Source organism: Mytilus trossulus, chromosome 1 (assembly GCF_036588685.1).
Source record: "Mytilus trossulus isolate FHL-02 chromosome 1, PNRI_Mtr1.1.1.hap1, whole genome shotgun sequence".
In the NCBI taxonomy this organism is placed as follows: domain Eukaryota; kingdom Metazoa; phylum Mollusca; class Bivalvia; order Mytilida; family Mytilidae; genus Mytilus; species Mytilus trossulus.
This window is the reverse complement of record NC_086373.1, coordinates 75410334-75482422: the sequence shown is the minus strand read 5'-3', so window position 1 is coordinate 75482422 and position 72089 is coordinate 75410334. Positions and strand designations below refer to the sequence as shown.

The window sequence follows — 72089 nt, the reverse complement described above, 5'->3', positions numbered from 1 at the left end:
ATTTAAAAATTATAGAAAACTGATGTTCTAATTCCCTCGACCAAAGTTATTGTAGATGAATTTGGCCTCGTGTAAAGCCCATTTTAGTCGTGTAGCTCTTTCTTGTACAAGTTGAAGATTTAAACGTGTTTTTCTGGAAAAAATCAGGAGAAAGAAAAGTGTGATTACGCACGAATATGTAGCAGGATTTGCTTACCTCCCGGAGTACCTGTGATCCCCTCCAGTTTTCTGTGGGGTTCCTGATGCTTATTCTTTTTTTTTTCTATGTTGTGTTTTATGTACTATTATTTGTCTTTTTCATTTAAAGCCACGGCGTTGACAGTTTATTTTAGATTTATCTGTTTTGATGTTCCTTTAGTATCTGTCGTCCCTCTTATACGTGTTCACATTTACAAAGATAAAGAAATTTACAATTTCCTGATTGCGTGCTTCCTCTATAGAATGTATACACACACTTTATTTTACACTGCCACTGAATCAGACGCTTGTGTACATGCTGTATTATCATGATTTAAACTAATCTTTCAATTATACAAAGACTATATTTGTAAAATGTGAAAGATAATTAACAGCCTATAACATAACAAGAATGTGTCCCAAGTACACGGATGGCCCACTCGCACTATCATTTTCTATGTTCAGTGAACCGTTAAATTGGGGTAAAAACTCCATCTGGCATGACATTTAGAAAGACCATATCATAGGGAAAATGTGAACTAGGTTTCAAGTTGATTGGACTTAACCTTCACCAAAAACTACCTTACCAAAAACTTTAACCTGAAGCGGGACGAACGGTCTTACGACCAGACAAACGAACGAAATGACAAACAAACGAACGAACGGACGCACATAACAGAAAACATAATGCCCCTCTACTATCGTAGATGGGGAATACAAATGGACAAAAATATAGCAGCTTCAAACAGTACTTTACACAGACAACAACTGACAAACACGAAAACCCTCACAGTTGGGAGGAACTCTTGTTTTAAACAAAGGAAAGCAGTTAAAGAATATGGGATTTTAATCATCATACATGTAGATTGAACATATTAACACTTCGTTGCAGACATACCATGGTCAACATAATCATAATGGCGATCATACAATTGTTGTAAGGATAATTATAAAATATTATAGTTGAAGCCCTTGAATCACAACAGTCGTAGGGAGAATTTATCCTCTTATCAAGCAAATCTTGAAAGGTAAGATAAGTACTGACATGTAATATCCTCTAAGATATATATATATATATTGCTCATAAAAATGTTCTGCTTGAATTGCGCTACACAGAGAGGAGACGTTTACGAAGGGAAATTAGTAATCATCTATTTTATTGGTTTATTGAGGTCTCAATCGACCATACCCGAATAGGATAACGTCTATTATACGTTAGCAAAATAACTGATATATCACATATATACTTTCTTTTATTATACACAAATGATTGCAAGTCTCTCACATGTTAACATTCCAAAAAAAAAATTTAAAAAACCTCCAAGAAATACTTATCAAATCAAAAATAGGAATAAATAATCCTTTTGGTGAAAAGGAGGTTCTATTGGGCAAAAATACGGGAGAACCAAAAGATGATAATTTTTTAAACATAATTATCATATATTTTAAATGGACACTATGGAAAATTAGGAATTCAATAAAATTTAACATAACGCCTAAAACACCACAAGATATTTATAAAATTTGGAAACACAACTTGAAATATAATCTAAAATTTGTTCTTCTTTTGAAAGGCGTTGATACCATTGATAAGACAAAATTGGAGGCTGTCATGATGAAAATTTAGACATTTTATATAGTAAAATATAGCTTGAGTCAAAGTACATAAAAAAATTTTGTTATGGTTTATAGCATTAGAATAGTAATTGTATATAAGAAAATATGACAAAAAAGTAATAGCCTATCATGGTTATTTTAGTAAATGCACATATTCTATGTGGGTTATTTACTTACTATTTTGAAATTAAAGTATAGATATGTTAGATGCTTCTAACATTATATGGATATAATTTTTTTTACACCAAATGTAAATCCAAGGTTAAAAGTGGACTACTTTTTTATTGCCTTCTATTTCCCCTGGATAGATGGTTTCACTTTGTAAACAGGGACCCTTAGTCTGATCCTGGACGACTAAGGTAATTGTTCACAGGAAATATTTAGGAATAAAACGTTTATATGTCTTAAAAAAAAAAAAAAAAACATTCCAAAAAAGAAGAGAAATTATTAACAAATGATCAATAAATTATTCAATAAAATATAGAAGGATAATAATTTTATTCAAGGAACAACTCGGATGGCATAATTTCTACACCTTATATTTTATATTTGACTGTCCCTTTGGTATCTTTCGTCCCTCTTTTACATTGTTTTTTCCTTATCAGCCACCTTTTTGTACACTGGTTTTTAATTTATTAAATAATACGCCTGGTACCGTTGATAATTATTTTCAACACTGGATCGATGCCACAACAAAGTAGTCAGCACCTGACATTAATATCAATTATATTGTAATTTTTCGAAATTAACTGTTTGCAAAACTAGGAATTACACGAAATAGTTAGGGTGGTCTTATCACAGGCATAAATTACCTAAGCCGTATTTGGCAAAATCGTTTTGGAATTTTGGGCCCTCTTTCCCCAAAAGCTTTATACTTGTTTGGCTTTCTAACCATTTTGATCTGATCGTCACTTATGAGTCTCATGAAGACACAACACACGTCTGGCGTATCAAATTATAAGCCTGATATCTTTGATAACTTCTTTAAATTGGAAAAAAGAGTATTGCGTGTTTGTTGCAGACACGTTGTCACTCAACATGTGTTCACGAATTACTGACATCAATCCTGTTATTTGTGAATGCTGGTGTTTAAAGTTCATTATATATTTTTTTCAAAACATATAATTCTCAAAGTGTGAAGTCACAAAAATAAAACTCACACGATTGTCAAAACGATTGATAAAACCAGCTTGGCATATTTCAGATAATAGGATTGAGCAACATATATTTATTTCAAATCTGATATTTAATAACAAACTTTCAATGACGTATTCTCTTTTCGCAGTGGCTGCTGAATTGTTTACAAACACTCAGCTACGCGTAGATTTTCTTCAAGTCGATACTCAAATAACTTAGACGAAATTGAAATTCGTTTACACCTTCAACTTAAGCAACTTCTTTAAAGATGCAAATGTATCGAAACCACACAACTATCACAACTGATAGTTTATTTCAATACAATTATAATTTTGCAGAGAGTACATTACAAATTTGTAATAGTAATACATGTCCTGCTTGTGAACAATTAGTTTCTGAGATATCAAAATCTCGATAGCAGTCCTTCGGTACTGACAACATTTATGGTTATATTTATAAATTAACTGTTTACAAAATTTAGAATTTTTGAAATACTAAGGCTTTTCTACCTCAGATTAACTTAGCTGGATTTGGCAAAACTTTCAGGAATTTTGGCTCTCAATGCTCTCCATCTTCGTACTTTATTTGGCCTTTTTAAATTTTTTTGGATTCGAGCGTCACTGATGAGTCTTTGGTAGACGAAACGCGCGTCTGGCGTATATACCAAATTTAGTCCTGGTATCTGTGATGAGTTAATTTATGAGAAACTTTATTTAAATTATCCGTTGAAAAATTTTAAATATTTATTAAGAAACTTGGCTTTGACTCCGTCATGTAAAGTTATCGTTAGTGACTTTGACTATTTGTTGGCTCTATCTTGGTCATATGGCTCGTTGAAATGTTCGGTTGTACAGAATAATTTATTTAATCGATAGAGAAAAAAAAACGCTCTGGACGCAAAAAATTCATGAGATGTTATATTTATTTAGCTTAATAACGAAATTCTAATTGATTTTCATTTCGTCCAAAAACGTTCTTTCGAACTCTATCTAAGAGTTTGAAAATGTTGTGATTTCATGTAACCTCTATGAAACGTTTAAACAAGTTAAAGATTTGCACACTACCACTTGTCATGAGTTTTTTTTTCTACAACTGACGACTATCAAAAAAAAAAAACGTTTGTTTAAAATTGAATAATATTTGAAACAGGCATTCTTAAGCAATTAGAAGAATAAAAAAGACTCATGGTATCAGGTGGAGGGTAACATCATCAAACAATAAACTATACAGACAAATATCTATTGAGTCAGTTGCTCGTCAGTGGCGTTCGGATAAAATCATTTTGTAGGCAAAATCCATGATGAAGCTGAAGCTGAACGATAATTCTGAAAGGTTTAGGTTAAGGCAATCTGCAACTTTCCACCAGGTTGGATACCAACTATAGGTAACTTGATTTTTTCCTCAATATTGACGTAGATTGACGACTTCACACGAAAATCTATGATAAACGGGACGATTTCAACTTCCCAATTATCACTTTTCCATTTCTCAGCAGTTACATACCCTCTGCCCCTTCGTATGGTGTTTACATATCACAATTGATACGTTATTCACCTGCTTGTTCACACTATACGGACTTCATATACAGGAGTGTGCTCCTTACGCAGAAACTGCTCAAACAAAGTTATGAGGAGGACAATTAAAATTGACACTCCGTAAATTTTATGGACACCATCACGAATTGGTGGATCCAAACGATGTGTCTTTAACCAAACTAGCTAAGGACATTTTTACCACATGGTAGATTGTGGTTTGTCATTATGTCGTCTAATCTTTTAATTACCGAACGTGACTTATTCCCGATTGTGACTGTTTTGCTGAATGTGAATTCGCATTACTATAAGACGTGTTACGGTACTTGTCTGTCCCAAATTTATGTATACGTATTTAGTTTAAATGTTTAATGTTATATTTGAAATTCTCATCGGATTTTGTCAATAGTTATCAAAAGTACCAGGATTATAATTTTATACGCCAGACGCGCATTTCGTCTACATAAGACTCATCAGTGACGCTCAGATCAAAATAGTTAAAAAAGCCAAATAAATACAAGGTTGAAGAGCATCAAATGTGTTGACGTCTTTTTTATTAAATTTATGTGTTATGGAAAGAAAAAATAATCACCGCCTTCGTTTATTAAATTTAATTTTGTACGATAATTTACGTTTGAAGATTGATTCATAACAAACTGGACATATATATATTATAGTTAATTGCTATTAATAAGTATTGCAATATGAATGTTGTTTAAATGTAATATCAGTATTTAGTTCTAATGTAGTCTTGGATCAATCCTAATTCTATCTTACTTTTGAATTATAGTTTTTCATATGTGACGTCATGCTGTTTCTAAATGTCATAAATTAAAATGTGACGTAATGTTTGTGCCTTTTCGCCATTGTATGTGATGTCATTTTTATGATTTATTGCGTTGAGGCCTGGATTGAATCGGGTGTGTTTATTCTGTGTTGGTCTTACATTATGTATTCAGGTTTAGTTTTCTGTAATTAGTTAGTACTTCAGTTTCATTATGAATATCTCTTTCATATTCAGTTGATAAAATTTACTGTTTGCAATAGCATTAATTGTTCTAAATAATAAGGATGTTCTTATCCCAAGCATAAAAACAACGCCGTATTTGGCAAAACCTTTTTCAACTTTTGATCTTCAGTGATGTACAACTATGTACTTTTTTTCACTTTCGATCGTTTATATCTGGGCGTCCCTTCGTATGGTGTTTACATATCACAATTGATACGTTATTCACGTGCTTGTTCACACTATACGGACTCCATATACAGGAGTGTGCTCCTTACGCAGAAACTGCTCCAACAAAGTTATGAGGAGGACAATTAAAATTGACACTCCGTAAATTTTATGGACACCATCACGAATTGGTGGATCCATACGATGTGTCTTTAACCAAACTAGCTAAGGACATTCTTACCACATGGTAGATTGTGGTTTGTCATTATGTCGTCTAATCTTTTAATTACCAAACGTGACTTATTCCCGATTGTGACTGTTTTGCTGAATGTGAATTCGCATTACTATAAGACGTGTTACGGTACTTGTCTGTCCCAAATTCATGTCTTACGTATTTAGTTTAAATGTTTAATGTTATATTTGAAATTCTCATCGGATTTTGTCAAATATGTTGACGTCTTTTTTTATTAGATTTATGTGTTATGGAAAGAAAAAATAATCACCGCCTTCGTTTATTAAATTTAATTTTGTACGATAATTTACGTTTGAAGTTGGATTCATAACAAACTGGACATATATATATATTATAGTTAATTGCTATTAATAAGTATTGCAATATGAATGTTGTTTAAATGTAATATCAGTATTTAGTTCTAATGTAGTCTTGGATCAATCCTAACAGACCACTTTCGAGTTCATCCGTCACCGGCAAAAACTCGTCAATTATGCACGCCTTTATGACGTCATTTACTAGATAGAGGGGGTCGCCTGTATCCCTGCACTATTTACGTTCATCAAGCGTCTTAGTGATCGTCTTTGTGTAGGATAAACTAGAAATAATGGTTGCTCTGTAGGTACTTACTGACAATTCCCTAATGACAGCAGTGTTGATTGTCAATTTTGAGAATTCAATTTGCCGAATAATTCGTACAATATAGAATTATAGTTTTCCAACCACTCGCTCAACATTGGAAGGGAAGTGACGACGCCCCTAAACGCACAAATGACGGTGATAAAGGCGCGTATAATTGACGAGTTTTTTCCGGTGACGGATGAACTCGAAAGTGGTCTATTCTATCTTACTTTTGAATTATAGTTTTTCATATGTGACGTCATGCTGTTTCTAAATGTCATAAATTAAAATGTGACGTAATGTTTGTGCCTTTTCGCCATTGTATGTGATGTCATTTTTATGATTTATTGCGTTGAGGCCTGGACTGAATCGGGTGTGTTTATTCTGTGTTGGTCTTACATTATGTATTCGGGTTTAGTTTTCTGTAATTAGTTAGTACTTCAGTTTCATTATGTATATCTCTTTCATATTCAGTTGATAAAATTTACTGTTTGCAATAGCATTAATTGTTCTAAATAATAAGGATGTTCTTATCCCAAGCATAAAAACAACGCCGTATTTGGCAAAACCTTTTTTCAACTTTTGATCGTCAGTGCTGTACAACTATGTACTTGTTTTCACTTTCGATCGTTTATATCTGGGCGTCACTGTTGAGTCTTGTGTGGACGAGGTGCGTTTTTGGCGTACTGAATTGTAAACCTCATGCTTTTTGTTATCTATTAATCATGTGTTTCTTTGTCTTATATGTTCTCCCATTTATTTGTATTGTAGTCCTGTAATATTATGTTGTCATTTCGATGTTATATTTAACATTGCCATTAAAGTGCGAGGTTTGGCATGCCACAAAACCAGGTTCAACCCACCATTTTTTTCCCTTTAGAAATGTCCTGTTCCAAGTCAGGAAGATGGCCATTATTATATTATTGTTCGTTTCTGTGTGTGTTACATTTTAACGTTGCATCGTTTGTTTTCTCTTATTTTTTAGATATCAAGATAAGACGTGGTATGGTACATGTCTATCCCAAATGCATGTATTTGGTTTTAATGTTTTATTTGTTTTTCTCGTGGGATTTTGTCTGATGCTTTGTCTGTTTCTGTGTGTGTTACATTTCAGTGTTGTGTCGTTGTTCTCCTCTTATATTTAATGCGTTTCCCTCGGTTTTAGTTTGTTAACCCGATTTTGTTTTTTGTCCATGTATTTATGAGTTTTGAACAGCGGTATACTACTGTTGCCTTTATTTAAGGATTTCAACAATGAGAAATATTCATCGATACCATACTTTTGACAACATAACAAAATGTAAAACAACTAAAACAAGAAAACCCAACGGCCTGATGTATGACAAAACACTAAACACAAATAGACAGACAGCAATCAGCGATAATATTTGTGTCGACCTTCACTGATGAGTTTTGTGTAGATGAATCGTTCATCTGGCATACAAAAAGTTAATTATTGTTTTTTTTTGTGAGTTTATTGACTCATCAGACTGGTATAGAGTTAAAAGCCATAACACCAGGATAAATTGACGAATACATTAGATCGGAGAGTGCTCTTGGTACTTAAAATTCATAAATAAATCAGGGTCTATGAGGCAAAAATATGAATCATTACACATCCAACACTATAATGTAAAGACGTCATATATAGTCTAACAAAATCCACGAACTTGTGCAATGCCAATATAGGGAGGAACTTAGTATCAACCACAAAGGTCCCTAAAATTGAATATGGCACCAGCATTCCCCATTTAGGTAAGTTTTTGTTATCAAAAACAATATAAATACAGACAAACAAATGCTAGTACCGAATCAAATAATGATAGTAACGACAAAAACAGTATTCATAGATATTTCTACGTTGTAAGATTTATTACTGTTAAGAGTATGATTGCTCAACGTTCACAGAGTTAACATAGACTGACCTAATTTGACGGGTTCTTTCAACAACATAGTAAACATAAGAATGTGATATCCCGGTTGTGATAAGAATTACAGATGAGTATCCAAATTTCTAAACCAAATATTTGTACTTCTCGTGAAATTTTACTTAATTTGTGATAACGAAATTCTACAATTATTATTTAACTACTGTAAATTCAGAAATTATTGCGAGGTTTTTATTATTGCGAATAATGCGACTGAGTTGTAAACGCAATAGTTAAAACTCGCATTTTGTAATATGTAACTGAATTAAGCATGACTTTTCTCAAAATCGTAAAAATAAAAATTGCATTCAAGTGTAAAATGACAAAATCGCAATAATTTCTGAATTTACAGTATTTTTCATGTAGATTGTGTTCATTTATGAAAAGAATGCTGCTTTGTGTTAACTTATTTGGGTGTAAGACTGTTGACCGTTGTACACTTTGTATGATGCGTGGAAGAGCTGCATTTGCAATATGTACACATGTTCAACGCTTTAACAACCCTATGAAACTACTAAAAGAAGCATTCAATTCAATCCTATGAAATAATTAAAAAAATATTTATTAAAATATTTAAATATAGAAAACGGCATTAGTTGCTGCATCATATTTGATTTATTAAGATAAGTACCATTGTGAACAATTCAGCTGAATAGAAAATTGTTGAATTTTCAGGAAAAAAACACTCATCAAAGTAGTGGGAATTGTTTATAAAATAATGAACTGAAAAGAATTGAGATGGATCGTTCTTGCTGAGACTCGAATAGCTTAAGCTAGGTGAACACTTACAACATAGATCACACATCCAGTTAAAAAAGTTATAGCTTTTGCTTGCTCACTTGAAAGGAGGTTTCATACAAGTTTCGGCAAAAAAATCTTTTAATTTCATTTGATTTAAACAACGTAATAAAACGTAGTTGGATATAACCTCGTTTATTTAAACTTGTTACGGCAAAAATAGTAAGAATGATTCAAGTAACACCACTGTTCGTAGTAAGGAAGGTGTTGAATGTTAGCATTCATGATCAAATCTACACATTCTGTATGAGTTGGTTGAAGTCAGAAAACTGTTTTGCCCTGGTTGTCATTGGTTGTCTTCACTACAAAAGTCTGAAAGTCTGAAAAGACCAATTTTTTGTCTTAATTTGCATGAACTTTTACTCGACATTCTCCAAAATAAGACTTGTGACTTTTCCCTTGACAAATTCTCATTTATATTAAATTTGTATAAAATTTACTCGACATATTCTCAATATTCTGAATATGGTCTTAAAATTTCTTGACATATTCTTGACATTTGAATACGGTCTTTAAATTTCTCGACATTCTTATTTTTTCTAAGTATGGCTTGACATATTTTGGACATTTTGAATTGTGTCATAAATTTAATTGACATTTCTGAGTTTTACAAATCATATGATTTAATTTTTATTTCTCTTTATATAATATACTGTTGTTTCAAGTTATACTTCTTAACAAAAATCAAAGTTGGGCATGTAAAATAATTTAAAATTTGGGTTTATGAATATTTTTACAAATGCAAATATGGCTATGAAATCTAAAATATTAATAATTCAAATGTGGGTATGTTGATATAAATCAATTTAAGGTAGCACAATACAAAGATTGTTTTACTTCCAATCACTAACCTTTAAAATGCTGTAACTTTCTTTTGAATGCATAAATAATAATAAAAGAGGTATGTATAGATAGATAAAAGATTAATCTTTTAAATGAATGCAATATTTTTATTATGCAATCATTATGTAATTAGTGGCAAAATCTTGGACAGTTCACTTGAATGAATTTGAGCTCTATCATCTCTTTCTTTTCAGGAGGGAGTGAAGACAAATATTAATAAATATTGATAAAAAAAAATATGAAATTCAACATTCAAATTTGAATAAAAAAAAGTTTTGGGTTGTTCTAAAATTGAATCAGATTTTTGAATTAAGATGGGAACAAATTATTTGACTTACACGAAAGCACTCCCCCCTTTTTAGGCACACAAACGCAAAAGATGATTTGTGTGGTGCAATAGAGACACATTGTCACATTGTTAAATTGCCTACAAGAAACCTATTTTAATAGCTTATTTGAATGGCAGTTTTGCGAACGTCAAAAAAAAAACCTGTTTCTCAGTAACTTTGACATTTAATCTTAGTGAAAACAATTATTTAAATGTTTAACAAAAATAAGTCAAAAATAAACTACATGGGGGATTTTTCAGGGTATTCCAACTAAGTATCTTTAATACTATACAAAATTAATCCTTCATTCTTCAAAGTTTAGTTAAGCCATACTTAAAAGGAGCATATAACAGCAATAGAAAGTCATAAACAGTGCAGAATAAGTCTGTTCACATTCAGGCGAAATTTATACTGTTGAGATAGTGTCAAGGCATATTTGAGACTGTCAAGAATGTGTCACGATATATTCAGAAAGATTTAGAACTGTCAGGAATGTGTCAAGACATATTTATACCTTATTTAGAATGTCAAGAATATGACAAGACTGATCGAGAGAAATTTAAGACAGTCAAAAATTGGTCGAGACTAATTCGGACTTTTATTAGTAGATACAGGAAGTGTCGAGAAATTGTGAGACAATGTTTATACAGTCAAGACATTTGTCAAGAAAAATCAAAAACCTTATAAAACAAATTCATACTATGTCAAGAATTTAAAAAAAATATTCAGACAAGGTAAGAATGCCGAGTTAAAATTCATGCAAATTCAGACAACTGGTCTTTTCAGACTTTTTGACTTTTGTAGTGCTCGAAGTAAAAAAATCCTCAATCTAATGAATTTCCAGATATATATTGATGACGTTATTTGAAATCTTAATTTTGCATTCAGCCATGACCAAAAGAACACGCTTTGAAATATACACACCAAAATATCATACCAATCCTATTTGACAATAGAAAATTGATAAAGGAAAGGGATTATCATATCTTCTGTGATAATTTGTATATGAAATATATAATTTGTGAAAAGGGCACATCTAAATCAACTAACGGACATTTATTCTGGGCTTATATATTAGATTTATTTTTGGTAGGACTTTAAAAGAATATAGACCATTAACTCATTTAAGGTTATGGATCCTGTGTAAATCTGAAATAACGAAAGGAAGAAGAGGGTGCTAATTTCTGATGAATTTATTTTTAGTAAGGATTTTTGAAAAAAGGTCATGGGGCACCTCATTTATCTTGTCACTTCACAATCTTTGTGGATAGTTTCTGTTCCTGTACTTTTTTTTTATGTGGAAAACAGAAATAGAGGGATAGCACGTATAAGGACCAAAAAAGAGAAGGACACATACATGGAAAGCTCATTATTCCATACTGCAAATAACTGTTTTATTATACCAACCATTGTATTTGATCAATTTTCTTTAAAAAAAAAAAACAAAAAAACTTCCTATTGTTTTCTAAATAATGATTATTGTTTAATAAATATTTGATTCTAGTATAAAACCTACTTAGCCGTTGATTTAGAGTTGACCGCTAGATCTTTGCTATAAGATGACTCAGTCAACACAAAGCATCTTAAAAACAATGTTCTAACTATCATTTCTAGAAATTTTAATGATAATTGAACTAGAAATTTCAGTCAACAATTTTACACCTCTTGAAAATCTTGCATTTGATATCTTTCAAGAAGATGGTTCAATGCCATTTTATTCTCAAATCTTGGGATATTAGTTATATGTCGCTAATATTGTTAATAATAGGTAAAAAAATTAGTGCCTTAAAATGATTTTTCTGCATGGCACATATCCTTGTTTTTATCGGAAGCTTTATTAATACGTAGGAGTTCTTTTCTTTCTCTACATCCCATTAATGAAAAGCTTCAAACAATAATCACGGAATTCAGCTTCGATCCTGTATTCTATATTCATCATAATAATTAAAAGTACGTAAATATCAACCTAACAAATGATACCTGATTTCCTGTCATCTAGAACTGCAAACATAAAACTGACGCATATACTAGTTTAATCAAATTTTCAAAGATGAAGAAATGATAATTATAAACATTCGTCTTTGAAAAATGTGGAAGTCATCGGACTCCAGGGATTGGAGTAAACTTATTTCTAACTGCAGAAATATTGGAGATACTAAAGGAATATTCAAAGTTAAACTCATAGTTCGAAGACATACTGACAACGACATGGTTCAAAACGAAAATCAACGAATTACGTTACCGTCTACAAAAAACAAGATACAAAACTAGTCGTAGCAAAAAACTAAATCAAAAACATGACTTTTGGAAATTTTATTATATCCTGCTCGAAAATTGCTACCAATCGTATCCGTCTTGTAATGACTCATTTGAAACGTTTGGTTTGTTTAACTTTTGTCATAATTTTCTTTTCCTATCCCATTCTAAAAGATATGAATGTGGCAGATGAGCGTACATGAAGTTAAATATTTTGCTTGGAGGTTAATAGTGTTTTGCTTCACCGTTTTGTAAATGCTTATGGACTTCACTATATTTGCATCTTATATTTCACTCCTATTACAAAACCGTATAAATTCATCATCAATGGTAACTGGTCTTTTGAAATATTGTTACTTTATATCAAATTAAGAATGAAATTGCATGCAGTCTCTCGATCATTTTTTATTTTTAATTTTCTTTTTGAGTGAGTTTACTCAACTAATAGGATTGTCTTACCTTAGTGGATTTATATAGAAAATGTACATTTTCCTCTTATTTCCGGGGTCATAATTAATTGGCGTCTTACATTTCTGTTAACAAGTCTAAGCTATCTTGCTGGTTGGTACCCGGTGCATATTGTGATTGTGTATTTACTTCTTAAAGTGTTTTAAACAAATAACCCGTTGACCTGCACCTCATTTTGGGCCTTGACAAGCCGGTTTTATCATTTATTTTATTTGATATTTTTATTTGTTTGAATATATTTTTTTACGAAGGATTCCAGCATTGGTATAGTGGTTTTTGATGTCTGTTGTATTTGCCAATAGCCATGGTGAATTTTGACACCTTTTATTTACCAATATCTGATTATGCACATCGTTTAAAATAAGAAATAAAATGTCATACATTATGCATTACGAATACCAAAACAGGCAGGAGATGACTGAACAAAGTATTATCAATGATAAGTCGAAGAAAAATACTAGTTAACAATCTATATACAAAAATATTCACATATTGCAGAATACTTGAAACTGAGTAACACGAACCCTACCAAAACCTGTGAGTGTGCTCATTGAGAGTTTTCACATCGTGGTCCACTAGTTGCACCCGTCGTGTATAATTCGATGATAAGTAGACATTTGAAATATATCCATGGTCATCAGCGACACAGATATTCAATTAATGTCAACCAATTAATCATGGTGTCCATATAACTTTCAAAAGGAATGACTTCGAATTTTTTAGAACCCTTGGTAATTAGTTATAAAAGTTACCAGGCTTATAATGTTGATACGACAGATGCGATCAAAAAATTTAAAAAGCCAAACAAGAATAAAATTGAAGAGATCCCAAATTCCCAAAAATGTTGCGCTAAATACGGCTAAGGTAATCTTTGACAGGGATGAGAAAATCCTTAGCATTTTGAATAATTTTTACTTTTGCAAACAGTTAATTAATATTTAAAAAAAATGAAAATATAATTGATATGTAAAAAGTAAAAACACAAAAATACCGAACTCCGAGGAAAATTCAAAAAGGAAAATCAAAAATCAAAAGGCAAAATCAAAAGTCCAAACACATCAAACGAATGGGCAACAACTGTCATATTCCTGACTTGGTACAGGCATTTTCTAATGTAGAAAATGGTGGATTGAACCTGGTTTTATAGCTAGCTAAACCTCTCACTTATATGACAGTCGCATCAAATTCCATTAAATTGTCAACGATGCATGAACAAAACAAACATACTCAAAGAGTAAAAATGTCAAAAATAGGGGTACAACAGTCAATATTGTGTTATCATCTTAATATCTCTACATAAACAACAAATGTAACAAAGAAGCACAAAAAGGCATACATTAATTTAACATTCTCATTTTGCTTTTCTTATACGGCTGAATTTATCTATGTAAAGTCTACCCATAATGATAGAAGGTTTCATTACTGGTTTAAAAATGCGCGTTTGAAATTCGCACAGGTAGACATAAAAATAATTTTGTCGTATGACGGCATACATAAATGAAGACTTACGTAAAGTTGATATAACAAAAACAGACTAAACAGTAAAAGTTATATATAAATATACTAAATAAATAAATGATTTGGAAAATACGTTGAAGGTATAAAAAGTCATGATAATTCCGAATGCAATAAGGTTCTATCCGGGCACTCTGGTTCTAAACCTTGGTTCTATCTGGGTTGTTTGGTTCTGAACCTTGGTTCTTTGGTTCGAAACCATGGTAACTGGTTCAACATCCGGGTTGTTTGGTTATAGCAACCCGAATTCCTGGTTCCATCTGGGTTCTATTCTAGATTGTTCTAATGTTCCCGTTGAACTTGGAGAAGATGACCACAAGTATCCGAATAAAAAGGTAAAGTAGGTCAAAGACGCTAAAATTGCATTATAACATTAATCATTTCAGGATCGACGGTAAAAGAAGTTGTAAGGTATGTATTTTCTCATTCTAATAATTAGGAAACTAGATAAAAATAAAGCATCGTTTAGATGTTAAAAATAAATCGAAATGGTACATTATATCGAACATTATTTTATTTAATTAAGTCGTTCTGTTTTTATTTATTTCCATTAATATTTCTAGACGTTTTAAAACAACAAAATTTGGAGACCTGTCGTTCAATTGGCCAACGATATATGCATCTAGCCATTTGACCAGTTAACGACTTGCATATATATTTAAATGCACATTTAAAGTTCGAACGCATTTTATTTAATAGCTGCTTTGTAATAATGTCAGATTTGATAGAAAAACGTTTAAAGTATATATGTAACAAATCGTTTTGTTCAAAACGCAATCTTAAAAGACATATAAAAAAGCCTGTGATGATCAATTGAAGTTTAATTGTAAAATAAGTTATAGAATATAACAAAAGTGTATATATGTATAAATGTCTCATTGGCACTCACACCACATCTTCCTATATCTATGTACAATAAATTTGTCAAATTTGACACTTCTTGTGAGATTAGGGCATGCATATAATCATTATAGGCCAAAAAGAATCAAATCAAAATGAAGATTGAATATTTTTATAATAAAATTGTGTTTGTGTGTATGTGTTTGTGTGTGTGTTAATGACAGTGCTGGTGGTGAGTAGCACCAGCACACTATTCAGAACTACCGTGTTGGTACCATAGAAAAGGAGGCATAAACTGCGGAGTTACTCTAGTCAGTTCGTCCCGAACGTAAAAAAGGGGGGTTCCGTTCTCTTAATTGTAGTTGCCTCAACCAAATACTACAAAATTTATACACAAAATAAAAAAGAAGATGTTTCATGAGTGCCAATAAGAACACTCGATCCACAAAAGACTAAATGGCACAGAAATTAACAGCTATAAGTCACCCTACGGCCTTTAACAATGAGCAAAGTCCGTACCGCATAGTCAGCTATACAAATCACCGAAATGTCAATGTAAACCAATTCAAACGAGAAAAGAAACAGACAAATTATGTACAAAAAATGAACAGAAACAAAAACAAATATATAACACATAAATAAACGACAATTCATGAATTAGAGTCTCCTGACTTGGGACAGGTACATACAAACAGAAGCGGCGGATTAAACATGCTAGCAGAATCCCCACCCTTCACCTTATGTGGCATGAGCGCCAAAGAAGAGACCATGTTACACAGAAATTAACAACTATATGTCACCATACGGCCTTCAACAATGAGCAAATATGTATCGAAGATGTTGTATGAGTGCCAATAAGACAAATCTCTATCCAAATAACAATTTATAAAAGTAAACCATTATCGGTCAATGTATGGCCTTAAACACGCAGCCTTGGCTCTTATCGATTACTAGTGTGAAACAATTCAATCGAGAAAACCAACGGTATAACCTAAATAAAAAACGAGAAACGAGAAAAAAGTATAAATTACACAAACAAACGATAACTTCTGTACATCAGATTCCTGACTTAGGACAGGTGCAAACATTTACAGCCGGATGAAACAATATTATAACATCACAACATAGAAAAACCCACGATAAAACGAAATTCAAACGAGGAAAGAAATGGACAAATGTATATAAAAAGGAAGATGTGGTATGATTGACAATGAGACAGCTATCCACAAAAGACCAAAATGACACAAACATTAACAATTATAGGTCACCGTACGGCCTTCAACAATGAGCAAACCCCATACCGCATATAGTCAGCTATAAAAGGCCCCGATAAGACAATGTAAAACAATTCAAGCGAGAAAACTAACGGCCTTATTTATGTAAAAAAATGAACGAAAAACAAATATGTAACACATAAACAAACGACAACCACTGAATTGCAGGCTCCTGACTTGGTACAGGCACATATATAAATAATGTGGCGGGGTTAAACATGTTAGCCACTGACTTGCGACAGGCACATACATACTGAATAAGGCGGTTTCGAACATGTAAGCGGGGTCTCCACCATCTCCCCTAACCTGGGACTATTTCCACATACAAAAAAATGAATTTGGATTCTAATTCTATTAGAAATAACCTCCATTTATTATACGCCCGTACGGGACGTATTATGGTATACAAATATCCGGTGTCCGTCCGTCTGTCTGTCCGTATGTCTGTCCGGCGTTAACATGTCGCACCGTTACTTGAGAAAGAATTTCATGAAACTTAAATTAATTGTTTCTTATGATGGTAAAATGATCTGTATACTTTTTGGTGAGAATAAGATTAAAACTTTTTGAGTTACGGCACTTTGTTACTAAAACTGGGGGGTGTTTTTTTCACATGTCGCACCGTATCTCAAAAAGCGATTCTTGATTATGGCTTAAAACTTTGAACACTTCTTAGTTATTTTAATGTTAATATCTGGTGATGATTAAAAATTTTATTTTTGAGTTATAGAGTATTTTGTAAAAAAGGGGGAGGTTTTTTTTTTTACATGTCGCACCATATCTCAAAAACGATTTATTATTATTGCTTAAAACTTTACACGTGCCTTTGTTATATTAATCTAAAGATCTGTATACTTTTTGGTGATGATTCAAACTTTCATTTTTGAGTTATTGAGTATTTTGTAAAAAAGGGGGAGGGTTTTTTTACATGTTGTGCCGTATCTCAAAAACAATTGATGATTATTGCTTAAAACTTGACCCACTTCTTTGTTATATTAATCTAAAGATGTGAATACTTTTTGGTGATGATTCAAAACTTTATTTTGGAGTTATTGAGTATTTTGTTAAACAGGGGAGGTTTTTTTTTACATGTCGCGCAGTATCTCAAAAATAATTTATGATTATTGCTTAAAACTTTGCACACTTCTTTGTTATATTAATCTAAAGATCTGTATACATTTTGGTTTTGATTCAAAATTTTATTTTAGTGATATTTAGTTTGTTGTAAAAAAAAAAAACAGGGTTGGGGGTTTCACATGTCCCGCCGTGTCTCAAAAACAATATATGGTTATTGCTTAAAACTTTCTCAGAAACTATTTATTATTATTGCATAAAACTTCCACACAAGACGTCGGGTGTATCATGCGCTCATGGCGCAGCTGTTTATTTTTTTTAGGATTGCGGTGCAGTTTGATAACAGACAGTGACCAGCATAAAAAAGTGTTTCACTAGATTGAGCTCTTTGTCTAAGTGTACTAAAGGTTCTTCGCACTGAGTTCAGTTTATTGATATGCGTATACCTTCATGTGATTTTTAAGATGCTTAAACAGACTATCCATATCAACATGTCCATGACATGAAATCCAAGGTAAAGTGATTGAACCATTTTGAATTATCTAGCTATCACAACTGGCAGTACATGGTGCTACTAGAGCAGTAAATATTCTTTCTAATTTTTCACGGCAATTAAAAGATTTAGTTTTCAAAAACGAGAATGGAAATGTGATATGTGTTTAAGAGACAGTAAAATGACAAAAAATCAAAAAGCAGTGAAAGGTCACCAATGGGTTTTTAACAAAGTGAGAAAATCCCTCGCACGATGGCGGACTTCAGATGGCCCCTTAACCCAATGTGTACTAGTTCAAACTCTAATACATAAAACCGATCTTACAATCAAAAACATACAAATATATCTACATGTATATATTTAATACAGATATAAGAAAATGGGTTATGAGTGCAATCAGACGATTCTCCATATACTTCAAACAAAATATACAAGTTGTGCAATGAGGGCAAATGTCAAGATCATATAAAGTTTCTCGTGCCACAATATTCGCCATCTTATGACAATACATCTTCATGCTACATGTTCAGAAGCAAGGTCAATTTAGAATTATACTTCTAGGTCAGGGTAATATACAAAGGAACACACTGTATCATGATGACACACCCAAAGTGCATAGGTCAAGAGTCAAAAAGTCATAGTCTGGTCAGGAGTTCCATGCCCATAAAAAAAACACAAAGCAGTCCTGCACGAAAGTTCATCACTGTACAAGTAACAATGTCTCATGGCATGATGCACTACACATCCCGAATACAGAAAACATGAGTCAGGGACAGAAACAGAAGACATGTATCTAAACTCAATGGAAAAGTACTTGTATTTCAGGTCACTATATACAAATGTCTTCAATATAGAACATAAACTCTTGCAACGATTCAAAGTTAAAACCGTCTTACCACTGTTAATTGAAAATCTGATCGTGCAGTTATGTCAATAAATCAAAACGGTAAGATAAGACATTAAAACACTTAAAACTAGGGTTTACCATTGATTTCTAACCTTACCATGTGATAGAACTATGGTAAACTGATAGAAACACTTGGTGCAGTCATGCAATTAAATAGTTGCAATATTACGAAGAGAACAATACAAGACAGAGTAAGAAACAAATGAAAGTAATTATACATACGAACTTTTAATCACAATGCACAAATAAGGAACCGTAGTTTTCATTCATTTTATTTATTTAAAATGTACGCTCGCGTTAAACTATGGGAATTAACGCTGTATATTTATATAAACGATCAATCTCGTAATAATAATAAATAAATAATGGTGTGGTTCAAAGTATGACGGGATACATAAGAACAGTTTCACGTCAAATACGGCTGAATTTATCTATGTAAAGTCTACCCATAAATGACAGAAGGTTTTCATTACTGGTGTAAAATAGCGCGTTTGAAATTCGCACAGGTAGACATAAAAATAATTTTGTCGTATGTCGGCATACATAAATACAGACTCACGTAAAGTAGATATACCAAAGACCAGACTTAACAGTAAAAGTAATAATAATAAATAAAATAATGGTGTGGTTCAAAGTATGACGGGATACATAAGTACAGTTTCACGTCAAATGTATATCATGAAAAACAGACTAAACAGAAAAAGTAGTGTTATTGAATAAAATAGTTTTGTCATTCATAGTATTCAAGATCCTTAAGTAAAAGTAATATCAATCAATGAAATAATTTTGCCCTTCAAAGTATGTGGTTTTATATAACCACTGAGTCACTTCAAATGATTATCTAAAAAAGACTTATAAAAGAATTCTATAATACGTAATTAAGATGATAACAAACGTCAGTACTCAAAATCTATCCTTCAAGACCATCTTGTATTATTTGTGAAGTTGATACGGAATATTTATCAACAAGTTCTTGGTATCTTCCGATGAACTTTTTTAGAAAAAGGACGAGACGTTCTTTGACATACTCCTGGTTCATCAACTTTCTGCTCAGACACTGGTGACGTTTTACGAAGTCTGAATAGGAGCTGCAAGCTCTTGAATACCTAATAAGTTGGGAAATGTATATTCCATATGCAGGTGAAGTTGGTATATTACTACTAAGGTGGGGGAAATTGATAATTTCAAAATTAAAATCGTCTCGTTTGTCATAGATTCTGGTACTGAGATGACTGTGTATGTCAAATTCGAGGTATAAGTCTAAAAATGAGGCGGAGGAAGCCGTGTCTGTGGTCTCTTTAATTTCTAGTTCTGGTGGGTATATTAATGGAATCCAATCAGAAAAGTTCGGATTGTTAATGGAAAGAACATCATCAATATATCTGAAAGTGAAATTAAATAACCTGGCTTCTTTGATCTTCTTGTTTTTGACAAGTGTCTGAAGGAACTCCGATTCATATGAAAATAAGAAGAGGTCAGCAAGGAGAGGCGCACAGTTCGTTCCCATAGGAATGCCGACAATTTGTTGAAAAAGTCTACCTCCAAATTCAACAAATATGTTGTCAATAAGAAACTCCAGCATACTGATCACTTGTTCCTCTGTGTAGTATGTTTTACCCTTTTGTTCCTTATTAACAAAATATGCCTTATGGTATCCCAAAGTGATAAATTTATAGCGTATGCTACCATTTTTATGATGAAAAGCATTGTGGATTATTTCTTTTAGACGGTTTTTCAATTTCACATGGGGAATGGTTGTATACAAGGTTGAAAAATCAAAAATTTTAATAGAACTAATTTCAGAAAAAGACCGAGATTTAAAATTATCAAGAAGTTCTTTAGAGTTTTTCAGAATCCACATATGGTTAATACCACTACGAGAGTAAACAGTTTCACAGTAGTGTATGTCAACACCGAAGTGCTTACTACTGGGCTGGTGTTACCCCCGTTGAAGAAACGTCCACCAGCATTGGCTTCGACCCAGTGGTGTTAACATTAATGAAATTATGATGAAAGAGGAAATCGATGGGAGTATATATATACAACAACCACATATTAATCATACGTTTTTTGATTGAGTTAAGTCTGCCAATTGATATTTTATCGTGTGTTTTTCTATGTTGTGATGTTATGCTATTGTTTCAGAAAAAGGGAGAAGGTTTGGATCCATTAAAACGTTTAATTCCGCTGCACATATTTGCACCTGTCCTAAGTCAGGAATCTGATGTACAGTAGTTGTCGTTTGTTTATGTAATATATACGTGTTTCTCGTTTTGTTTATATAGATTAGACTGTTGGTTTTCTCGTTTGAATGGTTTTACACTAGTAATTTTGGGGCCCTTAATAGCTTGTTGTTCGGTGTGAGCCAAGGCTCCGTGTTGAAGGCCGTACTTTAACCTATAATGGTTTACTTTTAAATTGTTATTGGGATGGAGAGTTGTCTCATTGGCACTCACACCACATCTTCCTATATCTAACAACTACATATGTACAAACAGCTTAAAATTTACATCAATATCACAAAATTAAAAACAAAATTGTTTGTCAATGAGTAAAGTCTAAAAAAAAAATTGTATGATAAAGTGTAACCGAGGTTATATATAAATCTTGAATTGTGTTTTTCGATTACCTCATCAACTTGATAATATCATTGTAATAAAATAGACTACATCGTTTTATTAAAATTCATTAAACGCTTTTACTAATATGCATGTTCGATACAGAACTTACGTTATTATTTTAACACGATATTGATTTTTGTTTAGCTTTTATTTGATTTCATTGTCTAATATTAATTATTCTATCTTTAAAGGAGCTAAATTTGTATATCTTTATTTCTGAAACAAGAACTCATAATAGCATAATAAACTATTTTTTAAATTAATCATCATAATGCGTTTCTAAGTAGGTGTTTTAAACGATTCTTCATTTATCATGCATCTACCCCTTGGACAGTTGCTTTGTAAATGTTTTATAGATTATATCTTAACCCCCTGAAAGCAGTCAACTGCAAAATACACGGTATTTCTTTTCATTGTAAAACTTGAGTAGAATGACATTTCTAATAAAAAAGATAAAGTGCAATTGTGTTGCTGATGATTTGCTTTAAATTAATACTTTTGTTTATAAACATTCAAAAACTTAACAGTACATTTTTAAGTTAATATGCAAATTTGAATAAATAAATTACTCATTATTATATGTAATATTGTAGACTATATCTTATTTAAACAGACCAGTAAAGGACTAGCTATAAAGGCTTCTTTGAAAGGAGGAGGATACGTTACATAATAATGACATCACGGTTCATATAACAAGCGAGCTAACCAATGATATCACCTTTACCTACACACTCATTGCAATCAGCTGTTATGGAAAAAGTTCTAACTTTGTTTTACTTAAATTATTTAAATAAGGCAATCACAAGGACACCCACATAGATTATCTAGCATATGTCTTTGAAAACAGTATATATTTTTTTTTTATTTGAAACAACTGACACAAAATCGCGTTGTTTCAAACCTTTAAACAACTACCAAACATTGGAAAAATGCTATTTGTTTACAAGGGAAGATTGAATAGTATATTTATCCACCACAGAGTGTTTATAAATCTATACAAGTAGTATTTGAATTCAAAGTAAAGAATAGCGTTGCAACACCAAAAAGGTCATCGATTCTTTAAATGTCATTCAAAATGTTTACGTTTATGTCTTTATGCTTTAAACAAATAGAGAAGTTTAAGAAAATAATCAACGTATACGAACTAAAATAAGTTAACCTTACGTAGATTGGCATTTATAACATTAAATGGTTCAAACAATATAATAATAGTAACCTGGATCAATTGAATATATATATGAAAATGCTATTTATTATATAAAAAAAAAGAAGTGATTGTTTTTTTCTGATCTTTATGAATTAAATAGTTTAACAATTTTGCTGTTGGGCAAATCAGCAATTCTTTAGATTTAATTTTCGATCTTCAAAATATTTCCCATTCGTTTCGCGAAAGCTATTAAAAGTGAATTAAAGTCGAGGTGAAGGTCATTTACATGACAAGAAATAGAAAACAGACGTTATGATAGAATTAAAAAATAAGAACCTCACAGTCAGTTTTCCATGTATCAAATGTGTTGGATAAAGAAAGGCAAAACATAACAAAGGGCCGAATACAAAATATCATAAGTCGAATGGAACAGACAGCGCCATGACTAAACAGACAACGCCATGACTGAACAGACGACAAAAACGAAGTTGATTTCCAAAATGACTAACATTTGATTATTATCATATAAAAGTAAGCACATCTAAATGATGTAAAATTAGAAAGAACAAACAATGTCTGTACCATGTTGAGAATATGACATTTGTTATTCATCTGTTTGATATGTTTCAGCTTTCGATTTGCCATTTGCCTAGGGTCTTTCCATTTAAAATTATCCTCGGGGTTCGTTTTTTTGCTTTGCTGCAAATATGTTAAAAAAATATATTTAATTTGCTGCATGCATTTAGTAAATTTATTGTTATATGCCATCCACCGTTGAGTGACAAAACTTTTTGCGATGAATACTAGAAGTTATTGTGAAGAATCAGCTTTTTAGAGATGTTTTAAAATTGCGAATTGGACATGTGTCAAATAATATACAAATAATGCCGATTTAAGGATTAATAAATCTTTGTACCACCATTAAAAATTAAAACAACCCGCACCAGATTGCTAGCTATTAAAAGGCACGACATGACGAAATGTGAAAAGAAAAGCTAAACGAAAAAACAACGGCTTGCTTCATAATATAATAATGATTAAGACAAATTCTACCAAGTCATCAGAAAGTTAAATATAGTCGTATCGTTCACAAATGAACTAGATGCTTGTTTTTTTTCAAAACCGTTGGATTTCTAATATTTGATGTTGTGTTTACTGTATATATGAAACAATATACTACAATATATGACCACAAATGGAGAGATTTCTAATGGTGATTGAAAACATTGAATAGACCACGATGTACACAATACAATTCGATCTGTTCAACAAATGACATGTGGTCCAGCCTCTAAAATAGCTTAAATCGACAACTAATCTAGATAAAGCATTCTGTCAACTTTGTTAAAGAGAGAGTAACCATTTGTAAAAAAATCATAGCTATATCATTACTACATATAAGTATAGGATTGAACCTGGGCAACCCGACTCTTTCGTGATGTGAAATGATGTTATATGTATATTCTATAACAACATGGATACTGACTAGAACAATCTTTCTGTTGAAAACTATTTTTGTGTTCTTAGAAAATTTGATCAAATTTTTGATCATTATCATATACGCTTAAATATATTATAACATATTGTATCATTAGTTTGAAAAAGTAGTTTAAAGTTTTATACAGTAAAACAAAATATATTATATTTCAGATTTTTAAAGTTACTAAGAACACTGTCACACGAACAGATACCTGCATGTAATAAACCAACAAATATCTTAACATGCAATGAAATATAAACGTTATAATATCTCAAGCTATATTTATATATATATGTATTGTTTGTGTATTCAAATGACAGAAAATGTGTATACTGTTTTGCAATTCATCAATTTTAAATCATACGATTAATACAACGATTTTTAAAATTAATTCGAAACCTTGTTATGGTATTTTTAATACTGAAACATTTTTCAAATTCATCAAAAATGCTTTTTTTATACATTTTTTGATGGAACAGCAAAATATACTTAGAACAATGAAAATAGAAATAGTAAAGGAACCCGATACACATACTAAAATGAAACAATGTATTACTGACACCAAAAACACAGCAGTTGACAAAAAGGTCCCTCTTTGGGCTTAAAAATATACGCAAAAGAAAATTATTTACGTTCAAATGTATGATAAATACTATGATAATAAAATTATAACATATATTTTAAATAACAGTTGTTTGGTCAAATGGTGATAGCTAGGGGTGGAAGCCATGATGTATATCTTCAGCTGTACTTATGTAAACAAATCGAATTTCATAAGAGGTTTTTAATGAACACTTTTAATTACAATAATAAAAATCTTTTGAACAAAAACAAAAAATGTAACATTTATCATCCAATATAGCCTTTTCCTTATTTGGCTGTAGTGCGTTACATGATTTTGGTTCTAGATTGCCTAGATGTCTATATAAATTCCCTTTTTTTAATTATTTGTTCATTTTTGTTAGCTACATGTTAAAATCGTGTTGTAGATAAAGTGTCTCTAAGTAAACAAGCACGTTGTAACAATGTGATTGATCAGAAATATCTTATCATGTATCGTAATGTGGAACAGAATTAATCTTATTAACAATTCAAAACTGTCTTTTAATTAAGAAATATTTTTTTATAAAAAAAAATAATTAAAATATCTTTTACTAAAAAATATATTCGGATTGGTCACCTTCTACACAGATTTCAACTTCATACTGAGTTTGTATGATTTGGGCATGTGGCCACTAGGCGTGTTTTACAATGTATCTTACATGACATATGACAAATTGCGAAAAACAGTCGAATGTAAAAGGCAAACTCATTGTAAAAAATCAGACGGTCACAATTTTTAACGTAAATAACGCCCGTTAAATCATTTAACTTTCCGGTAAATATTTAAAAAATGTAAATGACTTTTACGGTTTCTGGAAGTTGTCAAAGAAACAGTGCGTAGATAAAACAAGCCGATGAACAAATTTACATTGCTGTTCAATAACAGGCGATCTGGAGTGTACCAATATTTGTAAAGGGTGTATGCGAGTAAACATGCGTCTAACCAGCGATTGCTGCAGTCAGTGTAAAAGTGTAACATAAGTAATGATGACTGATGACTACTCAAAAAAAAATCTGGTTAATTTTTCTTTAAATTCCATGAATTAAGGTCGATGTCTTCATTATCTCACAAGATTGATTATTAAAACTTTGCTAACGAAAGTATATTGTTAACAAAATCGAAAAGACCAAGAAATAATTGTCAAAATTATCTATGTCTAGAACCGCTAAACCAAAATTTCATCTTAACTTAAACAGAAAAAAAACTTCAATTTGAAAAAGGAAAAAACAAAATGTTGCAAATAAATCTATTTATCATGAAAAACGCTTCTTCTGATACTTTATGAATGTTTGAATATTTTTTTCATTTCAAAATACTTTTATCCAAGGCTTATTTGAAATGTTTACTAACAAAAGTATATGAATAAATTTCTATTCTAAATTATCTGAACATAATGAGAAAAAACTTTTGAATCATGTTTTTCATCTATTGTGCTATTAATTTTGATAATCATTTACCAATGTTACCTGACTGGTTCAAACTCTTTTGTCACAAACATGTTTACTTGGTATGAGATGCAACAATGAAACAAATTGTGTATGACCTGTTTGTGTAGCAAGTGGTCAGAGCCGTTTGTGTTCAATGAATTGATAATAAATTATAATTAACAAATGCTATTTTTTTATTTACAATTGCATTCTAATGTTTTTAGAATATTTTTTTGATTATCTATAATAGTATATGTAAAGGTATATACATAAACTTAGCTACATAAAACTTCCAAGAACACAAAATTAACAATCAAACACATTACTTTGGGAAAGCCGACAACTATGCTTCAGAAAATGAGATAATATATTGACACCATGGCCAAAATAGAAAAATCTAAACAGAAAAATTAATGGTACACATAACATAACTGAAGACTGGGCAACACAAACCCTTACCAAAAACAAGGAATGTTCTCAGCTGATACTACTCTACATGCTAATAAAATACCCCAGAAAAAGAGCAATTATATTTTTACACACTTTAAAAAAGTAAGCTTTATGTTCTAATAGATCTACACTTACTATTAGATAATTCCAAACACAAGAATTAAATTAAGCATACATTATTTAAACTTTAAAACAAAACTGTCAGATATGACATTATTACTTCTTGAACACCACAAAGAAAACATATAAACAAAAAGGCATTTAGGGCATTAAAACATATTTCAGAGATAATTGTATTCCTATATTTACGACAAAAAGATGCCACAAAATACATCCCATAGACCGTACAAACTGTTAAGACTGTTAAAACACATAATATGTGATATTAGACGTAAAACGAAAGATGTTATGAATAATTTTTAGTATGATTTGTGTTGCAGAGACATTGACGTATACCCCATATCTCTCCTAAAATATAACCTTTGCTTAAACTATCTAAAAGATATTGAATGCACAATAACAATGGCAGTTTGAATCACAGTATAAGTTAATATGCAGAACACAAGAAAGGCAAGAAAACGTGACTGTTCATAGATAAATATATATTTTATTTCAAAGCATGTATAAAATGTTAAATTGGTTTGCATTGGTTCTTGAATATACATTAACAAACAAAAGTCTATAATAAGTAAAAAACAACAAATTTCATCCGATTTGAAAATTATTCCATCATGCAACACTAATAAAACAAATTGATATACTAGGTCAAATCTAACTAGGAGGAGTCTACCTCTAAGTTCAGGGAAGAAACAACCTATTTGTTACAACATCTCAATAATCTACCTCAAAATAATAATTTTCTCTAGAGCAACATCCAATTATTTATCAATAGCCTTCTACACATAATGCTGGTCATAATCAGAAACTGTATATCGGAAAAGTTTTTTTATATTTAGAAGTAAAAAAACAATGACAATATTTCTTATCTACGGATAGATAGAACAGATGTATTCATCATCCCTTTTGTGTTTTGGGTAATTAAATAAACATTTTATAACTCTAAATTTGATTATGAATATCAGTAAAAAATCTTAATCAAACATATCGTATCTATTCAATATAAATTACAATAACAATTCATCATAAATAAAGGCAACAGTAGTATATCGATGTTCACAACTTAAACTACAGGTGAATTTGAATGTTTATAACTTTGTCTATTAGGACAACAATCATCAAAGTTTTGATATCATCTCTCCAGACATAAGTGGTTTCAGGTATTTATAGTATGAAGGATGAACCTAAAACAATACAACAACAAAAATATATCACATGTATTCAAGTATAAGTAAATTTCATCAATAAATGCAACAAATCAATTTTGAAGCTATACATGATGTATACGATATCATAGAGCTGGTTGAATTTGCTTCTGTGGCTAACAAGCACTTTAAAAAAAATTCTTGATACATTTTGTAAGATTTGTACATGACTGTCTGCATCAGACTGTGTTCCTGTACCACATGGGAAGCATGACTTGCATTCTCCTCCACAGGACCTGCGATTGTGTTGCCAAATCTATAATTTCCATGTATAGTATTTTGTAGACTTTTACTTATTCTTGTTCTATTTTTTCCAAATGTATTTTCGGTGATTTAACAACTAATGATTTTTGATTTTCCCTTTAATAATATATATTCTGCCACGTTATTTTTGTTTATAAAATTGAGGGGAAAAACATTCACTATATATTTAAAAAAAATAATAATCATTCATTGAATACAAAATTATTCCTTTGATGAGCATACGTGAAGGTTATTGTTTTTTCTACAATTGTATGGCTGCTTATTTTTTAAGTGGTATGAACATTTTATTCATATGATTATATCTTTTCATTAGAAACCTCTAATCATGGATCAGGCATACAAAATTAAAAATCACTAGCTTTTTTTCCAAGACATTTAATCAAATTCGCACGAAACTTTATTCATTACCCCTTTCAAAACTTCATTCTCTGTTCAATTTATGTTTGGAATCCACTGTTACAAACCCTCATTCAAACCAATACAAACTTCAAGCTATAATTCGGATATTGCAAGTCACAGACTTTTCAAGCCAGTTCGCATTGGAAAAGATGAAAAAGAGAAAAGATATTTTCTAAATCTTTCCTTTGCCAACAAAGGTCTCGATGGCGTCAACCTTGGCAATATCCTTCATCATAAATTAGTTCAATCGAAAATACCTCCTTATTTTAAAGACCAGTCTGTACCAATAATTTCTTATACCTATACCAAACCTATTGCAACTAAAATTTTCAATTACAAACGCGTTTTGCAGGATCTCGATATTGACGACTTCAAGTCTAAACCTCCTGATTGCACTTGTGCTAGTTCCCAATTCACATATAATCCCGCTGGCCACGTTATTACCGGTGACCTTAACATTGTTAATAACACTTCTCTACGAGACGTGTTATCGAAAGGTCCGAAATATCGTGAGCCTAAATCCATCATGTGGAAATACAACTTTAAAATTTTGATGGATTCAGTCGAGGATTATGCCAGGCAATGGGCTAAGCGCGAGAAGGAAGACGTAGACACTCTATCCGAATGGATAAAGGCAGTGAGGTCCTTAATACAAATCAGAATTAGGAAACTGAATGGGTCCATCAATGCCCATGCTACGTCAATTTTTAAAGACCCAAATATTGCTAAACACCTATCCGACCTCCATGATAAATATGTTGTTGTCCCCGCAGACAAAGCCCCAAATAACATCGTTTTTGTCTGTAAAAGTCATTACATTAATTGCTTGATAAACGAATTAGGTATAGACAATTCACTTGGAAACTCAACATATACCCTCACGACACTTACCAAAGAGGAAATCCTGGATAATCATAGGTCTGTTCTTTGTTCCTTTGGTATTTCAACCAAAGATGAAGAACTGGATCTTCCATCACTGTATTGGATACCTAAACTACATAAGTGTCCTTACAAACAGCGGTCTATTGCTGGGTCTTCCAATTGCTCCACAAAACCTCTTTCTAAATTATTAACATCCATTTTATCAGCAATCAAAGACGGGCTTCAAAGTTATTGTGAAACTGCCTATTCTAGAGGTGGCGTGAATCAGATGTGGATACTTAAAAATTCCAAAGATCTTTTAGAGTACATACAATCTAACTTTCTTTCATCTTGTAACAGTATTAAAACATTTGACTTCTCTACTCTTTACACAAGTATTCCACATTCCAACAAAGACAAATTAAAAGAGTTGGTTTTACTTTGCTTCATAAAAAAGAATGGCCAACGTAGATACAAGTATCTTGTCTTAGGGAGGGATAAATCCTTCTTTGTAAAGAATCACTCTGATTCAAACAAAAAATTCTCTGAAACCGATATTATCAAGATGCTTGATTTCTTGATTGACAACATATTTGTTACGTTCGGAGGACGTGTTTTTCAACAGACTGTCGGCATCCCAATGGGAACAAACTGTGCCCCTCTACTTGCTGACTTGTTTCTTTATTATTATGAGGCTGACTTCATGCAGGAACTTCTTAGGAAGAAAGATAAGAAGTTAGCAATATCCTTTAACTCTACTTTCCGCTATATAGATGACGTTCTTTCACTAAACAATTCAAAATTTGGTGACTATGTGGAACGCATCTATCCCATCGAATTGGAGATAAAGGATACTACAGATACAGTTAAGTCAGCTTCATATCTTGACTTACATCTAGAAATTGACAATGAGGGTCGGTTGAAGACAAAACTTTACGACAAAAGAGATGATTTCAGCTTTCCAATTGTGAACTTTCCATTTCTAAGTAGCAACATTCCAGCAGCACCTGCATACGGGGTATATATCTCTCAATTGATATTCCCGTGCTTGCATTTCCTATCATGATTTTCTTGATAGAGGGTTACTGCTCACAAGGAAGCTATTAAATCAAGAGTTCCAAATGGTGAAGTTGAAATCATCCCTTCGTAAATTTTACGGACGCCATCACGAGCTGGTTGACCGTTATGGAATAACCATTTCACAAATGATATCGGATATGTTCCTCACGTCGTAACTACAATCCCCTTCCCTTTCATGAATTTGACCTACCGAATTAGACAATTTACCGGATTTGTAATCACATAAGCAACACGACGGGTGCCGCATGTGGAGCAGGATCTGCTTACCCTTCCGGAGCACCTGAGATCACCCCTAGTTTTTGGTGGGGTTCGTGTTGTTTATTTTTTAGTTTTCTATGTTGTGTCATGTGTACTATTGTTTTTCTGTTTGTCTTTTTCATTTTTAGCCATGGCGTTGTCAGTTTGTTTTAGATTTATGAGTTTGACTGTCCCTTTACTTCCTTTCTTTCTAACTAAATGATTTATTTAACTTGGCAGAGGAGTTATGCTTTGTAAATATGTTATGTGATGAGATGGATCATTAAATCTAAAGAGAGCATAAAAAAGATTGTCAACATAAATAACAAAAACTAAGCAATTGCATACAATGTCATGCAAAAACAGGTAGCGTTATAACATAGCTTGGTTCACTATTTTGTTTTCTTTGAAACTTTATTGTCCATGATGTCATGGCCCAGTTTTTAGATGTAATGTATGCATCTTATCAATGAACATGGATTCTTTGAAGAATAGTTAAGAGGACAGCAAACTGTAGGCATGTTACCAACGAAAGGTGATAATTCGCAATTATGAAAATTTAACTGGTGAAAGTATGATCCTGCTACCTAGTAAGCCAAACATGATCAATAAGAGCATATTCGGTAGTTCACATCTAATATATCGATTGGTAAGTATAATCAAGGTAACAAGCTTTTGTTAATACTAAACATGCAAAGGAAGGCTTTGTGATTTTCATAAATCTCCTTTTTCATGAATGGAGTAGAATATGTTGATTCAAAGTTTGGTGAACATTTGGATTTTCTTAATAAGTCCAAATCATGATTTGAGCATCTGAAAACCCCTTACCATCCACAAACCCTACTGTTCTGCATACAACCTTTGACTAATAACTTGATCTCTGTCAAATAAATCCTTATTAAAATTATCAATCTTATCAAAGAGCAATCACTATTACCTGGATCAAAAACTTTATGTTTTAATTTCCGATTGTATGACAACTTTGTCTGAAGCAGTAATATATAATTTTCTGCAAACTTTTATGTCTTCATAGACATTATTTTAGTAAGAGGTTGTAACATTAAAATCAGAAGTATACCTTCTTTTAATTAACAAAATGATCTGAATTGTAGTGGAAAAAATAAAATACATGTTGGAACAAATTAGGTCTAGTGAAATGAAATATATCAAGTATACTATTTGCAAGTTTTATGGAAAATATGAAGCTTTCTTTATATTGCATTACTTTTTTTGTTTTTTGTTGTTATAACTCATGAGGTGATTCATATCAAATCAATGTTTAAAATTTGACAAAGGTTGGTCTGAAATAGGAATCGAGTATTGCCTTTTTAAAAGTACCATTTTATTGTTTATTAAATAAAAATAACTAATACTGAAAACATATTGGTATATGTCAAGGTAATTTACACAATACTAATATAATTCCTAATCATATAAACCTGTTAAAATATCACATATTCATTTTATACACAAGCAGATGTTTTTAATAAATTAAAAAAGAAAGGGTAAACCGTGACACTAATAAGTCCATATTATATGAAAACAACATTTATTTTATTTTTTTGTAGAATATCCTATTTGTTAATTTATGTGTCTTTTGGTCTCTTGTGGAGAGTTGTCTAATTTGCAATCATACTACATCTTCTTTTTTATATTATGTACTTTAAAGTAATTTCCCAGTTATATGTATGTGTCTTAACATGTGCACTTCACAAATAAATGGATATTACAGTGTGTAGGCTATACTACTTCATTTGCAGTTCCAAATAAAACCATGACAAATTACCAAATTAAAAGTACTTCCACAAAATGTAGTTATCATTAAATAATTTAAGTAATTTATTTGTAACTTACCTCTTTTTGATTCATGGGGTTGTATTTTGTAGATTCATACAATCGTTCATATACATGTCCATCATATACACCAAGCAAACTCCCTAAGGAATCATCGTGAAGATCGAAGGCATCAACTAAAGCGACTGCATTTGGTCTACAATAAAAAAAAATCAATATAAAGGCATCTCCTATTGACATCTAGTCTAAAAAAATTATATAATTCATGGCATCCTTAATGACATTCATGTACTTTATGGTAATAATGCTTATCAACATGTTGTCAGTACTCCTATAGGCATTAATTGTGCCCCTTTTAATGACAGAAATATGAAAGTTGTTTCCATTTTTTTTTATGGGTTTGGGCCTTTGATATTGCCATTTAATAAGGGGCATTCTTATTTGAATTTTTCCTGAAGTATTTTTGTTATTTTACTTCTTTCATATAAATTCAGTTTCTGTGCTAATCAGGCAATATTGAACATATTGACTATGCATGTATAATGATACATATCTGATGAAAAAATATCTCCTTTACTGTTTACCTATTGACACATCATAAAATGTTCAAAATATATCTATTTTGAAAAAAATGTTTCAATATTTAACATATCTAGTCCTCATTTTAGACCGAATCAATTTGAAATAGTATTATAGGAATGGCTATGGAATAGGTCATCTCACTCTCAGCCACTATAACATTATTTTTTTTGTGTTTTTTTAAATTGAATAAAACCAGGGTAAATAAATTTCTGTACAACATGTGAACTTAGAAATGAAAGTCATAGTGAAATACAGACTTGAAATACTGATTTTATACAAGCCTTCTCCTATTCCCTGCATGTCTGTAATACTTCACATTTCATATACACCTTTCTAAGAGAATCTACGCTAAGTACCTGATTATTTCTAAGAGAATCTACACTAAGTACCTGATTATTTCTAAGGGAATCTACGCTAAGTACCTGATTATTTCTAAGAGAATCTACGCTAAGTACCTGATTATTTCTAAGAGAATCTACATTAAGTACCTGATTATTTCTAAGAGAATCTACGCTAAGTACCTGATTATTTCTAACAGAATCTACGCTAAGTACCTGATTATTTCTAAGAGAATCTACGCTAAGTACCTGATTATTTCTAAGGGAATCTACGCTAAGTACCTGATTATTTCTAAGAGAATCTACGCTAAGTACCTGATTATTTCTAAGAGAATCTACGCTAAGTACCTGATTATTTCTAAGAGAATCTACGCTAAGTACCTGATTATTTCTAAGAGAATCTACATTAAGTACCTGATTATTTCTAAGAGAATCTACGCTAAGTACCTGATTATTTCTAACAGAATCTACGCTAAGTACCTGATTATTTCTAAGAGAATCTACGCTAAGTACCTGATTATTTCTAAGGGAATCTACGCTAAGTACCTGATTATTTCTAAGAGAATCTACGCTAAGTACCTGATTATTTCTAAGAGAATCTACGCTAAGTACCTGATTATTTCTAAGAGAATCTACGCTAAGTACCTGATTATTTCTAAGAGAATCTACGCTAAGTACCTGATTATTTCTAAGAGAATCTACGCTAAGTACCTGATTATTTCTAAGAGAATCTACGCTAAGTACCTGATTATTTCTAAGAGAATCTACGCTAAGTACCTGATTATTTCTAAGAGAATCTACGCTAAGTACCTGATTATTTCTAAGAGAATCTACGCTAAGTACCTGATTATTTCTAAGAGAATCTACGCTAAGTACCTGATTATTTCTAAGAGAATCTACGCTAAGTACCTGATTATTTCTAAGAGAATCTACGCTAAGTACCTGATTATTTCTAAGAGTATCTACCCTAAGTACCTGATTATTTCTAACAAAATCTACGCTAAGTACCTGATTATTTCTAAGAGAATCTACGCTAAGTACCTGATTATTTCTAAGAGAATCTACGCTAAGTACCTGATTATTTCTAAGAGAATCTACGCTAAGTACCTGATTATTTCTAAGAGAATCTACGCTAAGTACCTGATTATTTCTAACAGAATCTACGCTAAGTACCTGATTATTTCTAAAAGTTTCAGTTCCTGTTCCCTTATCATTTTCATCTGTTCTAGTCCCACAGATTCTGTCTGAAATAATTATAAAAACAAATCTTATTTTTGATTTTGCTTGTACAAAAACGTAAATGAAACTGTTTACCACAGTTCTATGTATGACTCAATCATTGAAACATTGACATGCTGTTGCAGTGATAATAATTGTGACTTAACCACAGCAATGATGAGACAGATGCATTAACACAATTCAGCGAAAATTCACCTGTTCCTTATGAATAAACAAAATTCAGCTGCTACATGTAGCTATATACTAGTAGAGCACTTAGAAAACACTTCCTACAGTAACAATCTGTCATCACTTAAAATCTGAATTGTATCAAATAAAATATTGTAGAGATCACCTCATTAATGTCCTTTATATATTTGTATAATATATATATCATTAAAAAAATAACCTAATTTTTCACTCTCAATATGATCACTCCAAAAAGGTTTTGATAAATTTGTGGATGTATGTATGCTTTATAAACAAAGTTTACCTCCATAAAATCTCCTGCATTTTTTACAATTGTATGTAATGCATGTAGCTGGCATAATGATGTCAATACTTTAATTGTTTCTGGACTGGTTCTAAGAGAGGTAACTGCTGCTGTAAAGTCTAGCACCATTATAGTCTCACAATGTGCCTACAATTAGAATCATGGCTGATATAAACATGAGTAAAATGATAACTATATATATATAAATATATACATGTTTAAAATTCCCATAAATCACCCATCCCCATCCAGATACTTGAAATAAGCATACCTTTTAGCTCATCCCATCAATAAATCATGTAAAAGGCAGAGAAAACAAACTTTGCTTTATTTAAATATTGCTGAATTAAGGAACACTTTATAGCAGCAAGAGTTATAAAATGGGTGTGTTCAAAACAAAAAATGCAATGAATAATTAAAGTTCATAGACTAAACATTGGATTCTTCTATCAAAAGCGGATTAAAATAGTGCTGATCTTCGGGGTAACTTTGGTCATATGTTTACATTTATTTTGTACACTCAGCTTACATAGATAGTGCTACAGCTTTCTAAATAGTATTGTTTTTAATTGGCTGAAATATATCTTCAAAAATCGTCCGAAGAATTTTGATTTAGCCATAAACCATCTTCTTTATTATAAGAATTTAAAAAAAAAATTGTAAGTCACTTAACCTGGAAATTCAAACTTAAATAACTGAATTCATTTAAAATAAGCATTTGCACGATTTATTTTTGAATGTTTGGGCAAAGATTATATGACTTCTTTAAAGACATTATCTTTGTTAGGGATTGAAAAATAAAACAAACCGCTGTGTGATGACTGCATGAAGCAGGATTTTTTTCCACCATTGATATCATTTATCTCAAGGGCAATTTGTCTGTCCATACGCCCATCCTTCATCACCTTATTTTAATCTGGTTTTGGACTACAATGTCACCCAGCACGTTCTAAATGAAAATATCACATCCCCAAAAGTTGAATTTAATACAAATGCATATTCCCTTTTTCTGACAAAAAAAATTCATACCTCAGCTACTCGCACTAATGATTGTAAATTGTTATTCATGGCTATATGTTGTGGTGTACCCGATTCTATCGCAATCTGAAGTCTGCTAGCCACTGATCTGATTAAACTGAAATCAACAAAAAGAATATATGGAACACATATCCCTGTATCTGATTTGACAAATCTGAACTTCAAACAAATAAATTTAACTCTGATCAAAATATAAAAGCTGAACACAGAGGTTAACAATCAAGTCACTGACCTAATTAATAGAAAAGCAAACGATATTGGGTATCTATCCATGACACAAAATCAGTACATGCACACAAAAAAGGCAAAGGAACAGCGCTTGTTATTGCTGCTCTCCTGTAAGTTTATCATGCCAAACAAACAAGTCTTAAAGTGTGCTGACCACTGATCTTATCAAACTGAAATGACAGATTGGCACTGAATCTGCTTAAACTGAAGTAACATGAAAATGAGTTAGCTGAGCTGATGAAACTGAAGTCCTAAACAAAATGGTGAGCTAGACATTTATCTGACCAAACTAAAATATCTGCTGGCTACTAAAGTACTCAATCTGAACTGCCAAACAAAGATTCGTGATAGCCACTGGTATAATAATAAACTGAAATGACAAAATAATGAACTTAAACAACCCCATGGTTGATATCACTGCTGGTAAACATTACACCCCCATGAGTATAACCTGCATATTAATGACATAACCGATACACAACCATTTTCTGAAAAATCACTGTTTTATTAACATATGATAACTGTTTGATTTTTTCTAAACTAGGCATAGACTGCTATATTCAGCTTTAAAGCCATCTTACAAACCTTCTACTTGTTTTAAAATCAGTTATTGCTATAAATCTGTTTTCAGAGCTCTTCAACTTCGTAATTGATTTGACATTACAGTACTGATGATGCCTCCTGTGTAGCCAAAATGGATATCTGGTGCATCAGATATAATCAGGATATCTTTGTCTACACCGGGCACATATACATGTCAAATTTTTCAAGACGTTTTAAATGATGTTCAAAAATGAACAGAAAGATACAAGGGGACATTCAAAGATAATTTGTCATGGAAAAACTGAAAACACCATGTCCAAAAACCACACACAACATTAGGCAATTTTCAAGATCACAAAAAACTACAAAAAAAGTAAAGACTGACCAACAAGAACCCCAACAAACAAAAAGTGGGATTGCTTAGAAAAATAGTTTTCAAAGTTCAACTCCATGATTGACATGGCATTCAAAACGTTTAAATTCGATCACCAGGGGTGACCTTATTAGGAAAATGTGTTTTAATCACAGTAGGGGCAGTGTTTTCTGCTAATTTTGAAGATTAACAAATTGAAATCAATTTAAGAAACTTACATGTGGTATATGGACGGCTTATTTAGAAATTCAAGTTGTCTCATGAAATAGTAAAAAACTAATATGTTTGAAACACCGTTTGTTTTGTGATTTACATATTGTAATTAATGTATGTCTTGAGCTGCTGTTTACATTGAACTAGAAGTTGGATTCAGCCTAACCTTACCTGAAACGATACATTATCTAAATATTGGAAATAAAGAGGAAAATTTTACAACAATAGCTTGTAATAGTTCAAACAGCATAAATATTTATCAGATCATCGGGATTATTTTTTCCAATCTTAAGAAACTTCCTTAAAACATATCTTCAACACTGCCCACAATATTTTATAAAAACTGGTAATCACTATATTGTAAAAGCTTACATATAAAAGTAATGATTTATATGTATTCTATAAAGCTTCTATATATTATAAAATCTTTAATTTCTTAATTATTTTGCCGCCTTTATGTATCTGTATAATGAGCACTCTAACAATTAATTTTATTATTTTACTGATATATTTTTATCTAAAAGAAAATAAACCCAGATACTTTGACATTTCCATTAAGAATTTGGATTAAAAACTGTTTTTAATAACCACCCACCCTTAATCTAATCGTGCTTTCATATAAGCAACCATCAACAGGATTATGGTAAATAAAAAATGCTGTATTAAAATTCCTGTTGATAAGACTTGCCGTTTACAGTTTCACTATAATTCACCATCATTGATTAAATGGAAATATCAACAAAGAATATTTGTCCATAAAACAATCACTAGGCCTGCTCTACAAGTTTCTACATAACCTGAACTGTAAGGAGTGTATAAAAAACATATTTAAGTATAAATGTTCACTTAGATATTTGGATGATATTTCGGCTCTCAATAATAACGACTTCAGTATGTATATTAATGAAATTTATCCTGGTGAACTTACTTTAAATAAAGCTAATACTAACAATGACCACTGCCCTTTCCTCGATCTTGATATCTATATCACTAACGGAAAGCTGAATACTAAAATTTATGATAAAAGGGATGATTTTTCATTTCCTATCGTTAATTGTCCGTTTTTAGATGGTGACGTTCCTTTGTCACCATCTTACGGTGTTTATATATCTCAACTTGTACGATTCGCTCGTGTATGTAACAATGTTTTAGATTTTAACGAGAGAAATTTATGTATTACTGAAAAATTTTTACACCAGGGTTTTCGATATCACAAACTAGTCAAAAAATTTACTAAATTTTATCATCGGTATAAAGACATCATTCGTAAATATAGCTCAACATGCAGACTTCTTATACGTTCAGGTATTTCACATCCAATTTTTTATGGAAATATTCTTTATAAAGCACAAAGGTGTCAGTATTCACCTCATAAACTTACAAAACCTTTGAATAGACTTATTTAGAAGGGATATAATTACGATACTGTTGTCAAGTCATTAAAGATTGCATATTTTGGCGTTAATATTGAGTCACTGATAAGGTCTTTGCGTCGGAACTAAACACATTTATTCTAAAAACAGTTGTTGGCATGACATGGGTTATGTTCTTCTCATATATGTTAATTGAAGTCTGGAGCTGGCATGTCAGTTAACTGCTAGTAGTCTGTTATTATTTATGTATTATTGTCATTTTGTTTATTTTCTTTGGTTTCATCTTCTGACATCAGACTCGGACTTCTCTTGAACTGAATTTTAATGTGCGTATTGTTATGCTTTTACTTTTCTACATTGGTTACAGGTATAGGAGGAGGGTTGAGATCTCACAAACATGTTTAACCCCGCCGCATTTTTGCGCCTGTCCCAAGTCAGGAGCCTCTGGCCTTTGTTAGTCTTGTATTATTTAAATTTTAGTTTCTTGTGTACAATTTGGAAATTAGTATGGCGTTCATTATCACTGAACTAGTATATATTTGTTTAGGAGCCAGCTGAAGGACGCCTCCGGGTGCGGGAATTTCTCGCTACATTGAAGACCTGTTGGTGACCTTCTGCTGTTGTTTTTTTATTTGGTCGGGTTGTTGTCTCTTTTACACATGCATTCCCCATTTCCATTCTGAATTTTACATCATTATTGACCTGTGAACTAAAATTCAATTTGTTGTGATCACAACTTCATGGTCAAATATATTCAAAATTATATAACCTGATGATTAACCTGTAAAATCTAGGTCAAAGTTAGGCAACTGTTTTAAAGGTCTATATGAGAATGAACAGGTGTATTAACAAAGAGTCAAGTATTTTAACAACAACAAGTTCAAGGAAAACTAACTGAAATTAAAAACTCTTTAACCTTATAATGGAAATACAAAATAAATAAAACTCAAGTACAATTACAACATACAAAATCATGACCAAAAAGAAATAACGAAAATTCAAACTACAATTACAGAAAACTTAAACTGTACCATAAATACAACGCATTTCATATTTTTTTTCTAGGATTATCTGCTTTTCTCTAATTCCAGGGTGCACATAAAAATCGAAATGAATTTTAGCCATATATTGCCAAAATAGCACAAATTTTTACTTTATCTTATAAAAATGTCAATCTTTTACTTTCATCCAGTTACTGTTTACAAATTTTTGAATTTTTGAAATACTAAGGATGTTCTACCTCAGGTATAGATTACCTTAGCTGTATTTTGGCATAACTTATAGGAATTTTGGTCCTCAATGCACTTCAACTTTGTACTTTATTTGGCCTTTTCAACTTTTTTGGATTCGAGCGTCACTGATGAGTCTTTTGTAGACGAAACGCGCGTCTGGCGTATATACTAAATTTAGTCCTGGTATCTATGATGAGTTTATTTGACAAATTGATACCATTAAACCATTCATGAAATTTGCTTAAGTACAGAATTTACTTTAAGTACTGAATTAACCTCATACTCTCTGTTTGAGAAAACCGTTATTTTATAGTTCTGTAGTACATTTCTCGAAAAAAACACAAAATTATTAAAATTACACCTGCTCTTTCCAAATTCTTTTTTACAGTGTAGTGTACTACCTTTGGGATAAATTTTATCCTAAATACTGAAAAGTTTATTGGCTCTAACACAAAATATGGCGAATTTTGTGTTAACCTGTCATTTTGACCATTTGTTGACAGCTTCACAAACAACAAATATTGCTGAAAATTATTAAACATATATTTTAATTCCCCTACCTAAAATATAAAGAATTGAGTTTGGAAGGTGCATAAAAATATACGCCCGTTCTATACTTTTCATACTTTACATACTAGAGACTCATAGGACAATAACTGTGTCCCCCAACCATTATGATCTTACTTTAGTCATGGTCATGGTGGACATGTATGTTGATAAATCAATAAATCAATAACAAATTATAATAATGTAAAATTGTATTTCAATAAGATAAGTCCATGAGTCAAAGATGTATTTGGTGATAATAAATGATAGGGAAATCTCACACATTGGCCTTGAGAAATGTGTTAAAAAGGAATTAAGGTATAAGTGTTATAATTTATTGACAAGATAAATAACAGATTATAAGTGCATGAACTTATCATAACAGCACCTAATCACCTGTACTAGTTTCAGTTCTATGCAGCTTGGTTTAAATATCACAGACGTTTGTTTTAATTCAATTGTTGTTCTGATTAGAAAAAAATACCTCACCATGTGCAGGGTGTTATAACAGTTTTAATATTATTATACACATTTTTTTAAGATTGATTAACAAATCACTCAACAATTGTCAGTTTGTATAACAGTTAGAATTTATTTAGAGTATGATACTTGCAGCCAAATATGTACAAATATAAAAACAAAATGGGGGAAGATAAGTAGAACACTAAAGGTCTATAGCTATTGGAACACAACATATTATATCTCTATTTTAATTAGCACTTTTATATTTCCAGGAGACTTTAATCATGACTTCATACTATAATCCTTAATCAAATGAAATAATGTGAAGTAATATTAATAACTAAAAGACAAAACGAAATTATCATTCCCTCTTGTGAGATATTTAACTCTATACAGGGGATATAAAATAATTGAGGTTCTCATGATCAGTTGTTGAATTGAAGGATTACCAAATTGCGTCAAACAAAATCAATTCATTCAGGTGTTTAATACCCCTGCATGGTAATAAATGTCAATAAAGTCTGAGCATCCAGCACTAGAATAAATCTGTGAGGCGATCTTAAACATACAACAGGATGCAACAAACAGCACCCAATTCTGATTCACATCTATTTCAAGATCTGAATATACACTTTAGATGCATAAACACTTACTTAAACCTATATAGAGCAGTAATTTTACAGAGTTGGCAATAAAACTAATTAAGAATATTTCAATATCCAAAACTTTGTAAAAACGTTCCATAAGATGGGTTCGTACCAAAGTCGAAAAGACATTTAGGTCTTTTATTTGTGAAAAATATGAAAGATTTAAATACTTGGATAATTGACAAAATTTAGAGAATCATATTTGGAATTAAGAAATTTATAATCAATATTTTTTGGGGTGGTATGATGCATCAACATTATGACACAAAGTCACTACAAGCACATGTACATGTATATTGTTCATACAAATCTTTCCCTGAATATGAAAACAACTTCTGATTTATACTTGAAGTACAATAAAATACACAAACCACAAAACATGAAACCTTTATTAAAGATGTCAACTGAAATGAAATATAACTATGTAAAAACATCACTAATTCCAGATTGTCTTAGTAGAGATCACAGTGAAGCATGGAGGAACATGATAAAGACTCAATACTAAAATTATAATTGACATCAATATGCATGCAGAAAATATGGTCATTTTTCTCATCAGTGACATATAACTTCTAAACAGGAGGTAAAAAATATTGTAGTTCTATGACATAGAATTAAAGGATTAGCATGCTATTTCATATAGGTAAATTCATTCAGGCTTTTACCTCCGCACATTGAAGCTAATCAAAGGAACCTGCTCATCTAGGTTTGATAGAATTGAGAATGGAAATAGGGAATGTATCAAAGAGACAACAACCAGACCATAGAAAAAACAACAGCAGAACGTCACCAACAGGTCTTCAATGTGACAAGAAATTCCCACACCCAGAGGCTGGCCCCTCAACAAATATATACTAGTTCAGTGATAATGAACGCCATACTAATTTGCAAATTGTACGCTAGAAACTAAAATTAAAATAATACAAGACTAACAAAGACCAAATGCTCCTTGATGCCCATTTGTGTAAATATTTTAAGATTCATGATGATTCAAAAACAGCATTGAGCCCTTATAAAATAAAAAATTCTGAATATACATGAAGATGAATATGAATATGAACCTTAGTATGAAAATAAGAAGATATGGTATGATTGCCAATGGGGCAACTCTTCACATCTTAGGTCATTGTAGAGATTCGTGATAGGGTTAAATTGTTTTAAAATTTCCCTCATAACTTTGATCTTTAATTTAGTCTACTCTATATTTATCTGAATCATCTGTGGATGTTGACAACATAGATGATATTGGTTTGTCAACATTTTTAGAGATTACTTCTTTACCACAGTGAGGCATGGAGGAACATTTTATGTTCACAAGGAATACATCATGTACATTATTGTCAATCTCTCAATAAATATTGGAACATATTTTTTTTCTTTTTAGTTGATATGGCACTTTCAATGCTTAATTGTCCTGCACATACAGGCAGTATTTGTCATTGGACATAAGGTAACAAACAATCAATCAATACAATGCTAAATAACTAGAATTATGGGTCAGGTATGTGATTGTTTGGTACTTCTCCAATGGAAACAACCATTTACACAATAAACAAATTATTTACATTTACTTTAGAATCAATAAAACACGTATAAATTACATAAACAAACAACAACTACTGTACATCAGATTCCTGACTTAGGACAGGAGTGATGTTAACATAAAGTATTATAAACTTGCTACATGCCTATACCAAGTCAGGAATATAACAGTTGTTATCCCTTTGTTTGGTGTGCTTCTTTGAGCCAAGGCTCCTTGTTGAAGACCATACCCTGATCTATAATGTTTTACTTTTATAAATTGTGACTTTGATGGAGAGTTGTCTCATTAGCATTCATATCACATCTTCCTATATCTATTAAACTTTTGATTTTGCCATTTGATTAGGGACTTATCATTTTGTATTTTCCTCTGAGTTCTTTACTGTCGATACAACTTGACAGATAAACATTCTTAATCAATACGACATGTTTGTAGTTGTAAGTTCTTTTATACATCATGTGATTTTCATATTTTTGGATTGTTCAACATACTCAACTAAAATGAAAGTAACTAATATAAAACTTCCCAATTACCATTCACCTACACACGAAAAAATAAAACAGTAACTCCACTGCTTATGAACTTTTGTTCTTTATTTTAAAATGTTTTAAATTATAATCATTTCTTAATGTTGTCAATATGATCTCAATTCATGACATTGAAATGAAATATATGACAAGATTGCTCGACAAATAAAAAGTATCTGAAACTAAATTTTAAAAAATATGATCTCAAATGTATATAAGATTACTCACCTGTTAGCCCTATTCCTGAATATATCACATAGGAATGTTAGGTTAAAGCAGTCTGCCAGTGTCTGTAGTGGACAACTAAAAGACTGTGGGTCAACATTTAGGTACTCACAACTTTCTGTCACTACCTCTCCTACAGATACTCTGGCGATCTGTTTCATCAAATACCTGTATACAAATTTAAAATAATAATAATTTACAACTACTTTATATAAAATATGAGTTAACTATTTTTAAAGTCTAAGAAAATATTTTAAGGAATATTCAATAATAATTTATAAAAACTCTTGCACACATTTTGATTGCTGAAATAGGCTTGAATAGTTTTCAACTTTCAGATTGTAAAAAGTTTCAGACTTTTAGATTTCAATAAAGGTAAATGTACCAGTACACAGTTCAGTAGAATACATAAACAGAAACAAAAATGTGTTTCACTAAGTGGAAGTTACCTATCAAAATTTAATAAACTATATAACCAACTTGACAAGCATTACAAAGTTTTCTGGTAAAAGAAAGACAACTTATTTCTGTCAAGTCATCCATTATATCTGCTTTACAGGTTGGTCACATGGTAAAAGTAAAATAATGTTATTTCATACTAAAAATTCATTTAAAAAAAAGTCAAAATTGATGGAAATAAAAAATCAAACTTCCTTGATGAAATTGTTTTGAAATGTAAAGTAAGTCTACAGTAAATCTAAATATGCATTTTTTGCTTAAACAGATAATTTTTATTTAAACCAAAATAAAAGTCAAATAACACTATATAATTGTTTTGTGTCTGAAGTGCTTACCTGGATTAACCTTTATAAGAAACAGTCAAAGCCAAATATTTTAAAGCTTATGATGTATGAGAAGTGAAACACTGATTAGCTAAATGACCAAAATAGAGCTAAAAGTTAAAATCCAAATCCATAAATGGTCAACTTCATGTAGGGAATTAAAAACAAAAGATTTACAGAGAAAACATAAGACAAAAGACCTATATCTTCTCCTTTTTGTATGAAGATTTCCATTATGAATTAATGCATTTTCTTTAAAGTATAAAGATTACCATGAGAATAATTTTAAGATCCAAACTGTAGGCCCTTAAGAGCCTGCGTCTTTTACCTGCATTTTCAACAATGAAAACTTTTAAGTAAAAATCATCATCAAAGGGGAATAACTCTATAATACATTATCTGACAATTTCAGTTATGTTGACAAATAGGTAGATCTTATCTGATGATCAAATTTTCTTTTTAAGGTTTTAGACCATGTCAAATAAAAAGGATAAGACAAGTTTTAACATTTGACTATGTAAGTGTAAATTCCAGTGTATTCTACCTTGCTGTTTGTAATAATACTATGGTGTACTCTCCTTCAGCAGTGACAACTGAATGAAGTAAACCTAAGACTTCTGATATTCCTGCTACCATAAGGTAACCATGCCCTCCACAAGCTGTACGGCATATACTAGCACCATCTATACCAATCTTAGAGGATAATCCCTTCAAACCACACGAAATGCTATGAATCTGTAAAATAAAACCATACATTTTATAGAAGTATTACTACAAATTATCAATCTAATATATAATATTAGGTCCAATCCTTCTATTTAATTGAAGCAAGTGGTAAATAAGTATTAATTGGAAGTCTTTTTTTTATTTAATCACAACTTTCATACACTCAAGACAATTCAAAATTTGGAAAATTGTAAAGACATCGGTCTTTTGATCATTTTAAAAGAACACACTCCCAACATGGCAGGTCCATGACTGAATTGAAGTACCTACCCCTTATTTCAGACTAAAGTGTCATTTGAGAAAGTCTTGATGACTATAAGGTGCATAGTTTTCTCTGCTTTTAAAATCTTTATGTTTGAAACTATCCAGGTTTTCTTATTACAACCAGAAACTACTTGTAGATAATTTTTGGTCAAATGTGATTATGACCCATGTAAAAAGCAAATCCAAAATACACCCTTTAGTGGTGGTGTGAAAGACTGAGTTAGAATGTAGAGATAAGATAACAGGTAATAGGTACTACGTATTCGTATCATATGGAATTTGATCAGAAACTGGTTAATTATTGGTAATATTAAATATGTGGAAGACAAAAGGGCCTGTAATGGTGTAATTTTTAATCAACATCATTGTCCTATATAAAGTTAATTTCTTTGATTTCTCCTCTTTACTTTATGACTGCTAACAAATTAGACCTCAATATTTTAGTAGTATAGATTTATTTATTTACTCTCTCATTGATATATACCCCATCTGTTTTTATACAAAGGAAAAGGTACAATAAGTTGATTTGTTGGCCAATGAACTCCAAAAATTAAAAAAGGTATATTAATCTATCAAACAATGTTTTTCTGATGTTAACAAGACATTAGACTGTAATATTATAGTAGTTATATTGACTATCTCAATTCATAAACTTGCATAAATAAATGATAAATACAGACAACTCTTTTGGAATTAATACATAAATTAGAAAAACTATGAATAAACAAGAATGTGTTCCCAGTACACAAATGCCCCAATTGCACTATCATTTTCTGTGTTCAGTGGACGTTGAAATTGAAGTAAAACTCTAATTCAGCATTAAAATTAGACAGATCATATCATAGGGAACATGTTTCCTTAGTTTGAAGTTGATTGGACTTCAATTTCATCAAAAACTACCTTGACCAAAAACCTTTAACCTGAAGCGGAACAGATGGATGAACGAACAAATGGATGAACAAACAGACGAACAGACACACAGACCAGAAAACATAATGCCCCTCTACTATAGTAGGTGGGGCATAAAAACTTAACAGACAATGTATTTGTATATTAATTAGCCCTTTTCCACATTATACATTGAACTAATATTTAAGTTAATTAATTTCTGGTTATATCAAAAAAATTTCAAGTTAGCTGTTTTGTTTTCATAGAAAAATAGTAAAAAAAATTACAAATGCTTGACCCTTTTCTATCATTGATTGATATTATCAGAGAACATATAAATTGTTTTATCTATTGAAGCCTAAGTACTATTAAGAAAGAAACATGTATATACCTCTGCTAACATTTTATAACTTCCTTTATTCCTAATTTCCTCCATCATTCTGTTATACTGTCTTCGTAAATTTCTTGACATAAAGAACAAAGCATATGTATCAGCCAACACTGGAAACAGTTTATACTGCTGAGTTTGATAGTCAATAATCTGTGGTTCTGGTCCACTGAAATAAACAAGTCAGAGTTAAACCCTGTGTCTTGTAGTCCAGAACCAAAGGCTCTTGTCCAATAGAATTGAAATTAAAAAAAAAAAGCCATATTGTAATGTTGTACATTTGAAATATCATTCATCTCAAGACAGTTCAAAGTACTAGTAGGACCTAGCATCATTTCTGACAAAACATTAACAGATTAACATTAATACTTTTAAAGCTTCTGTTAAATGGAGTCAAGCTTTAAATCATGATTACCTATCATCCATTTTAGACTGATGTCTAACAGCACTGTATCTAATAGCTGTAGTTATAGCTTGTCTCAAAGCATCATGAACCCACTTTGTCATTTTAACTCTGACCAAGACCATTGTTGCATAGATGGCTTTATTTGGTCCTGAACTGGTATATTTTCCATCACTTGATACCTGTAAAACAAATAGTATTATTGTGAATGTAACACTGTTAATTCAATATAAAAGCATAGCAAACTTTATTATTAGATGACTTCCATATAAATGGAACCTGCTGACTGACTGACTGATTGACAGACATATTTAAAACTATATCAACATGTTGCATGTAGTGTTTGGTATGAGTTGTCTATATGTTTCCAGGAGCTTTGATGAGAGAAAAAAAATTAATTGACATAATAAATGTCAAGGTTCACTGTTCAGTATATTCATTTTGATTGGTTTATAATAAACAAATATTTCAGGACATCAATTCCTGAGATAAAAATGTGACTGCAAGCAAGAGATGTCTCGATTCAAAATATAAATACATGATTTTATTGGATTTTTGTCAGATGTAGAAGACCATAAAAACTATGATACAATACACACATTTCTTTTATTATTCTAGATCAACTTATCTCCCTTGGGACTGAATAGTGTAATTATTCTTAAAATATACCTGTACGAAGTCAAGAGTCTAGTGTGACCGTTATTTTTTCCATTTGTTCTGTTGATTAATATAGTCTGGTTTTAAATTTAGTTGGCTTTCCTGTACTTCACCTTTAAGAATTTACTTTGGAGTTCAGTATTTATTTTACATACAAATAAACATCATGTAAGAATATTCTACAAAGGAATTAAAACAACAGAACTGAACAAGAAGGAGGAGACAATGAATTTAACTGTTTTGGTAATTATTCTTGAATTATTCAAATATGACTCCTACCAAATGTAAAAATTAGATTCAAGATTACACCTTTGGCTCACTAACTTGGCCCAGTGTCAAATTTGTCCAATTAAACACTCAAGCCCAAGGAAGAGAAGAGAAACAGAAAAAAGATAGAGAGAACTTTTTACCTGAGCATGTTTCATCAGCATGTGTTGTCTTGGAATCCGTACATTTTTTAACAGAAGAAATCCATTGTCATTATAGTTAAGTGTCATCTTTGGTCCTATATCACCAACTTCTATACCTAAGAAATTATTGAAGTTATAATAATGAATACTTTCAAAACGAAAACAAGTAATTATCTTTGTCACTATAAGGAATATCAGAAAGAGAACTTATAGTCATAACAATTTAAGCCAATATATACTTGCCTTTTTTTTTTAAATGTAACATATATATGTCGTGTACAAGTTGCGATTTTGTACAGGTTATAACATGTACAAAAATATTGTACATGTTATAACTTGTATAATGCAAAAATAAAAGTTATAACATGTACAAAAGTACCTCATACATGTTATAACCTGTATAAAATATTGCTTAAAAATGGTTTTAACTTGTACAAAATTTAAGATAAATCTTAATGAAGTATAATATACATTTAAATTCACCAATGCTATAAAGAACAACAATAAATAGGCCAGAGCGTGTCTTTTTCTGTAGATGACAATGATCATAAAGTTTAAGAAATATGTTTCATGACTTACAAAATGTATGTTGGCAAAATGTGTTTTCATGTAATTGTATGTTTTATGCAGTCCATCTTTGCTTAAATAAGTGCGACACTATTTACTAAAAGCTTGCATTTCCTCAATGACAATTACATTCGATACTAGTAGCTTAACTCTTCCAAAAAAATTAATAACAATGGCTTATAATTTTGGGTAATACTCCTCCCTCTCGTTTATAGCATGCAAAGACTAAAACAATGTCTTTATATGCTTACTCTGTAAAAGCAAGAGAGAGCTGAAATAGTTTTCATCTGACCACCCTTCATTATCAATATCTTTGGATCTACTCTTCAGCATTTTTGGCCTTCACATACATGCATAACTTATGTAAATTTATAACTAATTTTTTTTTTGAAACTATAAGATCAATGCATGAGGTGAATGTCATTTTGATGTTTTAAATATAAATCTTCTACTATGAAAGCATGTATTTGTGGCCTTTGGATGTTGTCTGCTCCATGGACGGTTGACCGTTATAGAATAACCGTTTCACAAATGATATCGAATATGCTCCTTACGTCGGAACTCCAATCCCCTTCCCTTTCATAAATGTAACCTAACGAATGAAACTATTTACCGGATTTGTTATCACATAAGCAACACAAAGGACGCCTAATCATGTGGAGCAGGATCTGCTTATCCTTCCGGAGCACCTGCGGTCACCCCTAGTTTTTGGTGGGGTTCGTGTTGTTTATTCTTTAGTTTTCTATATTGTGTCATGTGTGCTATTGTTTGTCTGTCTGTCTCTTACATTTTTAGCCATGACGTTGTCAGTTTATTTTCGATTCATGAGTTTGACTGTCCCTTTGATATCTTTCGTCCCTCTTTGTTGTCTTTTAGACACATACCGCATTTCCATTCCCAATTTTATTTGTAGACACATCTATCCTGGCTATCCTCTTATGTCTTTTAGTGTCAACTAGAATGAAAGTAGTTTACTATTGCCTTCAAAGTGGACACTCACAATTATAATTCATCAAATAAAGATATGTCCATAAATAGTCATAAGAGAATCATAAGACATGTCCTTAAGAAATATCTTATGACAGGCCTTAGGAATGCATCGTAATACTGACCCCTGGACATTAACTGTATCATAAAAGGACAAAACACACTAACATGAAGGAATAATTAAAAAAATTATGAAAATATTATTGAGGTTAATAACATCTGTTGCGATAATAGAAACATATCCTTATATTTCGATTTTGTACAAGTTAAAACCATTTTTAAGCAATATTTTGTACAGGTTATAACATGTACGAGGTACTTTTGTACATGTTATAACTTGTATTTTTGCATTATACAAGTTATAACATGTACAATATTTTTGTACATGTTATAACCTGTACAAAATCGCAACTTGTACACGATATATACATATATACATACATTTTGTACAATGCAAGAAAAATATCCTTCATTTTGGCTATTGAAAATGGACAGCAATTTGATATACAGGTCTGAAATCCAAAATCTAAATACAAGGAAGGTTAGATTCAGCATACAAAAAAAACCATATACATGTATTTAATTTTGTTTTATTTTAGACCTTGATTGAGACCAACTTGAAAACTGGACCAAAATTCAAAAATCAAAATACATGTTTAGATTCAGCATATCAAAGAAACTCATATATTAAAAATCTTTGTTAAAATTAAACTAAGTTTTATTTTGGGCCCTTTAGGCCTATATGTGAACCAACTTGAAAACAGGGCCCAAAATAAAAAAGGGTTAGATTCAGAATAACAAATAACATCAAAATCCATTTTTTTAGGAATCAAACAATTAGCCCTTCGACCTCTATGTTGACCAATTCAAAAGTGGGATTCAAAACACAAATTTTAAATATGAATGTACATGATTATATTCAGCATATAAAACATTCCAAGTACTCAAGACTTTGAATTAAAACCACATTGAAATCAGTAGAGAAAGAAGCAGGATTCAAGTAAGTATATATAGAACTGGTCCATGGCTTAAAATGCAAGCTAAAGGTGACTGGTTTACAAATCATGCAATTGTAAAATTTCAGAGATGACAGTTATAACTGAACGACTAAAAGAGACATGGGTAGTTATCTCATTGGCAATAACACAACATCACTTTATCTTATTTGAGGTATATTTTGATGAGACAGCAACCTGAAAACACCATCCTATCAGAAAAAAATGTTATCTAGAAGCTAAGATGAATATATAAAGTTTTTTAACAATAGACAGTGTGAGTCAAACTATGATATGATTCTGGTTCTAGAAAACTTGTGGATATATAGTAGACTAACAAAATCTCCCATAACACCAAATTCTTGAAAAGATATGACAATTTCTTTCATGTTTATAAGGGGAAAACAAATTGAATATAACAGAAAAAAAATCAATAATCTTTGTGCTAGCATTATAACAAATGATAAAATTATACCTGGTAGAGGCATGTGATTATCCAAACTTCTTAGCTGTAACATAAATGGATGCATTCCATAATTCTTTCCGTTAATGATCAATACAGCTTGCACTACTGCATGAGTTGAGGATTTCCCCACTTGAAATAAAGAAAACACAAATTAAATTTTCAATAGATATTCATGCATTGCCATTAAATAAAATGTATCACAAGCTGTGTCTAAATATCTAACTAATGAATTCCCCAACTGTTCCAAATATATGCAAACATTCATTTTTTTTCAACATTGAAAGGAATATTAGTATACATAGAACTATTTACTTAAGCAGATTTTATTTTAATTTTAACAGAGTTTTGCTGTTCAAATAAAGCTTAAAGCTGATTCTATTTAGGATAACAGGTAACTGAGATTAAATTATCTCCCTTTGCATATATTATATTTTAAAAATTTGGAAAATCTTTAGTCTAACATCAAAACACAGTTTGTATTAAATTTCATTTAAGAAAAAAATCCGTCATGTCATGCTCTATGCTTGTTTTAACAAAGGTTTTTATTACTTTGTGATTATATGCTTTGAATTTAGAATGTTGTACCATCTTAAAATGAAGAGTGTTGGCAAAACCTTATTGGTTAACTCCACAATAGGTTTATACTAGTGTTGTCAATTCGTACACTTTTGCCTAACCGGTTACTCGGATAATCGTTCGACCGATTAACCGGTTAACCGATAATTTAAGTTGGTGTTTGAAAGCCTTATCAATAGAACCCTACACATAGATATAAGATGTGGTATGAGTGTCAATTTGACAACCTTTCATCCAAGTCATAAATACGCTTTTAGAATTATTTTTTTCCTTTAGCATTATAAGGCTTGTCTGTGAGGGATCCTGGCAAAGTTTGACTTTTAATAATCAAAAACACCGTATCCAACTATATCGTTTGTACCAACTTCAGATTAAAAAATCAAAAAAACAATCTTAATCTCGTAGAACTGAATATGTCATATGTCTGAAACCGATTATTCTTTCCTTTTCTCTTGTTGTTTCCGAAAATAATGGGGTGTGTTTTCGGATTTAAAGTAAGACTAACCCTTGCACTACGGAGGTTGCACATTTAAATTTAGGTTTACACAATATTTTAAGATCGAAAACGAAATAATGAAGTAATTAGTAAAATTAAATCTCATTTCTGATTTAAAGTTACTGTTAAAAAAACATGTTTACTAATTATGTTTTTTTAAGATCCTACCCCGAACTCTAATTAATTTTATGCTTTTAGGATTAACAATAGCAATCAATATACTGGACAATTGATCTGTCAAACTAATTACCACGACGGCAATTTTTAAATATAACTATTAAATGATTTGATTTTCAACACAAATTTATATCAAATCTATCGAAATTGAAAAAAGTCCGGTTAACCGGTTAGCGTTTTTGGTGTTCGGTATTCGGTCGTTCAAACGATTAACCGGTTAACCGGTTAACCGTTGACAACACTAGTTTATACAAATAATATTAAAGTTTTAAATTATCTTATTGAATCTATATATTTAAACAAAAAAAGACTCAATCTTAAATTATTCAGGTAGCCTATACCCCATGATATATTTTATTGCACATAAGTATTTGATGCTTACATGACCCTGGCCACCATTTCATAGAAGATTTGTGTGGTGTATTAAGTATAAATTCTTCTGTCACAGGATCATATGTTGCTGTAGTCTCTAAACCTTGAAGATATGTACCTAAAATAGCAAAAAAATCACTTTATATATACTGCTGTAGTCTCTAAACCTTGAAGATATGAACCTAAAAGAGCAAAAAAATCACTTTATATATACTGCTGTAGTCTCTAAACCTTGAAGATATGAACCTAAAAGAGCAAAAAAATCACTTTATATATACTGCTGTAGTCTCTAAACCTTGAAGATATGTACCTAAAAAGGGAAACATTCACTTTGTATATACTGCTGTAGTCTCTAAACCTTGAAGATATGAACCTAAAAGAGCAAAAAAATCACTTTATATATACTGCTGTAGTCTCTAAACCTTGAAGATATGTACCTAAAAAGGGAAAACATTCACTTTGTATATACTGCTGTAGTCTCTAAACCTTGAAGATATGTACCTAAAAAGGGAAAACATTCACTTTATATATACTGCTGTAGTCTCTAAACCTTGAAGATATGTACCTAAAAAGGGAAAACATTCACTTTGTATATACTGCTTTGATTTAGATATTAATCTGTATAAATTTGCAGACTGCTCCAAATCCCACGATATATTCATCGCTGATGTGCAGGGGACTAGGACTAACAGAAGAGGAACTAAGATAAATAAATAAGTATAATTTACATGTGTTAACTTAAGTTCAACTGTAAAATGAATGGTCACAAAAGTAATCAAAAGATGTAACAATGTGAATGTAATGGTATTTACTAATGTGGGCAAATGTAAGGAACTGGATTTTCTGTGGTGTTAATGACAGGAATACAAGGATCATTTGTTATTTGTTTCATTATTTTTCTTTGTAGTTTAGACTATAGATATTTGATACCTGTTTGCAGTTATATATTATTTCGCTTGTGCATTTTCTATTCTTACCATGTCCCATTTCTGTCTGTGCATAAGTGCCAAGAATTTTAAAATTTGTTGCAAGTGGTAACCATTTTGCCTTTTGTGTTTCAGTGGCTAGCCTTTCTAATGATATATATCGTCCTGAATATGCATGAAATATTTGCCACTGGACGTTAAGCAACCAACAATCAATCAATCAATCTTTCTAATGATGGAATAAACATCGTAAAATGCAGACTCATGCCAAACAAATGGTTCACAAGACTGAAATAAGATGATAACATTGGCAAATATATTTTAAATTTTAAAACACAGACATTTTTTGTCTGCTTTGTACAAAATTCAAAACATGATTCAAAAACTGCCAAATTACTGCATATTTATGGGGAATAAGAATGGACATCGCTTTTTTAGTAGTACTGCTAAACTTAAGCTGATTCAAGCATATTTCAAAAAATTACACAGAACCTTTATTACAAATACTCTCAGTTCATTATAGGAAAAAAATTAATTATATCATTTGAGTGATAAGGGATCAACCATTCATCTTTTTAGGGATCATAAAGGGATTAAAAATTTGGGTGAAAAATAAATGCAATATTGAATTTCCATGTCTATGCATATATGTGTGTCATAAAAACGATAATGTATATCTAAATAAACATGTTGTCCTCAGGTAAAATAAAAACAAGAGGCTGTCACAACGACAGCAAACCGGATTTATTAGCATTTATTTGTGTCCTGGCAATATCACAAGAACCATTATTGATGATTGGTGAAAGTCAAAATCGTCATTATTGAACTTGACCTCTATTTTGTCATCAGTATCAACATATTAAAATTTGAAAAGCTTTGGTTGAATGGTTTGTGAGTAAATGCACGGACACGAGTGGAAACACCATTTTTCAATCTTTCAAGAACCATAACTCCTGAACGGTAAAAGTCAAAATCGTCATTATTGAACTTGACCTCCATTTTGTCACCGGTAACAACATATTAAAATTTGGGAAGCTTTGGTAGAACAGTTCATGTGTAAATGCACGGACACGACTGGAAACGCCATTTTTCAATCTTTCAAGAACCATAACTCCTGAACGGTAAAAGTCAAAATCGTCATTATTAAACTTGACCTCCATTTTGTCATCAGTAACAACATATTAAAATTTGGGAAGCTTTGGTAGAACTGTTCATGCGTAAATGCACGGACACGACTGGAAACGCCATTTTTCAATCTTTCAAGAACCATAACTCCTGAACGGTAAAAGTCAAAATGGCAATTATTGAACTTGACCTTCATTTAGTTGTCAGTAACAACATATTAAAATTTTAAAAGCTTTGGTTGAACGGTTCTTGAGTTAATGCACGGACAACATTTGATTGCCGCCCGCCCGCCCTGCCGCCCGCCGAGCATCCCCAATTTAATAACTGACATTTTTGTCACAAAAATCCGGTTAAAAATCAATGTTTCCCCATGTAAAATAAAACAAATCACACACCCCTCCAACAATGAATGATGGTCAGTTTCTAATATGCTATTAACTTTTATATTACAGTTTTTTAAACACATTTACACATTAAGTATATATCAAAAATTATCAAAATTGTCATTGCATTAATTTTAATATATATATATAATAATGGTAACATACTCCTCTACGACCTCAAATTGTTCATCAGTCCACTTGTACTTCTGTCTTAGACTAAATAATTTTACTCCTCTGGCAATTGATTCTTCATACAATTCTGACCGGGTTTTGAAGAAGGTTTTGTAAAAATCCTTGAACATAGGATCATCAAACAACAGTTTTTCTGAAATTAGAAAATCAGAATTTTTTTTTTTTTATTTATTTCATGTATTTGTTTACTTATATCAAAATGACAAATGTCAGTCTAAATGACTGACATTTGTCATTATAATACAACAGATTTTGTATTTTCATAAAGATCTAAATAATACTTTTTAACAATTTTAACAGTGTTATTTCAACATTTCTACTAACGCTATAACTGAATATTTTTGGAGCAAAATGTTACTATTTTTTTAGAAAAACATTAGCATAAATAATGTACATGTAGAAAAATGTACCTAGGTCATGGATATATTGTATATGTCAACATATATATTTGTTCAGCCTAACAAATATTTCTCTAAAAACTTTTTTATAAATAATGCCATATTTATATATATATATGGCATTATTTATAAAAAAGTTTTTAGAGAAATATTTGTTAGGCTGAACAAATATATATGTTATATATATATATGGTTTGCTATTGATATTCTATCCCTTCATAACCTTTATTCTGTAAGGAATAAATACTGTAACATTTGTTCCAGACTCCGGAGATGAAATAATATTGCAGAATATATCTTCCATTTGGAACATAAACATGATAAATTTACTTTGAAGGAAGTTCAGTCAAACAAGAATGTTTAGGTCGAAGGCAGTGAAAATGTTACATATCTTTATCTTTGTTTGCCAATATACATGTACATCCATGCAGTATCTTTTGAACAGATACACAACAACTCATACCCAACAAACTTGTTTTGATCATCTTGTACCAACCAATTAATGTTTCAAACAATAAGCAATTAGACAAATTAATAAGTTCCGGAACCATCCGATGCAATTTTCTTTTTGTCATGTCTTATATATATGTCACATGTTACCTATTACATTATCTGTATGTTCCCCATCTGTCAGGTGCACCACCTAATGGTGTATTTGGGATATGCTCTATACACGGGTCATAATTATCACAGGGTTAACACTATTAACAGATTTTATAAAAATTTGATCATTCATTGTCACATTGTTTCTTATTGTTGTATTTTAATCAGCATGACTTTAAAAAAAAAGCCAATAGGAATACTAAAAATCTAGACTTTAAACAGGGACTTTCTATACTAAAAAGTCCCTGCTTAAAATAAGGCGTAGGTACATTTTCAAATTTGTTAGCGCAGTCATAATGTAACAAGAGGCTGTCACAACGACAGCAAACCGGATTTATTAACATTTATTTGCGTCCTGCAAATATCACATGAACCATAACTGATGAACCATGAAAGTAAAAATCATCAATATCAAATTTGACCTCAACTTTGTAAATGCAACAACTTGAATGGAAATGCCATTTTACGATCTTTCAAGAACCATAACTCCTGAATGGTAAAAGTCAAAATTGTCATTATTGAAATCGACCTCTATTTTGTCATTAGTAACAACATATAAAAATTTCAAAAGCTTTGGTTGAATGGTTCATGAGAACTTGCACAGACACGACTGGAAACACCATTTTTCAATCTTTCAAGAACCATAACTCCTGAACAGTAAAAGTCAAAATCATCATTATTGAACTTGACCTTCATTTTGTCATCAGTAACAACATATTAAAATTTGGGAAGATTTGGTAGAACAGTTCATGCGTAAATGCATGGACACGACTGGAAACTCCATTTTTCCATCTTTCAAGAACCATAACTCCTGAACGGTAAGAGTCAAAATCGCCATTATTGTACTTGACCTTCATTTAGTTGTCAGTAACAACATATTTAAATTTTAAAAGCTTTGGTTGAGCGTTTTATGAGTTAATGCATGGACACGACTGGAAACTCCATTTTTCAATCTTTCAAGAACCATAACTCCTGAACGGTAAAAGTCAAAATCGCCATTATTGAATTTGACCTTCATTTTGTTTTCAGTAACAACATATAAAAATTTTAACAGCTTTGGATGAACGGTTAATGCACGGACAATATTTGATTGCCGCCCGCCTGACTGACCGCCATACATCCTCAAATCAATAACCGGCATTTTTGTCCCAAAAATCCGGTTAAAAATGGAGAATTGAAGATTTCAACTTTATTTACGCCTAACATACATGTAGGCCAATGCTGTTGATTAACAATTTCTCTATTCCAGGCCCTTTTGTTTTCCAAAAAATAATATTACCAATAATTGATAAGTTCCAAGTCGACGGGTTTCAACTGAAAGATTCAAAGCAGAGAAAACTGTGCATCTTATGATCAGCATGACTTTTACAGATGACAATTACCAATACTAAAAATTCAGGCTTAAATAAGGCTTATACATAATTAAATATTTAAATTCAGTCATGGACCAGCGATATCGCAGGTGTGTTGTAGTGTAATATATATTTCGACACCATCTTGCAAGCAACCAATACTATTTTTTATTTCTTATTTACAATGCTCAATAATGATCAATAATTGACATTTTTGGAGGGATTTCCACAGACACACACATACCTGCCAACTTTTCAAAATGCCCATGGGGGTTTTAAGCTCAAAATAGCTCTTATAGTCCAACACCACATTTAAGGGGGCCTTCAAATATATTTTAAAGTTATTTTTATGCTTCTCCATACTTTTACAAGCCTATAGCCATTGTAAAATTAATAAGATATAGGAAGATATGGTGTGAGTGCCAATGAGACAACTCTCCATCCAAATAACAATTGATAAAAGTAAACCATTATAGGTCAATAAACGGCCTTCAACACTGAGCCTTCGGCGCTTTGCTCACAGAAACACAAGCTATAAAGGGCCCCAAAATTACTAGTGTAAAACCATTCAGACCAGAAAACTAAATGTTTTGTCAAAATTTACATTTGGGAGCCTCTATGAGGGAAATCCTCTGCAAATAGTGACAGTTGGCAGGCATGACTCGTCTTAGAAAAAAAATATCCTATATACATGCTATACCTTAATTTAAACATGCATCTTTATATATATATATTTTTGGAGACGAGTGCCTGTTGGGATTTTCTTTTTTACCAGTTTATTTACTAGGAGAGGACACATGTGGCGGTACCTCGAATTACCGAATAACAGTGTTATTATCCGAATAACTCATGTAATTACCGAATAACTCTTCAAATATTAATATTAACACATCTAAATGACTTTTAAACATATATTATTGAATAAAATTACAATAGAAGTGTATTTTATAACCTAAAAATAAAAAAAAAGTTGCAGGTAAGTTAATATTGATCATTATAAAATTATGGATATCGGTGTGTACTTCCAAGATGGCGACCAAGGAAATCGTAAGGAATGAATAAAAGAAAGATTGCATATATGCCTTCAAAGGAAAACGCTATGAAAATATAGTATTAAATAATTTACTGTATATACAGAGAATTGTCTAATAATTGTTTTTCAGAAAGGATTTGAATATTTAACCAGTACATCAAAGCAATGCAATTACTCCAACACCGAAACAGTACTACCAACAAACATCAAACGGATTACGACTCATTTTTAAGAAAGAGGGTATTTTTATAGATTTAAAGGGGCTTAGTTAACATCCATTTCTATAAAAATATGATAAAGATAATATTTTTTTTATAACTCAAATTAAAACAAAAACTAATTTAAATAGTTTACTATTCCATATTTTATTTAAAAAAATGCCCACCCTCACATTGTTCATTGCCGTGACGTGGCGTGAGGGCTCCACTTTGGTGGTCTAAGATGAACACGTTGAGGGATTGTATGCAATCTTTCTTTTCTTCATTTCTTACGTTTTCCTTGGTCGCCATCTTGGAAGTACACACCGATATCCATAATTTTATAATGATCAATATTAACTTACCTGCAACTTTTTTTTAATTTTTAGGTTATAAAATACACTTCTATTATAATTTTATTCAATAATATATGTTTAAAAGTCACTTAAATGTGTAAATATTGATATTTGAAGAGTTATTCGGTAATTACATGAGTTATTCGGATAATAACACTGTTATTCGGTAATTCGTGTTACCCCACATGTGGTCATTATGTGTGATTAGCTGCGGACCATATCAGCAAAATAAAAAATAAAATAAAAAAGGAGGATAAGAGTTACAGTTCCACAGCTAATGTGTGATGTGCTGTATAATATACGACCGAAAACTAAAAGGGCAAAAAATAGGACTATACAATAAACTTGTCACGATTCAAATTACTGGATTTCCTTTTTTCATACCCATTTCTTTTCTAAATTTTGTTTTCTCTACACCTCCATCTATGATCTCTGTTATTTCATTGATGTTGAATGATGCATTGCTCCTTTCGCGTGTCAAATCATGATTGTTTTCTTTTCGGGAATCATCCGTTGTCGTGGTCGCCATTTTGACCAATAAATGTTATTGTCACATGATCAGTTTTGGTTTTTAGCTGTTGCGAGAGAATGGACTTGTTGGTAACTAAATACCAACACGACAACAGTCCGTTCCAATTATTAATTTAATATAGGGAAGTATTAACTTAAGCAGGGGCGGATTTAGGCGGGGTCGTGGCGTGTGCGCCCCCCCCCCTAAAATTTGCAAAGCATGGGTTAACTTCAACATATTTAAGTATCAGAGGAGACCCTTTCATCTTTTTTTAACATTCAAAGTATATAATACAGTCAGTTTAACAGAATCAACTGACCTATGCTTTATTAAAGTTCTATAAATTATTTCAAAGGAAGGTGTCACACGCGTAGCTGCATCTGATGACAAATATAATAGGTTTCAGCAGTTCAAGTAAATACAAATGCTACATTGTAATTCCGGTTTTTATAATTAATTTCTTTCATAATCGTAGTTCCATAACATCCCTTACTCACTTTCACAATTTCATCATGACACGATCAAGAAAACAGTCGGCAGGTGAGATTCTTTCATAACATTCGTAATGAAAGATAGAAATACTGTTTCAAGCGAAAGGTTAGTTTATTAATTTGTATCTCTGTGTCTATATTTGTTTCTCCCTTGCAAACCTAAATATTCAGCCGAATTCTGTACCGTATTACATGCTTGGCATCCCAAGAAAATAAAGATGTCTGCGTAAATGCATCTCATTCTGATTTTAGTTGTTTTGTGGCGAACACAGTAAAGTCTGGCACAACCTCCGAAAATCAAAAGAGTAAAAAAAACAGATAATATGAAAGGACAATTAAAAAATTAAAAATCGCTGGTAAAAGTATAGAAATTTTCGTTTGCAAAATATATTGGTCAGGTGAGCAATTGTGAACTGTCTCGTCTCACTTTGCGGTCCGTCTATCTGTAGATTGTTGTCAGGTGTATATCTTTATTCTCATAAACCAAAATCCATGGTACAGAGATATTATAAACATTTATAATATAACATAAAGTCAGAATTAATACAAATGTATGATCTACAACTGGAAAAATATTTCCAGCTACATGTAATATAAAAAAAACACATTATGCATGTATACAATATTATATAAAAAAATACATTTAACAATGTTTCCCCTAAGAGTCCAGCTGTTTATTAATCAGTTTGATAAATTTGCACAAATGATTCAACATACTGATGTTTCTAGTATTCATCAAATCATGAAATTTCAATACGTTTGGTCTATTTAGATAATATGGTTTCAAATTTTTTTCTCTATAATGATTAAATTTCGAACAATTAAAAATATAGTGGAATTCATCCCCAATATCTCCTGAATTACAAAGTTTACAATTTCGATTTTCTCTAGGTATATTTTTCCACCTTCCAGTTTCAATAGGAAGTTTATGACTGAGTATCCTGAATCTACAAAAAGTAATAATATTTTTATCATCTAGTATCTTAAAATAGTTTTCTCTTTCAGCATTATCTTTGAATAGACGATAATTAATAGCTTTTGGCGATTCTAATAAGATAGAGTGCCAATTTTGTTTGAATTGGTCTACAACACAAACTTTAACCTTATTACATAACCATGTATTACTAACAAAGTACTGTGAATTCCAAACATATGACAGTCCACAACTATCTAGAATAGATTTTATATTATTAAGCCATGGAATACTCATCCCATACTTTTTATATGCATATTTAGGATTTAGGCGTTTTCATCTTGAAACTTTAATTTCTTGATCATTTTACTCTACAATAGTTCGAAATATCTACATCTACATATCTACATCCCTTTGGAAGAATATTTTAATAATTCTACCTAAAAAAACCTTCAAAAATTTTTCGCCTCGCTCCGCAAGGCGAAACAAAAATGTGCGACCTCCCTAACTGAAAATCCTGGATCCGCCCCTGTTAAGTTATTGTGAATGAACTAATTTGTTTAAAAAAAATTGTGCTTCAAGTAATTGCCATCAAGGAAATCATCAAAATATATTCCATCAGATAAATGATCGTCTTATACAATATCGATTTTACAATGCATTTTAAAAAATATCATGAGTGCATGTCACGCGTAAGGATTACCGTGCTAATTTTTTTACCTACAAGTCAGGATACTGTTGCATTGAATATTCATCTATACACACTCTTTTCTATCAATAAAAAATATGTGATAGGATTTTGAAATAAATACGAGAGTCATAAGACATAAAGCTTTATTTAGGGTCGGTATGTATTAAGCATTGCAAGTACACACATAAGCTCTGAAGAACTTTTAAAACCGACATAACAACAAGTAAAACAAAATATACATATCAAGTCATTCACACAAAATCAAACATATAAAGCAAGAGTTCATATTAGTATATAAACATGCAGGCTAGCACAAAACGGTTCTTTAATTAATATATTTATATATGCATCTTACATTATAAAATGTCTAAAAATAGCAACAATCAACATTCAATCTAATTAAGCGTGGATCAGTTTGTGAAAATAAACTGATACAGTTACTTAATTAAAATTATATAAATGTCTAAGAATATAACTAAAACACACTAATTGATGCATCTTACATTATATATATATATATATCTTTTATTCTCACAAACCAAATTACAAAGGTATAGAGATTCACACATACTGGTACATGAATTATGAGATAAAAACACAAAAGCAAAAATAAAAGGGTTTGCACATAAAAAGCACATTAAGGCAGCTCATTCCAAAGCCTAGCACTCGCATACCATATATAAAGATTGTAGGCCATATGCAGTTGTTCTTACGTGTAATAAATCGGCTGTATTCTGGTATCTGAAAGAGTAAGTTTGTATTAAATCATGGAGATATACAGGACAATCTTTATTAATAAATTGTAAAAACTTCAATAGCCAATGATCGCCTTCTTCTTATCTTTAAAGATGGTTATTTTGATTTTCAGAGTAGATCTTTTTAACTTTCTGAATAGTCTTCATAGATTAATCTTAGTGCTCTCTCTTAAATTTTCTCTATCTTTTTTGTATTAACCTCTCCACAAAAGTGCCAAACTAGTGGGCAGTAATTAAAGTTGGACATTATGAAAGAATACTTAATTGTTAATTGAGAGGATAAATTTTATAACTTAATTGTTAGCTTTCAAGGAAAATACATGATAAAAACTGATAGAATAGTGCCATAGAACTTATTTTCTTGATGCAAAATAATATGAAAATTCCATTAACCTACTTCTATAAAAATAAATATTAAGAAAAGTTGTAATTTGAAACATGTTATTTTAAAAGTCTGAATATTGAAACAATTAAAATCATGCACTTGTATTTCTCCATAAATAGTTAATTATATTACCTTCCATTTTGAATCAAAGAACTAAACCGATTTTGTACTGCTACTTTATTTGAGATAAGTTATAAATCCATAGTTTTTGATTGGGTTTGTGTTGCCCAATTTTCTATGTTGCTGTTTGTGTATTGTTGTTTGTCTATATATAACTGTTACAGTTTCTATTTAGCCATAGCGTTGACTACATTTTTTTAAACATAATCATAGCCGCCATATTCCAATTGACGTAATAACAAACTAATCTCCTTTTCCCGAATGTGACCAACCGAATAAGGGTTTATTACTTGGTTTGCACCAATATTCGCAAAACGACGGGTGCCACATGTATGGCAGGATCTGTTTCCCTGCCGGAGTGTCTGAGATTAGCCCCAGTTTTGAAGGGTAAGTAAACTCATCATAGATACCAGGATTAAATTTTGTAATTAAGCCATGATAGCGCATTTCGTCTGCAAAAGACTCACCAATGACGCTCGAATCCAAAAAAGGTTTAAAAGGACAAATAAAGTACGAAGTTAAAGAGCATTGAGGACCAACATTTTTTAAAGGTTTTGCCATATACAGCTAAAGTAATCTATTCATGAGTTAGGAAATTAAAGCATTAGTATTTCAAAATTGAATAGTTTTGTAACAAGTTACTTTATAAATATGATCATACTATCAATGATAATTCATGTCATGACTACTGGGCTGGTGATACGCCCGGGGAACTGAAACTCCACTAGTAGTGGCAATGACCCATGGCCAGTGGTTGTAAATAAACTCATCATAGATACTAGGATTATTTTTTGTGATTACACGATGCGCGCGTTTTGTCTACAAAAGACTCATCAGTTGCGCTCGAATAAAAAAAAAGTTAAAAAGGCCAAATAAAGAACGAAGTTGAAGAGCATCGAGGACCAACATTCCTAAAGGTTTTGCCAAATACAGCTTAGGTAATATATTCCTGAGAAATTACAGTATTGTTGAAGTATTTAGTACTTTATGTAGTGTTTTGTGTACTGTTGTTTGTCTGTTTCTTTCTTATTTTAGCTATTGCATTGCCAGTTTATTTCGATTAAGATTTTGAATGCCCCTTTGGTATCTTTCGCTTCTATTTTACTTTCAAAAATGGTGATATGCAGTTAATCAACATTACGCTTCTGGGTTATTCACATGTGTTTAAGGGGTTGGGATAAACCATTCTTTTACAAGATCCAATTAAAATCCAAAAAATCACAATGTTTATCATTTTTATTGTCCAACGAACTTGAGGCAAAGGATACAACATACCGTTAAGTCTGTAAGTATCGTGACTTACATGTAGAAATTGATAATGAGGGTCGCTTGAAAATGAAACATTAAGACAAATGATATCAGTTCAGCCTCCCAATTGTGAACTTTCCATTTCGATGTAACAACATCCTAGCTGTTACTGCATACGTAGTATATATCTCCCAGTTGATAGGATATTCCCGGGCTTGTTTTTTCTATCATGTTTTTCTGATAGAGGGTTGCTACTCACAAGGAAGCTATTAAACCAAGAGTTCCAAATGGTGAAGTTGAAATCACCCTTCGTATTTTTTTACGGACGCCATCACGAGTTGGTTGACCGTTATTGAATAACAGTTTCACTGATCATATCGGATATGTTTCTTATGTCGTTACTACAATCCACTTCCCTTTTAACCACGAATATGACCTACCAATTAGGCGTTTTTACCGGGCTTGTAATAACACGAGTAACACGCGTACAACTGGTGCCACATGCGGAGCGGGATATGCTTACCCTTCCCGAAGCACATGATATTATTTTTTAGCCATGGCGTTGTCAGTTTATTTTCGATCTATGAGTTTGACTGTCCCTCTGGTATCTTTCGCCCCTCTTTGTTGTTAATTTGTATTCTGAACACATCCTCGATGTCAATTTGTAGATGTAAGTCACGATATGAGGCAGTCTTAACTGTACCTGTTGTATCTTTTTTCTCAAGTTCGATGGAATATTTGCGTTCAACAGTCACCAAATTTTGATTTATTAAGGGAGAGAACATCATCTATATAGCGGAAAGTACAGTAAAGGATACTGATAACTTCTTTTCTTTCTTCGTAAGAAGTCGCTATACATAGTTAGCCTTCATATGAATAAAGGAACAAAATGACAAGACGAGGGAAATAGATGGTACATATGGTGATGTTCATTGGTGGTTGAAAAACACGTCCTCCAAACGTAACAAATATGCTATCAATCAAGAAATCAAGCATCTTGGAACTAGTAATGTCAATATCAGAGATTTTCTTGTTTAAATCAGAATGATGTTGTACAAACAAAGTTTGATCTATACCCCTATATGGCAAGATACTTTTATCTACGTGGGTCTTTCTTTTTTAATGGAACAAAGCAGGACCAACTCTTTTACTTGGATTAGTTTTTTTTCATTATTTTAGTATCCACATCTGATTCACGACAGAAAATTTTTCTTCAGTACATCTGTTGTTGGAGCAATACCGATACACGTATAAAAATTGCGGTTTTTATCCAACGCAATCATAGGTTTGAACGTAGTTTTCAATTTAAACTAGTGTATATATATCTGTAACAATAACATCTTCATGCCTTATATATCATGTACTGTAGTACGCCGCTAGATTAAAACTGACGTGGAAAGGTAACACATGGCCAGCGAAAGCTCTTTTTTTGAGAGCCCAGGTGGTCGTGTGGTCTAGCGGGACGGCTGCAGTGCAGGCGATTTGGTGTCACGATATCACAGTAGCATGGGTTCGAATCCCGGCGAGGGAAGAACCAAAATTTTGCGAAAGCAAATTTACAGATCTAACATTGTTGGGTTGATGTTTAGACGAGTTGTATATATATATATATATATATATATATAATGACTGAATAAATAGTCAACGATCAATCTAACAAGGCGATGGATCATGTAATATGATTCTGTACACTACAAAATATAATATATAACAAGTCAAAAAGGGTACAACATCACCATAAAATAACTATAAAATATACAAATATTAGATATTTCGGATAACAGATATCCTTCTTCAATAATAGCACGATGTCAAATGAATCATGTCAATTCAAATTGAGACTCTATCAAAATCTTGATTTATACAATTTAAGCGAACGCTGGAACAATTTTAAAATTTCCAAACACACCGCAAAGACTACAGAAATATGCCAAAAATAAAAATAGTTATTTATAATGTGAAATGGCACAACTTTAGATTTCCAAAGGATGTGACAGTTGAGATGTAATAACTGCATTGAGGACAGTCTTCAAACAAAAAAATCAAAATAATCAAAAATGTCCTTACCGATCCAGGATGGTATAAATTAGACAACGGTAGGGCAATTACAACGGAAACTACATATTAAAGCCTTCCAAACGAATAGCAGTCTAATAGTGATTGAAAAAATAAGTATACAACATTTGTTAGAGCTGACGTTTCCTCAAATAAAAGCTGTTCAACTGCAGGATGGTGCAAGTCATGTGGTAACAGACGTTGCCTGACTTGTCAACAAATACTGAATACTCAAACATTCACTTGCCACTCGACTGGGTCTGTGTACACTATATATTGCAATGTAACTTGCAAAACCCAGAATGTTGTATACCTCCTTCAGTATCGATGTGGCATGCAGTATGTTGGCGAGACAGAGCAGCCATTTAACAAACGCATGAATGGTCATCGAAGTGACTACACTTGCAAGCCCGACCTACCCGTAAGTCGTCATTTGAGATCACCTGGACACACACAAGCTGATCTCAAAAACCTTCCCATCACGATCATAGACCACAACGAGTGTTGGTCGAAGGTCGACAGAGTCGCTCGGGAAAGATTTTGGATAAGAAAGCTACGGACAGTCTCCCCAGAGGGCATAAATGAAAAAACATAGAACGAGTCCCTCATTTTCCTGTGACCACCTGTTTTAAACAACGCCGGATTTAGTACTGGCTTTACAGTTCGAAATTATTTTTAAAATTACCGTTTAAATTGCAGGATTTCATTGATTCGGGATGATGTATAAGTACGTTGCCACGTTCAATTATTTAAGCTCAATATACAAAACTTATTTTTTCAATCACTATTAGACTGCTATTCGTTTGGAAGGCTTTAATATGTAGTTTCCGTTGTAATTGCCCTACCGTTGTCTAATTTATACCATCCTGGATCGGTAAGGACATTTTTGATTATTTTGATTTTTTTGTTTGAAGACTGCCCTCAATGCAGTTATTACATCTCAACTGTCACATCCTTTGGAAATCTAAAGTTGTGCCATTTCACATTATAAATAACTATTTTTATTTTTGGCATATTTCTGTAGTCTTTGCGGTGTGTTTGGAAATTTTAAAATTGTTCCAGCGTTCGCTTAAATTGTATAAATCAAGATTTTGATAGAGTCTCAATTTGAATTGACATGATTCATTTGACATTGTGCTATTATTGAAGAAGGATATCTGTTATCCGAAATATCTAATATTTGTATATTTTATAGTTATTTTATGGTGATGTTGTACCCTTTTTGACTTGTTATATATATATATATATAGATTTTTGGTTCTTCCGTCGCCGGGATTCGAACCCATGCTACTGTGATATCGTGACACCAAATCGCCTGCACTGCAGCCGTCCCGCTAGACCACACGACCAGCTGGGCTCTCAAAAAAAGAGCTTTTGCTGGCCGTATGTTACCTTTCCACGTCAGTTTTAATCTAGCGGCGTACTACAGTACATGATATATAAGGCATGAAGATGTTATTGTTACAGATCAGCTAAATTATCTATAGTAAAGGATCCTACAAATTAATGTAATATACAGTCACAGAAAATAATTATATTTATAAGTACGTCTGAGTCAGTGACAACTCTACAACAGATGTATCCATTGGATCGCCATCAATGATGGTGATACATGGCTGTGTACATAATGTATATACAACTCGTCTAAACATCAACCCAACAATGTTAAATCTATAAATTTGCTTTCGCAAATTTTTGGTTCTTCCGTCGCCGGGATTCGAACCCATGCTACTGTGATATCGTGACACCAAATCGCCTGCACTGCAGCCGTCCCGCTAGACCACACGACCAGCTGGGCTCTCAAAAAAAGAGCTTTTGCTGGCCGTATGTTACCTTTCCACGTCAGTTTTAATCTAGCGGCGTACTACAGTACATGATATATAAGGCATGAAGATGTTATTGTTACAGACCAGCTAAATTATCTATAGTAAAGGATCCTACAAATTAATGTAATATACAGTCACAGAAAATAATTATATTTATAAGTACGTCTGAGTCAGTGACAACTCTACAACAGATGTATCCATTGGATCGCCATCAATGATGGTGATACATGGCTGTGTACATAATGTATATACAACTCGTCCAAACATCAACCCAACAATGTTAGATCTGTAAATTTGCTTTCGCAAATTTTTGGTTCTTCCCTCGCCGGGATTCGAACCTATGCTACTGTGATATCGTGACACCAAATCGCCTGCACTGCAGCCGTCCCGCTAGACCACACGACCAGCTGGGCTCTCAAAAAAAGAGCTTTTGCTGGCCGTATGTTACCTTTCCACGTCAGTTTTAATCTAGCGGCGTACTACAGTACATGATATATAAGGCATGAAGATGTTATTGTTACAGATCAGCTAAATTATCTATAGTAAAGGATCCTACAAATTAATGTAATATACAGTCACAGAAAATAATTATATTTATAAGTACGTCTGAGTCAGTGACAACTCTACAACAGATGTATCCATTGGATCGCCATCAATGATGGTGATACATGGCTGTGTACATAATGTATATACAACTCGTCTAAACATCAACCCAACAATGTTAGATCTGTAAATTTGCTTTCGCAAATTTTTGATTCTTCCCTCGCCGTGATTCGAACCCATGCTACTGTGATATCGTGACACCAAATCGCCTGCACTGCAGCCGTCCCGCTAGAACACACGACCAGCTGGGCTCTCAAAAAAAGAGCTTTCGCTGGCCGTATGTTACCTTTCCACGTCAGTTTTAATCTAGCGGCGTACTACAGTACATGATATATAAGGCATGAAGATGTTATTGTTACAGATCAGCTAAATTATCTATAGTAAAGGATCCTACAAATTAATGTAATATACAGTCACAGAAAATAATTATATTTATAAGTACGTCTATATATAAGCAAATTTACAGATCTAACATTGTTGGGTTGATGTTTAGACGAGTTGTATATATATATATATATATATATAAACCGCAATTTTTATACGTGTGCATGCCAAACAAATTTCGTTGTAGAAGCGTCTAAAAACAGTACAAACAACATTTTCCTTAAGACCAAAAAAGTGAAAAAGAATATTTAAACAGAACGCATTTGACTAACAGGTCGAACAACTGATGTTCTTTAACCATGTTGACTGACATTGGCGATTGCCAAATAAAATTGATCACAAGATGTAACAAAATGGATCTTAATATAAATTGAATACTAAACAGAAAAAAAATTTAACTTGTGGCTACGATGTTATATATATATATATATACAACTCGTCTAAACATCAACCCAACAATGTTAAATCTGTAAATTTGCTTTCGCAAATTTTTGGTTCTTCCCTCGCCGGGATTCGAACCCATGCTACTGTGATATCGTGACACCAAATCGCCTGCACTGCAGCCGTCCCGCTAGACCACACGACCACCTGGGCTCTCAAAAAAAGAGCTTTCGGTGGCCATATGTTACCTTTCCACGTCAGTTTTAATCTAGCGGCGTACTACAGTACATGATATATAAGGCATGAAGATGTTTTTGTTACATTGTTGGGTTGATGTTTAGACGAGTTGTATATACATTATGTACACAGCCATGTATCACCATCATTGATGGCGATCCGATGGATACATCTGTTGTAGGGTTGTCACTGACTCAGACGTACTTATATATATATATATATATATATCAAAAGACTATCCCTTCTCTCAACATTAATGCCAATATATATATATATATCAAAAGACTATCCCTTCTCTCAACATTAATGCCAATATATATATATATTAAAAGACTATCCCTTCTCTCAACATTAATGCCATACTCGTAGCTACATTAACATTTGCAAAATCAGTTGTCCATTTCCAATCCTTCTAGTTTTATTCACCTGACATGACCTATTAATCCAAGGCCAAGCATGATCTTATATCATATCTTAAGTCAGACCTCGCACAGATGTATTGTTAATGTCATGAACTTCGGATTGATCTTATGTGTAGTTATTTTTTCGGTTGTGTCGTCACAGGATCCGAGTCTGAAGCTGCCATGTGCTTCTTGTGATGGTATAGCGTGTGGAGCAACTCCTACGGGATGTGAATTGGATAAAATTCCATGCAATTGTTGCTTCACCTGCAAGCGGCAGTCTGGGGGACTATGTGAAGCTTTTGCACCAAGGTAAAATTTACAACAATGACTTTCTAGAATGAGTACCCGGTTTTGTTTATGTTTTGTATTTAACATATATTTTGTGAACACATATGTGTAATATAAAATAATAAAACTGATATAGCAGTTTAAACGAGAGAAAGATGATGATATTAACGTTAGCTAGTTGCTAACACATCACATGACACAAAACAAACAAAACGAACAAAGACAACAAGTCGTCAACTATAGACAAACATAATACATAAAGCTCTTTGTTACGACAACTTATGGTGATATGAGACGTACATGATTCTAGTAATTAGCTTTGTGCATTTTGGGAAAGGTCATATACTTTCATATTGTTTTTAATCATTAACCCTACATTTGATGATTCTGATGTCATGGCGGTAAACATTGATGGCAATGTCAGCAAAATGATAAAATGTGTGTTTTAGTCCATAATCAGCTGTGCAATCATTTACTGTCGAAAAGGGTTCCTAATTAAAACATCAAATACCTGTTATACATTCGTTTGGTGTATTATGAAATCAAATTTTCAAAGAACAAACAGTCTGGGACGTCGCCTTTATTACCAAGGATGT

The 72089-nt window shown here is 31.7% G+C and overlaps 1 protein-coding gene across 1 annotated transcript; it reads right to left on the bottom strand.

Annotated features, from left to right (window-relative positions):
• Positions 1 to 27565: 27565 nt before the first annotated feature.
• LOC134685138 (peroxisomal acyl-coenzyme A oxidase 1-like) lies at positions 27566 to 60739 on the bottom strand. The gene is made up of 16 exons (XM_063544609.1): positions 60586 to 60739; positions 56236 to 56395; positions 54800 to 54850; positions 54614 to 54717; positions 53647 to 53754; positions 52025 to 52144; positions 49001 to 49116; positions 47946 to 48115; positions 47534 to 47699; positions 45809 to 45999; positions 44486 to 44650; positions 36562 to 36667; positions 35533 to 35679; positions 34995 to 35065; positions 32962 to 33097; positions 27566 to 28245 (listed from the first exon to the last, which is right to left on the bottom strand). Exons 1-16 carry the CDS (start codon positions 60728 to 60730, stop codon positions 28180 to 28182), a joined length of 2022 nt encoding a protein of 673 aa, XP_063400679.1. The 5' UTR covers positions 60731 to 60739; the 3' UTR covers positions 27566 to 28179.
• Between the last annotated feature and the right edge of the window lie 11350 nt (positions 60740 to 72089).

Bases quoted from the DNA above. Each gene is read 5' to 3' on its own strand.
- LOC134685138 (XM_063544609.1), bottom strand. From the start codon at position 60,730: ATGGCGACCACGACAACGGATGATTCCCGAAAAGAAAACAATCATGAT. The intron at 53,755-54,613 runs GTAAGAATAGAA...TTGCTATTTTAG, and splicing joins ACAGACAGAAATGGGACATG to GTACATATCTTCAAGGTTTA. The intron at 48,116-49,000 runs GTAAAAAGTTCT...TTTGTTTTACAG, and splicing joins TGCTGATGAAACATGCTCAG to GTATCAAGTGATGGAAAATA.